The sequence below is a fragment of the Prunus mume genome, linkage group LG5, assembly GCF_029339155.1.
Source record: "Prunus mume cultivar Tortuosa linkage group LG5, ASM2933915v1, whole genome shotgun sequence".
NCBI classification, from domain to species: domain Eukaryota; kingdom Viridiplantae; phylum Streptophyta; class Magnoliopsida; order Rosales; family Rosaceae; genus Prunus; species Prunus mume.
Genome location: NC_142702.1, coordinates 4,823,330 through 4,894,110, shown reverse-complemented (window position 1 = coordinate 4,894,110; position 70,781 = coordinate 4,823,330). Strand labels below are relative to the sequence as shown.

Genomic DNA, 70,781 nt, shown 5'->3' with positions numbered 1-70,781 from the left:
AAAGTACATAGTAGCACCTCAAGAATGAGTAGAGAGTTTTGATCCCCAGACCAACGCTGGAGCAAATGAACAGCAGGACCGAGCCGTAGACTCCAGTGAGGAGAGAAAACAATGCATGGTTCCTGCCAATTCATTCTATCACAAATGTCAATTGTGCATCTTTATCACAACTCACAAGTATTCTTACTTTTCTTTTGGCATACATTGATTTCTGATTAATATCCCCAGAAGGACAGGAAATACACTGCTTCCTGTCGTTTCCCCTTCCACCTTTAATCATGACAAATCTCATAATAGGTGAGCAACAACATTTGGGCTATATGAAGCAGATAGTTTCAACATGTTTGGCTTAGGAATGAAGAAAGGAAAAGATAATAATATAATCAAGGTCCCCAACTTTCCATTTTTTGGTTATTAATGAAAACGAAAAAAATAACTGAGTTTCATCCTAAACTTTGTCCACAAAAGAGGTGAGATTGAAGTGATAGTTGGCTAATAGACACAAAACTTGATAAAATCAGCCAAATCAAAAGCCATTAATCTATGCAAATCTCATTTAGGCTAAGGTATATAATGTAGAAACTGTATATTCAATTATAATATTTGAGATATTACAACCAATATTTATACACAAACTATTAAGATATCTCCTAGTTGTTACAATGAAACGGAAAACCCATTATATCCTAATAAAGGCTAATAACAACATAACAGCTAAAACACTAATGTATTGTCATTGAAGACCCTTAACTATGGTCACTCCCGTAACCCCCTAACACGCCCCTGCAAACTTGACGCCGGAGAGGTGACAAGTTAGGAAATAAGACTTGAAAAGAAGGAATATAATAAAGATGAGGAATGGAAACAAAAGAAAATTCATCACATGGAAAGCAGAAAGGGATGCATGCAGAGAGAAAAGAAGGAATATTTGAAGGGAATAAAGGGGTTAAGAGAGGATGCAGCACAACAGTAGAGGATAGGAGGTGAAACCAACTTGGGACAGAAAATGAGAGCATAGGCAAGTTTGAATTTCAAAGCATCATAGAAACAATAAGGTATGGGGAAGAAAACCATGGGGAACAAAGAAGTAATAAAGAAAAGATTATCACAAGAAGATAGAGGCCCATATAGATTAAAATAAAGAGGGATGATTGACCCAAAAAACAATAATAAGAAATAAAGGACGAAACCAAGTGAGACAGAGAGGAAAAGAGAGTGTGGGTAAAAAACAAAGTTAAAATCCTTTCAAAATAAAGATGGAAAATGGAGAGAAAGAAAGAGAGGAGAAAAGGTAACACTCATCAAAAGGAGAAAGTAGTCAAGAGAGGAAGAGAGAACAAGATGCAAGAGACAACCCATGAAAAGGAAAGGAAATTCAAGAGGCCAGAGACAACCCATGACAAGGAGAGAGACAACACAATTGAAAAGAAGAGAAGAGAATACCCCAATAACATAAAAGAATTATAAAGAAAAGAAGACAGTACCCTTGTAACAGAGAAGAAGAAAGGCAACGCAAGAGAGCATTGAAGAAGACAGAGACCAAAAGTAAAATCAAAGAAAGAGATTGGGCATAAGAGGGGAGGAGAAACACAGGTTGAGCATAGATAGAGCGTGAAAGGCCGATACCAAGGCAGCAACACAGTGATAAGGCTTGAGTGGCCGATACCAAGTCGGCAACACAGAGGAAGAAACAAGGGCTGTGCAAAGGGAACACCGGCAGTGTAGCACGACAGAGAAGGCTCGGCGAGCGTTGACGAGGCTCACGGAGGAAAGAGAGATGGCTCGGTGAGCGATGACAGGCAGCATCAACAAACAAGGAGAAAGTATGGAAACCACAATAGAAAAACCATCAGAAATACATGAGAGAGAGAAACCATCAGAAATACATGAGAGAGAGAAACCACAATTGCATACTAGGATAAGGCTCGGCGAGCATTGACAAGGCTCGCGGAGGGAAGAGAGACAGCTCGGCGAGAGAGACGGCGCGAGGGAGACAAAGAAGGGGACAGAGATTTCAAGAGAAAGAGAGAAACCAAGAGGGTAAGGAAAAGTTCAAAAAGCTTATGAGACAAAGACGTGGACAAAAAAGGGGAGCTTATGAGAACAAAAAGCTCAAGAAGGATAGGCAGCGGCTGTGCAAGAGAACAACAATGGCAGGATAGCACAACATGAGAGAGATAAAGGCCAGTGAGGAGACAATCCACAATGAAGACGGCGCGATGGAGACACAAAAATAATGGGCTAACAGAAGAAAAGGTTGCAATGGTAAAAGAAAGGTGCGGCTACAGCTAAGGTGGAAAGGAAAAAAACATATTCATCGTTGAGAAGAGGAGATGAAAAAGCACTATACATAAACAAACACCCTTAAGGGTGAGGAATGAGGAGCGCCAACGACTCTCAATGTTGGCAATTGGAGGATCGCTAATCGGCGTTAGCCATTAGCTCTGATACCATGTAGAAACTGTACATTCAATTATAATATTTGAGATATTAAAACCAATATTTATAAACAAACTATTAAGATATCTTCCTAGTGGTTACAATGAAACGGAAAACCCATTATATCCTAATAAAGGCTAATAACAACATAACAGCTAAAACACTAATGTATTGTCATTAAAGACCCTTAACTATGGTAACTCCTGTAACCCCCTAACATATAAGTTCTGAATATTGACTCCACAACAGTGACCATGAAGAAATATTCTAAAATAAGGACAGATGTGGAACTCACAATAATTTAGGTGAATGAACTGCTGGAAACACATGAAGCTTCTTCTCATTTACAAGCTTGGCATGTGCAAACAATGGCTCACCAGAAAAAAGCTGCAAGACCAATTAAAAAAGAGTGACTGCAATGTCTTAAGTTGGCAATTCTAACAATTAAATGAAATCTCCAAGCACAATGTGATGAATAATAAGCTCAACATTTTTACCTTTTCTTGCCGCTGTTTGCATAGCCATTCAGGTATGATGTTGGAGAAGGCCAAGAATTCTTCAGCTAGAGAAGAAATAATATACATAGGAACCTGAAACAAGACGAGAATTCCACATATGCTCCATTATATGCCATAAAAGTAACACTTTGCCACATTTCTGTATTGAAGACTATTATGTCTCAGCATGTAACTAATAACCTCTAAAATTTTATAGAACTCCTGTTAAGCATCATCTTCTAGAGAAATACAATCAGTTAATTTCGATGCTTCTGGTGGGACTTGAAACACTGAAGCAAGTAAGCAAAAGACAACAAAAATTTATAGATACCTTCAAAGTTGAAACATCTAGTGAAGTTGATATCTGTTCTAACAGCAGCAGAACAATTCCAAGTCGACTAATGGGAATAAGGACTGAACCTCCAGCTTTTACGGAATCAATGACACAGGAGCATATAAAAGCTAGCTTGTCCCTTTCCTCCAAACCCTCATCAACATTAAGTAAGGACTTGGCCAACTCTTGACTATCATTTTCATAATTTCTGCACGCATCAATTCCAATAGTTTAAAGCTTTGATTTTCACATTTTGAGGATATTGACTTAGAAAAGTTAAAACCTTTATACCAATAAAGAACAAATCTGGAAAATTTATCAAACCTCATAAATAAATAAATAAAGATGGCAAATGCTATGTAGGCGTAATACCTGAGAGATGACCGATTGCAAGTTGTTGGAATGGAGTTATCATAACCACTCTCAACATCTTCCGTACCATCCGAGAATGAGAAGTCTGAATATATTATTATATCATTCCCTCGAAGAGCATTGTAATCAAAATTCATTGCATGAGCAGAATCAAAGATGGAACTTGAAATAAAGCCAACGCCTCCCTTGGGACCATTTATTGTCCAATTACAAGAGCCTATTTCTAAACCCGAACTGAATGCCTTTATGATCAATGTGCTGTTGTAGCAGATTTCCTCTGCATATTTAAGTCTCAGAACCTTCTGCATGCAATCCTTCACATCAGCTGCACTGAGAAGTAGATGCAATCTCTATTACATTCTCATATAGAGACTTGCTATATAGATATTTCAGACAATATGAGGGGTTAAAAAACAACCAAGTATATTAGTCAGACAGTGTTACATCCACATATGTCAATTTGAACCACATCCAACTAACCACCTGAAAAATAGCTCAGACTGAAGTCTAGTAACATAACATGTCAGACTGTCTGACAAGAGAACATTTCCTTGATCTACACCCTAAGGAAATTTCATAGATTCAAAGTTAGGAAAATGTCAAAGAAATTTAGCTTCTTCTCCATCACCTGCCAATGGAGAAGCTGATGATGACAGCAATTCCAGATCACAAATTTATAAAGAGGTTATCTATGTAGAGGAAACATGTCCAAGTGCAACAGCATGCATAACAAGACTCTTTAATTAGATACAACTTTCTGGCAGTTGGCATATTCCACCAAGAAAATCTTTTTTTTTGGTCAAGAAATTTTTTTTTTTGGTCAAGAAAATCTAATCATGAAACAAACAGCATTAACTATTTGGGTGGAATATTAATTTACCTGTACAAGGAAAGCCAACCACCCAGTTCTCCCCCATCTTTGCCTAAAGCTACATTTTTCAATGAAGACGGAAGAAGTGTAAGGTCTTCCCACTTCATCCACTGGGGAAAAGACAACTCATCAGGTCCAAAAAACTGCCTGATTTCCAGATGCATTGAAACAAGATCCTCCATCATAAGCTGTCCAAGTCTTGCTGCTGCTTCAGTCACATATATCTGACACATTTTAAGCACCAAAAAAAACTACTAAAACCAGATTCAATTTGGCAGAAACGTCAGAAGTCAAAGTTAACAACTAATTAACAACTAATTCCTTAATGTATTTACCTTAGCAGAAAAACCCTTCATTCGAGTAAGAAATGGTAATCCTAGCATACCCATTGGACTTGATATCAATACCACATCAATAAAAGAGACATTCCACAGGTGCAAGTTCTTGACAGTTTTGTACCAAGGCTCTGCATAAATTAAATCATCGGCATCCAGGGGCTTTTCGACTTTTTGTCTCTTCCGAACCATAGGCTCCTCCAAATCTGAAGAATCACTACGGTTTGGGCAACTGGGATTCTCTTTATCGAAGGAACTGGATTTTGAACTAGTAGGAATAGGGGAGAAGATTGTAAGAGCTGAAAGGTCTAATGGGCAATCCAATAAAATGCTAAAACCACATATGTTGAGTATGTGACATGGTGGGAAATGGTAACCACCACCTTTGCTCAAGCAGGACTGCAAAAACAAAACAAAAAACAGAATCATAAAAATAACGTATAAAAAATAATCCCCACAATTTTTTTTTAATATTTATATATGAATAATCCATATGTATGTAAATATTGACAAAGAAACTTACAAACTTCATTGGCAACACACGAACACTGGAGCTTTCCCCTGCAACAATAACTTCTAATCATTCATGAAGAGAAAAGAGATTTAACTCTTGGGTGCTGAGGCTGTATATTAAACTAGGATCCTCCATTCACATTCACTTGAAAACCTTTTTTTTCTCCTTTTGGGAAATAGTCTCAAGCTATAACCTAAACAAAGCAATGAGGGTAAATTATGAAGTTCATCAACCAATGAACTAAGTAGTAAATAGGAAATCCCAGTGAACCCTATAATGCTACAACAATCAATGCTTCAACATAACCAGGAATTAATACTATAATCTTATTCAAAGCGTGAACCCTATAATGCTACAACAATCAATGCTTCAACATAACCAGGAATTAATACTATAATCTTATTCAAAGCTAACCCTGAAGATATCAAAAATCGAAGTGGGTATTAATGATTCAATAGCTGAAGCAAAGTAGAGGAAAAAGAAACAAAAGAATAAGGAGGAATGAGGGCAAAGTTAAATTACTTTTGAATCAGAACCCCCAATTCTGCTCTGCTCTGTCCTTAGGATATTTCGGCAATAAGCAGTCAGCCAAGTCGGCCAAGCAAGGTGGTCAAGTGACCCCCCAACGCAATAAACCGCCGCCTGAGCCAAATTTCTTGAGCCCCGGACTGCTGGAAGTCTAGGCAAGCATTGCCCCCCCAAATGTTCGACGTTTTGCCCCAATGAACCAACAGGCACTTGTCAAAAAAAAAGAGTCTGGGGAAACATCAACATCAAAAGGTGGGGCAGGTTGGGTGGTCAGAAACCATGCTGGTTTGCTGTTGAAGGCAGGGAGGGCTTTAGTCAATCTGCTCTCATGGCGGAAGCAGAAGCAATACAACAGAATAGAGGTGGAATCTGAATGTTCGTGCTATTGGAAAGGAATCAGATTTTTAGGTTTAGGGAGCCTGGATTTCTGCTGGAATTTAAATTGTCCAATAACAAGTTAATGAGGGGGAGAGAGTGGAAGTTTTAATCTTAACGATGTTGATTTGTTTTGAGGAGATTAGGGTTGGACTTGGAGCAAAATAGCCTCTTGACACTCTCACATGCGCGCCAATCAGGTTTTTTTCAAAATTAATATATGTTTTTTTTTTAATTATATATATTTTTTCTCCTTTTAGCTTTAATTATTAAAACAAAAGTATAAACAGGGCAAAAGAGTAGGGTTTTTTTATAAATAAATAAAAACACATAGATAGTCTAAAATATAAAGGAGGGAAATTTCTCACACACAAGTATGGGAGTTTGAAACATGTGAGTCAAGGCTCTTTTCCGCTGTTCTTATTTAAATGATTAGTTAATTACCATTTTACCTTCAGGAAATTAAATTGTGGTCTTTTAGCACTTTAATTAATCAAGGGTATTTTAGGAGTTTTAGAAAGTTTCATGAAAAGTGGAACCCTTCTACCCTTTAGATATGGATAAAGCTTGCATTGTGAAGTGGCTAGGGGTGGCATTTTAGACCGAAAAATGGCAAAAATCAACCGGCAATTTACTGCAATGGAACCGCAATTGCGGGAAATCGAACCGCATTTGCGGTATGAAGAACCAAACTGCATTTGCGATTGCGGTTCTGTATTTGATTTTCAAAACTTGCGATTACCGCAAACCGCGACTATATTTTATTTTATTTTTTAAAATTGCATTTTGTAGATAGCATTGGTGCTCAAACAACACAATGGGGTCCTTCAAATCCACTCACCACCACCAACACTTGAGTTTGTAACATTGGTGCATTGCATTTTCGTTTTAATTTGTAACTTTAATTAACTTTGAATTGGATTTTTCCATTGGGTTGTAACTTTAATTCATTTTGCATTGCATTTTCCTTTTGGTTTGTAACTTTAAAGGATTTGAAATTGGAATGCTTGAGAAGTTGAGGTTGTGAATGCTTGAGAAGTTTAACTTTAATTGGAATGCTTGGAATTGAAACTTTAATTTTCTTTAGGTTGTGAATACTTGAGAAGTTGAGGAGGTTGTGAATTTATATATGCTTGAGAAGTTGAGGTTGTGAATTTATATTTTTGGGTTAAAGTATGCTTGAACTCAAAAGGCTTCAAAAGAAACATCAAAATTAGGCCTAAAATGTGGAAGATTGGATTTTAATTACACAAAAAGAACTTGTGGTTTTAAACCACTGATTCACGATAACTAACCGCTTTTTGCGGTTTACAGCATTGTGGTAAACTGCAAAAAGCATTCGGTTGTAGTTTGGGCAAAATTCGCGGTTACCAAACCACAACCACCCCTAGAAGTGGCTGCAGCAAAATGAAATTTTGCTTTGTTCATCAGTGGCAATTTTAGGATTTAAAAGTTACATACTAAACTCGACGGTATGAGTGGATTTCGTTAATAAACATATAAAGATACACATAATCAGAGGGACATTTTGAGCCTTACCCTCAAATGCATCTCTATAAATAAATAAAAGTTTAACAAATACAAAAAGTAAAACTAGACAACGTAATCCTCAATCACACTTAAGATAATTGATATTAAAATCTTGATCATCATCGATATTTTGATTCTCAACTCTTTCAACTTGAGACTTAATAACAATGGGCGATTCAGGAAGATTTTGCCAAAGAAGAGAAATCAACATCTCAACAAAAACAAACCAATTCTCATAATAGCATCAATGCATTTAATCAAACATAACATCACAAATCAAACATCTCAAAAATACCAACAACAAATCAAACATCTCAACAAAATTCCTAAAATCAAAGCCCTAATTAATTTCAACAAAATTCCCCAATTTTAATTCATTCCTAAACCCTATAATACTCAATTTCAAATTAAAGATGTATAAGATAATTAAAAGGGAGAGAATGAGAAGAATAATTGTTGCCAAAAAGAGAAGTTATTGCTAGCCAGAGGAGAAGTTGATGTTTATATGTCAAGAGAAGTAGAGGAGAAGTTACTATAGAGAAGAGGAGAAGTTGATGTGGACAAGAGAAGTAGAGGAGAAGTTGCTGCAGAGAAGAGGAGAAGTTGCTACAGAGAAGAGGAGAAGTTGATGTGGACAAGAGAAGTAGAGGAGAAGTTGCTGCAGAGAAAATGAGAAGTTGTTGTAGACAAGACAAGAGGAGAGAAGTTGCCCATTCAATATATTTTTTGGAAAAATTTGGGTCCTACCCTTATTACTCATTGTGTAATTTTTCCATAAAGAAAGTGATTAGCTAATGCAAAACAAGGTTTATTTCGTTAATTTGGTTTTCACCTAGATGAAATCCAACAAGGGGCCAATCTTGAAATGCCTTTCTTCTTATATTCCTATTTAGATTGGTGCACTAGATACTAAGTTATATCAAGTTTGATAGGAGTTTAAATTAGGTTATACCTTAGGGCCCAAGACTTTGTGAAATAAGGAATGTTTTGAAGCCAATTGAAATTTCCTTTTGCTTGAATCGTTGCTTGATGAGCTTAAAGTGTTAGTCAAGTCAACCATCGATGAGTAGAAACGACTTGACCTAACCCTATATAAGCTTATGATACAAGTGGATCCTCCGTACGTAATACAATATGATATTAAATCCATATCATATTATTTACTTAATTATCATTTTATTTAATTATTATAAACCCATTAAAAGTTTGCGATTCAAACCTAATGGATTTGAAACCACTCAAACTTAAAGCTCTTTGACAAAAGAAAAAGAAAGCAATGGCAGAAGGAGAAGGAACTGATGCAAAGATTGCGTCGTTGGCCCAACAAATGGAGAAAATGACACTAATGATGGCAAAGTTGGTGGAGGATCTTGCACGCAAACCGCAAGATGAGATTCCTGAAGATTCCAAAAGGAAGACCTCAAGAACTAAAACATCCAAAGTTAAGAAAATGGTGCAATTTAGTGAAGAGGAAGATTCCGATGAGGAAGAGGAGTCTGCAGAGCAGTTTGGTGCAGATCAAAGCCAAGAGAAGGAATCAGATGCTGATAAAGCTGGTAAGTCCAAAACTTCTATGAATGGTCTTAAAATTGATGTTAAGATGATATTCCGGCGTATGATGGTGAGATCAATGTCGAGAAGTTGGATAATTGGATTGACCAGTTAGAAACTTATTATACTATTTATGAGTATAATAATCGTCAAATGATCAACTTTGCAATGTTAAAGTTGACCAACCATGCTTTGACATGGTGGAAGGCTTATAACAAACGTTATAGTATAACGACTATAACGTGGAAAAAGTTTAAGCGAGCCATAAGAAAGCAGTTTTACCCTGTTGGCTTCGAAGAGGATAGATGGTTCAAGTGGCAGCTTTTGAGGCAGAGTTTTGGACAGTACAAGATTATGGAGCCGAGTTTCAAAATCAGGCTATGGTGTTGGACCTAGACTTGGAATACCATGAACTCCTTATGAAGTTTATTGGGGGCTTGCAAGTGTATATTCGCAAAGAGTTGCGATTGTTCAAGGTTGAAGGCTTTGAAGAGGCAATAGTAATGGCAACTGCCATCGAATCAAAGAACAAGAAAGTAGACAAAAAAGGACGACAAAAAGGATTCAAGGGAATTTGAAGTTGGGAGTAGCAGTAGTAAAAATAGGGAGCAAAGTTCTGGAAAGAAGCAGACAAACTGTGACATTGCAACAAACTAGCTCATAGTAAAGAAACATGTTACATTCTTCATCTCGAGCTTAGGGAGAAAGAAAAAGAGAAAAGAAGCAACCGAAAAGATCTTAAAAGAGCATTGAATGCTAACAAGACTGTGGAGATTCCAAAAATGGTGCAACTCGACACGAAGTTGACTCTCATGATCCAGAAGCTTGTTCCTCCAGAAGGTCGTGAAGACTTTTTTAATGTTCATATACAGGTAAAGCACGATTTGATAGACACTATAATTGATCCGGGAAGCCAAAAGAATCTCATTTCAGAGGTATTAGTCCGGAAGTTGCAGTTAACAACCACTCCTCATCCTAACCCATACCCGTTGGGATGGATACAGAAAGATGTTTAGTCACAAATTACTAGACAATGTACTTTCAAGTTTGCAATTACTAGAGAATACATTGACGAAGTGACTTGTGAGGTAGTACCATTGGATGTATACCAAGTAATTTTTGGTAGTCCATACTTGTGGGATCGTAATGCAATGTTCTATCGACGACATCAAAAGTATAGATTTATGAAGGATGGAGTAGAGTACTTCATTCATGCCAGCAAAGTTTCCTTGAGTAATAGTTTGATTAGTGCTAATCAAGCTAAAAGGATGGTGAATGCTTGTGGGAAGTTCGTCTTATTGGTGGTTCGACCACGAGAAAACACCCCATCTACATATGTGTTATCTACTATGATGCTTACTCCTAGATAGAAACTTGATATGGAGGAGTTACAATTGGAATTCTCAGACTTGTTTGAGAATGTTGAAGGCTTACCACCGCAGCGCCTAACAGAGCATGAGATACAACTCATTGGAGAATCTACATTGCCTAATTTGGGTATGTATCGTCATTCAGTGTAGGAGAGAGCGAAGAAAAAAAGAGACAAGTCAAAGAGCTCCTAGAGCAAGGAGTATTGAAGCCAAGCTACTCACCTTATGGATCCCAGTATTGTTGGTCCCAAAGAAAGATGGCAGTTGGCATATGTGTATTGATTTTTGGGCACTCAACAAAATCACTATTAAAAATTGGTATCCATTACTAAGGATAGATGATTTAACGGATCAACTATAATCAGCTCGATGGTTCACCAAACTAGATTTGAAGTCTGATTATCATCAAGTCAGAATCAAAGAAGAAGATACATGGAAAACTACATTCAAAACCAAACAGGGCCTCTTCGAGTGGCTAGTGATGCCGTTTGGTTTATGCAATGCTCCGGCAACATTTATTCATCTCATGAATGAGGTACTTCGTTCATACATTGATGATTTTGTCATTGTTTACTTGGACGATATCTTGGTGTTTAGTCCTACTTGGGAAGAACATTTGATTCATGTTGAGAAAGTGTTGGAGACATTGAGGCAATATCAGTTACGACTGAATATGAAGAAATGCGAGTTTGGGAAAAGTTCTCTAGTATATCTTGGTTTTATAGTTGGTGACGGAGAATTGAAAGTTGATCCGTCCAAGGTGTAGGCTATTACAGATTGTCCTAGACCTTGTACAATAACTGAAGTACGCAGCTTTATGGGAGCTTGTCAGTATCTACGTAAGTTTATCCGCCATTTTTCTCAAATTTCTGGGCCATTATTTGAATTGACTAAGGCAGGAAGAAAGTTTGAATGGTTAGATAAGCATGAAGATACTTTTAGATTGCCCAAAAAGAAGATCTCAAAAGCTCCAGTTTTAGCTTTACCCAATTTGCAAAGATCATTTGAGGTAGAAACGGATGTGAGTAATTATGCCTTGGGTGGCATTTTGAAGCAAGATGGGAAGCCAGTTGAGTATTATTCTGTGATGTTCAATGCTGCAGTGCGAAATTATCTTACTTACGATAAGGAGTTGTTTGCTTTACACCAGTGTGTGAAATATTGGAGATGCTACCTATTAGGTAAGGAAGTGATAGTGCACTCAGACCACAAGCCTTTGCAGTACTTACAGACATAGTCCAAGTTGCAGCAAGCTCGACACATGAAATGGATGTCCTACTTGCAACAATTCAACATCATTATCAAGTATAAGAAAGGGTTATAAACAAGTTGGCAGATATGTTGTCTAGACCTCCAGGACATTCCGCTTTATTGGTGGCTATGCAACTCCAACCTGTGGTACTTTTCGAGTACGTAACAAGTTATGATAGTCATCCAGAATTCAAATTGTTCTTTGATAAGCTACAACGTGGGAAGCCATGCCAATTTGAGATGAAGGATGGTTTAATGTTCAAGGGAAAACAACTATGCATCCCCAACAATGGAGACCGATTGCAATAGATAAGGGAGGCTCATACTTCTAGATGTGCAGGTCACTTCGGAGTTGACAAAACCCTTCTTAATCTACAACGTTATGTTTATTGGCCTCGGATGCATGTGGATGTTTCTCATTTTATTCGAGGTTGTGTGTTATGCAACACCCATCGAGGAAGTTGGGGTTGTATACACCACTTCCGGTACCAGATAGGCCTTGGGAAAGTATCTCAATGGATTTCTTGGGTGGTTTGCCTACAATTACAACTACCATTGGGTTTGATTACTTGTTTGTTGTGGTGGACAGATTTAGCAAAATGGTGATCCTAATTCCTTGTAAGAAGACAATTTCAGGAGAAGGTGCCACAAAGTTTTTTTTCCACTATGTTTGGAAACATTTTGAGTTACCTACTTCTATCATTTCGGATCGAGATAACAGATTTCTTGGTCACTTTTGGAAGTCTTTATGGGGATTGATGGACACAAAGCTGAAACATAGTACTACTTTTCATCCTCAAATAGATGGATAAACAGAAGTGGTAAATCAGACCATGGTACATCTATTGAGAGGATATAACTCTAAGCATCCTAGTACTTGGGATGCGAGTTGACCTTATCTACAATTTGCCTTTAATAGGGCAATTCATAGTTCTACTTTGAAGTCACCTTTCGAAGTCTGTTTGGGCTACCTACCTTCGAGTCCATTTGATATGGCCTTCTCAGTTGGTGACAAGCAAAATGGAGAAGAAAATGATAATAGGCTAAAAGCACAGCGACTCTTGGAGCGCATTTCGAAGATCCATAAAGAAGTTGAGGAGCAATTATAGAAGTCACAACAACGATACAAAACATGACATGACAAACATAGGCTCCAGCATGACTTCAAAGCAGGTGATCTAGTTTGGTTAAAACTCAACAAGGAAAGATTACATGGTGTATGAAGGAAATTAAAGCCACTTCAATGTGGGCCATTCAAGATCTTGGAAAAGATTGGAGAGAATGCATTTCGATTTGAGCTGCCACCTTACATGCAGATGTATTCAGTAATAAATGTCGAGTATTTAAAACCATTTGAGCCATCATTATTGGATGATGATGAAGACGTTAAGGATTCTCGACTTCCCCCACTGGACGATCTATGGTTTGAGAGGGAAGACCCCTTGATGGCAGACTGCATTCTTGAGAAGAAAGCCACTACGACTCGGTGTGGTCAGATAGAATCCTATTGCATTGGAAGAAAAGGGCAGTTGTCAAGCAAGTCAAAATGGTTTCGCCAGGAAAAAGGAATTCAAGAGTTCCCTCATTTGTGGTTTTAGCTTTTGCAAGAGCTTCAGCTTCCCTAAAATGGGGAGCCATGATCCAGGTGGATCCTCCTTACATAATACAATATGATATTAAATCCATATCATATTATGTTACTTAATTATCCTTTGATCAGCTTAAGACCTTGTTCTCATCAAATATGTTCTCTAACCCTAATCTCATCATAAAGAGATAGTTGAAACAGTTTCTGAGAAAGAGCATACATCTTAACCCATTCGTGTCTGTTGCTCGTGTCGATGTTGCTGCGATTGGATGAATCCAGAGATCGTGCACTCAAGGAAGATAACGCCAAGTATGTCTTCTATGTATTTTAGGTTGTGCGAAAGATCATGAACACATGTATTGAAAATTTAACAGTTAGTATCAAAGCACATGGTTACTCACACACACTGAGATCATTTTCAAGCATGCCTATTGTGATTTCTTTATCCATTGATGCCATGATTATTTTTGTGTAATGTTTAAAATTTTGATGACAGATTAGACATGTATACTATGAATGTTAAAGAATATGGAAAAAACATGTTTTAATTGAATTTTCATATCTTCAAAACTTTAAACCCGTTTTTGACCTACCAGATGACCTTAAACTCCTAAAAATGGCCTTATGTCATAGCTAATAGTGAGTTCTGTTAGTTACGCCGTTCCCTATTCGGAAAGGTATTTTGTGTTAACAACGGACACTGAAAACCCTTAAAACACTATTCACTGCATAAAACACTATTCATGGCAATTTTGGGGTTTTCTCTTTGATTGTGTTTTGTTTGGTTATTTTTGTGTGAGATAGGAACTTGCTTTTTTATGAGAATCAACAAATCTTTCATAACAAAACCAAACCTAAATACTCAAACCCTAAAGAAATAATCAAAATTGCATCATACCTAAATAACTTGATAAGTTTCTTCAACAAATAGAATTTATCATGTAATCTGTTTATGATGGCACAAGATAACACGTAATTGTTGTAAGTTGTAGGTAATCTCTTGCTACAAAGGTGTGATACTTAATTAAGGAAGCTTGCTTCTATTATTTGTTAGTTTTGTGAATTAAAGATAAATTGAAAAACTGTTTTCTCTTAACAAATTGAGAATCGATTTTCTTGGAAAATACTTTTACTTTATTTTGCATACAACATTGAATCCTTCCTCATCAATTTCTTGAAAATTGAAACACTCACTATATCAAACTTCAAAAGATGGAAGTTCGATTTTAAAGATATTCTCAGAATGAATGAGATCGATTATGATCTCACTCATGATTATATTAATTCACATTGGGCATTTTCATTTATGTATCTTGTAGTACGGCTCCAAAAGTTAAGAAAAAGGAGAAGCATCTGGCATTTAGGTGCCACTAGTGTCAACTTATCACAAATGGAATTCTAGTAAAGAATATAATGGAGCTAATTAAAAAGCAAAACGAAGATGAATTGGAGCAAAAAAGGGTTAAGGCTTAAAGATGTCGTCGACTTTATGAAGGACCCATAAAGATGTACACAACTACAAGGGATAGTCTTAGGATCGCCGTAAAGTTTTGGATGTTCATGGGAAATGGAGCAAGTAGATGTGGAAACCATTGGAGTAGTTAACTTGAAGTTGGATTCAAGATTTATTTTAGAGTTGGATGATGTAGGTTTAGTATCCTAAATGAAAAGGAATTTATTTTCTATTTCAAGATTATCGAGACTTGGTTTTGTTGTTGAATTCAATAAAGATGGTTTAACATTATCTCAAAATTCTATTGTTCTTACTACTAGTTTTCTCTCAAATGGATTATATTGTCTCAATTACAATGAAGATGGTGAAGTCTTAATGGCTAAATCGAGTGAGAAAAAGATTAGAAGTGAAGGAACATCCACTAGGTTATAGCATAGACGTTTATGGCACATTTCAACAAAAAGAATGAAAATTCTTGTTAAAGAACAAGTTTTGCCACCACTAATTTTCAGTGATGACGAGATTTGTATTGAATGTGTTAAAGAAAAACTCACTAAGACTAAAAAGAAAGGTGCAACTCGCAATAGTGATCTTTTGGAGATCATCCACACAGATTTTTGTGGACCATTCCCTCATCAAACAATTGATGGAAATCGGTACTTCATCACCTTTATAGATGACCATTCTCGTTTTGGTTATCTATTTGAGATGTTCAAAAAATTTCAAACTGAAGTTGAAAGGCAACTTGAGAAAAATATCAAAATTGTGAGTCAGACAAAGAAGGTGAATATTATGGATGTTTTGATGAAGGAGGATGACGTGCTGGACTTTTTGTAAGATATCTACAAGATAATGGAATAACTGCTCAGTACCCAACACCAGGAACTCCACAACAGAATGGTGTGAGTGGGAGAAGAAATCGGAGACTTTGAAGGACATGGTTCACAACATGATTTCCAAAACTGGTTTGCATATGCATCTATGGGGAGAGGTGATCAAAACAACAAACTATATACTTAATAGAGTGCCCAACAAGTCCATGCCTAAGACACATTTCAAAATTTGGACTACCAAAAAGCCTAGCTTGTGACATCTTCATGTATGGGGTTGCAAGGCTGAAGCTATAATCTATAACCCTTAGGAGAAGAAGATTGATCCTAAAATGATTAGCTTCTATTTTATTGATTATCCTACAAGGTCAAAGGGTTTTAGATTTATTGTCCAAATTATGGTACTCGAATTGTTGAGACTGGTTGTGTAAAGTTTATAGAGCATGAGGAGAAGGCCACTGGGAATGAAGATTTTATTTTCGAAGAAAAAAGTGATGTAGCTGTGATCGAGAATGATGAACAAGATGTTACACCCTTGATTCCTTTATGTGAAACTGTATTGGAACCTTCTCAGTTTGAAGAACCAGTTGATAAATAAGAACAAGCTGTTGAAAATCTTGACCTAGATAATCCACAATAACCAGTGCAACTGAGGAGATTTGATAGACTAAGAAGATCCACAGCAAATTCGTATTATGTGTACTTATAGGAAGTAGATTTTGACATTGGAGATTAGGCTGATCCAACAAGTTTTAAAGAAGCTATGGAGATTCATAATGCAAAAAAATGGAGGGAAGCAATGTTGAATGAACTCGAAAGTATGAAGAAGAATCAAGCATGGGAATTAGTTGAACTTCACAAGAGCCAGAAATTGGTAGTCTGGAAATGGGTATTTAAAACAAAGAAGGTTAAGGATGGAAAAATTGAAAGATTTAAGGCTAGATTGGTAGAAAAAGGATTTACCCAAAAGGAGGGAATTGACTAAATTAAGATATTTTCTCTAGTTTCCACCGAAGATTCTTTCCACATAATTATGGCTTGGGTGACACATTATGACTTACTTTTACATCAAATGGATGTAAAAACTACCTTCTTGAATGGTGAACTTGAAGAAGCAAATTTTATGAGGCACCCTGAGGGGTTTGTAAAGGAGAGAAAAGAGCATATAGTTTGCAAACTTGACAAGGTAATTTATGGACTAAAGCAAGCAAGCAGAAGGTGGTATTTGAAATTCCATCAAACTGTCTCATCCTATGGTTTTGAAGATAACATAGCCGATCAATACATTTATCTAAAGAAGTGTGGGAGACGTTTTATTTTTTAGTTGTTGTATGTCGATGATATACTTTTGGCTACAAATAATCACAATTCATCGAATGACACTAAGAAACTACTTTCAAATAATTTTGAGATCAAGTATTTGGGAGAAGCTATTTTTTTGTATTAGGCATTGAAATTCAAAGAGACCGAGCTCGAGGTCTGCTAGGCTTGTCACAGAAACATTGAAAGAGTACTCAAACGTTTTGACTTGAGAATGTGTTCTAGACAGAAAGTGCCATTGGTTAAAGGAGATTTAAAGAAAGAGCATTGCCCCAAGAATAAAGAAGAAGAAGATGAGATGAGGAACAAGCCGTATGCTTCTCTAGTTGGAAGCATTATGTATGCACAAATATGTAAAAGGCCAGACCTAGCCTTGTGCGTCAGCAAGATAGGGAGATTTCAGTCAAATCCGAGAATGCAATATTGGATAGCTGGAAAGAAGATTCTAAGGTACCTACATAGAACAAAGGCTTATATGTTGATTTTCATATGCACAGAGAATTTGGAGCTTGTTGGCTATGCTAATGCGAATATTGGAAAAGCAGAGGATGATTACATCTCTACTTCATGTTTTCTTTTCAAGATGGCAGGAGCATTTGTTGCTTGGAAGAGTGCTAAACAATCTGATGTTTTGAGTTCAACCATGTTTTCAAAATACATAGCTTGTTATGAAGCCACTTCTCATGCAGTATGGCTAAGGAATTTTATTAAAGACATTAAGGTGGTGGACTCAATTTCAAGACCAGTACAGATATACAATGACAACACTACGACAGTTTTTCACAACACAAACAACAAGATGTCGTTTGGACTTCAGCATATTGACAGAAAATATTTAATAGTGAGGGAGAAGGTAGCATACAAACTAGTCAATTTGATCATATCAAAACTCAAGATATGATTGCAGATCTGTTCACAAATTTTTTGCCTTCAGAAGCTTTTCTAAGACATGTTGAGAGCATGGATTATTTCCTAGCTTTGATGTTGCAATCTAGTGAGAGTCTTTTTCCCATTATGATAGATTTCTAGTATGTTTTATTTTGCTGTTTTTCTAGATTGAGGGATTTGCATTTCAGGATGTTAATTTGGTTGACAGTTTTATTATTAAATAGTTTCTACCATTTTGTCTATTTAGCTGTTTAAACTTATTATGCATTTTATTTATGTATGTGAGTTTATGGTCTCTTTTGAGATACTATTGTTTTAATAACATTGCAGATTGACTATTGCTAAGTCATAGAAGGGTATGTGTCCTGAAAAGCATAAAGATTCACATCAAAGATCAGTACATGTTAAGGTTTGCGTTTGTAGGTGCTTTATGTGTTTTGAGATTGTATTATGTGATTATAGATGACATGTTTTACTAAAGGAGAGTAGTGCTTGTCTATAGTTCATTTTGTCTACTCGCTTTTCACTGTAGCTTAAAGGGAAGGACATAACAATTTTAAACTCATGGCCAATAAAGATTATCAAACTTGCAATACAGAAGCTTAGTGTTCTAGTGCTTGATCTAGTGGAAGAATGTTATATTCCTTTTAGATCAGTGCACTAGATACTAAGTTTATCAAGTTTGATAGGAGTTTAAAGTAAGTTATACCTTGGGCCCCAAGACTTTGTGAAATGAGAAAAGTAGCCAATTAAAAAGGTCCTATTTATTTCCTTTTGCATGAATCGTTGCTTGATGGGCTTAGAGTGTTAGTCAAGTCGGCCCTCGGTGATGAGTAGAGACGACTTGACCTAGCCCTATATAAGTGTAAGACACTGCTCTAATCAGATATGTTCTCTAACCCTGATCTCATCATAAAGAAATAGCTGAAACAGTTTCTTAGAGAGAGCAGAAGTCTTAAGCCATTCGTGCCTTTGCTCGTGCTGCTACTGCTGCGATTGGATGAATCCAGAGATCTTGTACTCAAGGAAGATGACGCCAGGTATGTCTTTTATATATTTCAGGATGTGTGAAAGATCATGAACATATATAGAAAATCTAACACTTCTATGAAGATGCTGTAGTTAGTCTAAATTTGGTATGTATAATGTATGAAATGAATAACTTTATCAATGTCATTTACAATGGTGCCAATCAAGCTAAGGAAATCTGTACCTCAATGTGCCTCAAATGAAGAAATAATAGTCCTAACCAAAAACAGAAAATTAAAATTTGGCAAAAAAAGAGAGACCAAATCTGCTCCACAGTGAGGAGCTACAAACAAACTGCCAGACTGCTGTAAAACTGCTTGTATGATCTTGCTGAACTCATGAAAAACCTACAGAATCGCTTGCAACGTATTGTCAAACAAAGAATGGTAAGAGACCTATTGCACAATATGTGCAATGAGCTAATCTCATCCCTGAGAAACAATCCTGTCATGTAGGCCAAACGCCTATAGGTACTACAAGAATGGGAAAATGTAAATGACTGATATCTGAACAAGGAAAGCCACCATGCTTATCGGTACGAGTTTGAAAGGTTCGCTGCATGCTGAACTGCTAACGTTTATGGACCCTGCATTAACAGATGCAGTTCCTCTGCTAGTATTTGTAGAGACATTGACTGACGTTGAACCTGAGAGAAACATTCATACACATACAATCAGAATGCAGGATAGAAACTCCATTGTTTTTCTCCTGTTTTTTTTCTACTTTTTTTGTAGTTTTCAAATATAATTTTCGTGGTTGGAGAATTGTGTGATGAACTTGGAATAAGAAATAACTAATATCCCTACTTACAGTCATATTGAGTCCAACCAATCCGTTGATTGGCCAAATCATAGACAATGATTTTGTCTTTCAGGATGAGGTCTGCGAAAGAGGACGACAATTGATGTAAGTGTTCTTTTTGTGAAAAGAGAACTCAATAACAAAACACAAAACTAAATAAGCAGATAAGAAAATGTACTACTGAAGTAAGCCATTAAAAAGAATTTGATAAGAGAAATGATGACTGATCATCAAAATTTTAGCCTGTTAGAGAATTGTGTTTGAACAAACTTAACTTAATAAATTTGAATTTATTTATCATACCTCCCAATACAGTTATATCTTGACCGTCACTTTTCTGGATGCCAATGCACCATACTTCATCACCACTCTGGAACAAAGAGAAGAAAAAAAAAAATTCCCTATTTCAGTTGAAGATGCAGGACTTAAATAAAATAAAAAGTTACACAGTTATAGGATAAAACTTGATTTCATTAGAGAAGGGTAAAGCTTGTTCGAATGATGTGCAGTTTGCAAAACTTTGAAACAGAAACCGCAGCCAAGGAAGAGACATCTAAGAACATACTATAATTGGAAAATGAACCATATTTCTGTAGATGGAACATTCTTAGAGATTCCTACAGCCTAATGCAAGCTAGTCCTGCTTAAAATGATTTAGCCGTCAAAGTCTGTCTATTTTGAAGGAAACCAAACAAAAGTTGACAGAATCCGGAACATATTGTTTCTCCCACACTAATATGGTGTAGCTGAAATGTTTAGCTAGCTCCATGCTTTAATCTTATCATACATTCTTTCTAATCGGCTTGGAGGCATTTGTTTTACGCATTAGCATTACAAATGTTTGGGAAATTGCATTAGGTTATGTGATTGGAGAGGTACACTACATTGAATTGTGATTGCCAGTTCAATTACTTAAAAAAATAGAAGACAGTCTACGGAAAGCCAAACTAGCTTAAAGAGTAGACAGAAGCAAATTGTAGAACAAAAGAAGTTGTTCATCACAATTTCGGACTAAATGAAAACATCTGCACAAACTTTTAACACTTGAAAATCAGGGGAAGAAATAAATAAAAAGTACAGAAACTCACGACAGTATTCTGCTGCAAAAGGTAGTCCTCCGGTCTTAGAATCAGGGATGCATTACCAGCAAAGTTCAAGTTAACTTGAGGAAATATACCAGTGATGCTGAAGGGAGAAAAACACACTTTAAGAATTACAATTGAGCTGAAATATTAGCAGTCCTCAAACGTTGAATCAACTGAGATAAAATATTCAAAATGTGAACCTGGATGTGACTATGTAGCATTGTTCTCCCTGGGAGGTAACAGGGGTCACGGATTGTGAGACAGCGCTTGTTATCTGCAAAGAAACAAAATAACATGTTATTCACCTTTTGTTTCACTTCCTTAGCCATCTATTAAAATCAAACAACAATCCAGCTTTAATTTTCCCCCAAGACTTAATTCAGTTTGAAAGTACAAAAACTAAAAGTAGAGATCGAGAATCACCAGAAGTTAAATAGATCAGTTAAACAGTAAAGTATTTTTTAAACAGAAAATTACAGCATTGACAAAAGGATCATATGCATCTTCTGCAAGGTATGCCAAAGTTGTCCCAGAATCAACTATTGTTCCTTGGTTGCTTGATGTTGAAAAAACTGATGGATCAATGGCTAGCGTTTGGCCGTTAACACTAATGCTCTCCAGATTTAAGTTATAATGAGGCCTGAAATTCCGAGCATCCCAGTAGATATAGTTAAAGTTACAGCAGCCAAGCTTTATATGATTAAAAAATCTTATGCCTTACAAAATGAATAGGGAAAAGGTAGCATAACATCCAACATTTCAAAATAGAATTGAGAGAGGGCCAAGCTTTTGCTGCAATTAAGAGCTACTTCACATGTTAAGATCTTCAAGTAGTTCCTCAGGGCTCTATTTATCTCTCTATGGAATTTTTTCCAAAATATAATTATTTTTCACCCTCCACCGAAATGTATTCAATTAAACGGTACTGTTCTGGCGACATGAGTAGTTAAGTCATAAATTTCAAACTAGAAAATAGCTATGGTTTACAACCTAAAAAAGAGATGTCTGCAATGATGCATGCGAATATAACTGTTAGTCATGCTGTAGAGCTCACTATAGTTCCATTTAGTTTCACAAAATATAAAATGATATACTTGTACTGCTTTACACATACTGATTTTGGACAAGCGGGCTATAAACGATGTTAGGATCCACGATCTCACCAAGAACCAGTATCCCCCCACCAGTGTCATCTCCTTTGAAGCAGTGGGAAAATACTTTTGGTGATACTCCCTGTGAAGACAGCTGTGAGATGACAGATAATTCCTGCTGTCCAAATCCAAAAATCCCATCAACTGCTCTATCTGTTTTCTGCAAGACCCCGGTTGCTAAGGTGCTACACCTGTTTCAAAATTCACCATTTGAGGCTTTGTTCAAATTAAAAAACAATCACGCACGGAAATAAGACTGTTGTTCTTAACTATAGGGCAGAATACATCATATATTACCCAAAGACAATGTTAGCTGAAGAGTTTGAGGTGACAGACTGACCACCACCAGCTGTGTCAAAATGCAACAAGTCTGATACATAATAGCCCGATGTTTCACTGCCATCTCCGTACTTGAACCCGTAAGTACATTGCTTATCCTTTGCATCACAGCTAGAATCTTGTGTCTGAAGTCCAAGGGAGCATATTTTATCAGAACAAGACACCAATGAGGCAGTTGATGAGCTTTTAGGGTCAAAAGATTTCAGCTGAATCTGCATGAAAACCAGAGGGATCATATCACTCATTCAGAAACTTCAGCAGTAAGTTTTCCCTCCTGATGATATTTTAAAACTTGACAAGATTTAAATTAGGATAAATGAAGAGGTGAGTTTACTTTAAGTCCAGTTGATTTGGGGCAACCATTGCAGGAATTGCAGCCAACCCACAAAACATCACTTCCAGTATCAATCTGCACATAAAACTCTGTTGCAGGTGTACCCAACTTCACACTTGTGAAATAAAGCCTAAATCCAAAAAAAAAAAAAAAGGATCTTTGAGTAGTGATATGATTATGTCCCTTTAAGATTACTCTAAAACCAAATCATCTACCAGTTTGATAACTTAAACAAAAATATGAGTAAAAGAGAAGAAAACCCAAAAAGGTAAAAAAAAAAAATTATTTCTAATAAGAAATTGATCTATTCAATGATTGGTTTTGAGTCAATGATGATATAATATGTTTGTTTAATTACTACAACTCTTCAACTAAAATTGTTAAGACGTGGACATCAAATGAATTATATTGTTTAATCATGACTTATTCAAAACCAAGACGTGGACGTTGCAAAACATGTTATGTGACATTTGGAAGGAAAAAAGTTTAATCATACAAAGAAAAAAAAAATTGGTTGATTAATTTCTGAATTTGGCAGAAAACTGTACCCAACTATGTATGGATCGAAGGTCCCTCCAACGGGGAAATTGATGACACCGCCGCCGCCACTAGAAGACTGCTGCAACATCCTTCCATGCCGGACTCCGTCTCTAGCTCTGAGTTGACTCAGTTCCACTCTGTGGTTTGTTGGAAAAGCTCTCTCCAGAGTCAGAGTGGCGGGGAAACTGCACAGAACCACCGCAGAAGGCAGCAGTACCACGACAGTGATCAAAAGCTTTGCCAGAAAAGTTGCCGCCATTTATCTCTCTCTCTCTCTCTCCCTCTCTCCCCCTCTCTCCCTCTCGTTTATATAGAGAGAGAGGGGATGTACAAGTCTCTCCCAGATAACAACCGATAACAGAAATTCAAAATAGGAATGACGTTAGCTGTTATTATTTCATATCTTGAATAAATATTTTAATATTTTAATTAATTTGGTAATCAGCATACTTCGTTTTTCTTTTTGGACGGCTTTTCAGATACGATGCTTTTGCTCGGTGTTCACGTAACCATGTTTGACCACCACACTCCACACACATTCTAATTTCTGTTCAGGTGCCATGTAGGGACAATATTTTAGAAGTTCCTTCTCAAGTAGTGTAAATACCACACTAATCCAGAACTCTCACAAGAAAATAGTAGAAGAGAAAAAGGACTCAAAATAATCGGATTCAGCAGGTTTAGAGCATCTACACTCATGCTCTTTATTTTTTAGTTAAAATTTAGCTAAAAATATACACAAGCTATTTTTGGAGCTCTCTATAAAAATTTTACAAATTTATAAATAAACCCAATTCTAGACATGTATTTATAAAAAAATCCAAGCACTATTTAAACATAGAAACACACCCAAAATCAACTCCAAAGTCAACTTTTTTGGTGTGTTTATAAATGAGTTTTGAGTGTGTGTAATGATGAGTTTTGGGTGTGTTTATATGTTTAAATAGTGCTTGGGTTTTTTTATAATTTCAACCCTCATTTTGGGTGTTTTAGTGAAACTCCCTAAAAATTTTAACTTCAATCATGCTCTCTAGTTTAGGAACTCATAAATGTTGTAACTCTTTTTTAATTGGTCAATCTCTATAAAAAAATATATACATATATAAATAATTAGCATTAATTAAAGGTTATAAAATAAAGCATCATTAAATTATAGGGAGTCACTAGGAGCTCATAGAAGTCTTTCTATTTTAGGCTATCTCCAGTCATGGGCTATATGTCAACTATAGCCTTAAAATAATGCAAAACTCATCTTCAACCATGGGCTAAAAAAAAAAATTACCAAATTTGGAGGGCACATTTGGCCATTTAGCCATCTAAGGCCATCTTCAGTCATAGGGCTAAATGTAATCCAGGGATATAAAGTTAGCCATCCAAAATATTAATTTTTTAAAGAATAGTGCAGGACTAAATTTTTCCATCTCCAGCCATGCATGACTATATTTTAGGGCCCTTCATATTTTGTACTATTTTGATAAAAACTATGGTACAACTATATATTGTTTAATTTAATTAAACAAGAGACAATATTTTTTTTTAATATATATATATATATATTAAACAAAATGAATTTAAAACATTTAAAAAGGTTTTAAATAAAAATAACTTTTCAATCAATGGTTCTGACCTCCAAACGATTAGAAACCAATTATATATATATATATATATATATATATTTTTAAAAACAAAATGAATTTAAAAACATTTAAAAAGGTTATTAAAAATAAAATAAAAAACCTAACAGCTAGTGACGTTAACGCACCTTTAATATTAGGTGTTGGATCTGCAATTGCACGAGATATTTCGTGCTCTTACCCACACGTGATACTCTCTTCTTGGAAAGCACATGCCTGGGCCCACAAAAAAATTTGGTCTAGACAAAGTTGGGCTACATTGGCTAGTTGGAGGCTAAAAAGCCAAATGCCAAATGTAGCCCTCAAATTTGGCCAAAAATTTTTCATGGTGAAGATAGGTAATGGGCCCAACAATGCTTTCCAAGAAGAAAAGTACTATATACGAAACATTTTGCATCTGGATATCCAATAGCCAATGTTAAAGGCACAACTAGCTGTTAGTTTTTTTTATAAATATTTTCAAATCTGTTTTGTTTTAATATATATATATGGGGGCGGATCCGTGGCATCATATTTTTGACACAAGTTTTGACACAATTTTTGGGCCATTAGATTACTCCACTTTTAATGGTTGAGATTAAATATGACATGGCAAAATAATATTTTTCTCTTTAATTAATATTTATACATTGGGATTAAAATCCTAATACCATATTAATTAAGAATCCATTCTCTCTCTTCTCATTAATTATCTTTAATTAATTAATTCTCTCTCTTTCTTCTACAGAGAATTGACGTCTCTCTCTCTCTCTCTCTCTCTCGTCCCCAAACCAGCTTCTTAATTAATATTTGCATTGTGGTTTCATATCATTTTCATTTTCCTCCCAAATTTCTTCCTTTCACTTTTTATTTTAATGTCTAAGAGGTGGAAGAACTAACTGTCATCAGAGAATTTATTCAATGAAATACTTCAATGATCAAAGCTATAGGCAAACCTTACTGGTTTCATATCATTTTCATTTGCCGATTCAATCAAAGGAAAGAGAGAGAGGCGTGAGAAGTGGGATTGTGGTTTGGGTATCTAGTTTTTGGTGAGATTGATTATTTATTAGACCCTAATAAATATTTGAGATTAAAGAGGCAGGAGAGATTACGTCTTCCAGCAAAAAGGTTGGAGAGAGAAAAATTTCCTTTTATTTTTATGAGAGAGAAAATAAAATTAATGATTGTCTATTTAAAAAAATTAAAACTACTTGCCATATAATATTTAATCTCAACCATTGAAAGTAGAGTAATCTAATGGCTCAAAAATTGTGTCAAAACTTGTGCCAAAAACGTAGTGCCACGGATCCGCCCCCTATATATATATATATATAATTGGTTTCTAACTGTTGGAGGTCAGAATCATTGATTGAAAGTTATTTTCTTTTTATATTGAAAACCTTTTTAAATGTTTTAAATTCGTTTTGCTTAAAAATATATATAAAACATATACGTGTCATATTTGGAATATTGTCTCTAAATAGTAGTTAATTAAATTAAACAATACATAGTTGTGTATGAGTGTTGTACCATAGTTTTTCTCAAAATAATAAAATATGAAGGTCCCTAAAATATAGTTGTGCATGGCTGGAGATGGAAAAATTTAACCCTACACAATTCTTTAAAAAATTAATATTTTGAAGGGCTAAATTTATAGCATTTGACTACATTTAGCCCTATGACTGGAGATTGCCTTAGAAGGTATGAATAGGGAGCATGGTTGGAGTTGTATTTTTTCAAATACTTCTTAAAATTTGTTTAAGGAGGTGGTTTAGGAAGCCTATTGTGGATGCTCTTACAAAGGTATTAGAGTCTGAATCAAAGGGGCACAACACATGCAATTAAATTTTGAAGGTTTATTTTTGGGTAAACTACAGTAAATCCCCCAACCTATAAGGTCATTTATGAGTTCTACCGATTTTGGTCATTTACAAGTACATATTCAACGTCGTGGAAAACCTACAATTTACCCATCCAGTTAGCGAGATTGTAAAAAAATCAGTTATCTGCCTATGTGACATTTATGAGACTCATTTTTTAATTGACGTAGACTTACATGTGAACAAATAAATAATAACAAATTATATACATGTGTAAAAATAATTTTTAAATAATATTAAAATCATTAAAAATGAAAAAAAAATAAAATAATAAAATAAAATCTCCACTCTCTTCTCCTACCCTCTCTCCCTCCCGACTCAACCTCTCAGCCACCCCACTCCTATCGACGACCCCCAACCCGACTCTCTTTCTCCCTCCTCATAAGATTCCAATACCTCAAAATTAAACCACCATTGCACAATCAACTTTGCCTAGAAAGAGAATAATTCTCAAACAACAAAAACATATCTTTGGTTGGTAGGGAACTAGTCTAGGAGCAATTTCGGAATCTACAACTGAGAGTTCACCTGCTTTTCCATGGCAATTTGCCACAATCCAGCATATGGGTTTAATTTCATTGAAGAAATTCTCCACTAATTGTAAATAACTTGTCTTATTAGGCACTTTTCTGTTTTGAATTTTCACAAGAAAACATCGGGAAAGCCCTCTATCTAGCTTGGTCGCGACCTCCATTTTCTCTGATGCTTCGTCGTCGGCTTTCGGCATCGAGTGAATGGCAACTCCTGGATTTTCAAGGATGGCAGCGGCTGGAGATTTTCCAGCTTCCTTGTCGGCAAAATTTCAGTGGCTGTGGACGGTGCAAGCCCTTAGGCTTGGAAGTTGAAGACCCCTTGTCCCGTGGTATGCGACGTCAACGTTGGAGTCTGAATCGGCAAGGAGCAGCTCCACGGTTTGTGGTTGGGGGAGGCGTGGCTGGGTTTGGGTTTGGGTTTGGTGGTACAGGTGGATCAGAAGGAGGAGGGTTTGGTGGTAAAGGCTATGGAGGAGAGAGAGAGAGAGAGAGAGAGAGAGTTCTGGGTCAGGTTGAGAGAGAGAAAGATTTTTTAAAATAATTCTAAAATAATTTTTTATTAATTTTTAATCCACATGGAAGTCACCGTCATTTAAAAAAGAGGTCTCACTTTTGATACGTCAGTATTTAATTGTTTTGGAGGGTAAATTGTAGGTTTTCGGCGTTGAGTATCTTCGTAAATGTCTCCAAAATGGATATAAACTCGTAAATGACCTTATAGGTTGGGAAGTTTACTGTAATTTACCATTTATTTATTTTTTGGGAATTTTAGTGCACTTTGACTACTTTTCCCTTAGAGAGGTGAATAGTGACATTTTGGTTGACTATTTTTATTTTTTATTTTTTTTTGGATGGCAAAATAAATTTTAAAGGAAGATTATTCTCTTACCACCACCAACAACAGGGCGACCTTTGACCCCGACGAGTTTTGGGAGTGTTCTTTTCTCCATTTAGTAGAGCTCGCTCTCATGACTTTGTAGGCATTTACTATGTGTGAATGGAGTTAAAATGAAAAGGGTTAATTACAGTTTAGTACATTATGGTTATACTTTTAAGACATGTTAGTTCTTATCTTTTTTATTTTTACAATTAGATACCCAAATTTTTTAAATTTATTATATTGTGGTTTCGCCGTTACGGTTTCCGTTAGTTGCTTATATGGCTACATGCGTCTCACATTTTTGCTTTTTTAAAAATTTTAAATTGATTAAAATATTTTGTTTTGGAAAAATTGAAGAGACAAAGAGAGAGAGGAAAAAAAAAAAAAAAAAAACACATCCCCAAACCAGCACCCCCACCGCCGATTTTCTTCTCCCCATTCCCCATGACCACACCCTCCAACCCCAAAATCCATTCCCCCAACCCCACAGCCACCCTCCACCCCAAACCCATCCCCTACCCCACAAGGAACCACCCAAACCCCTCCCCGATTTCTTGTCCCCCTGCCCGACCCCAAAATCCGGTCCCCCACCCACTGGTGGCGCCCTCCTTCCTCAGTAGAGAATCTGCAGATCTCCTTCTCTGTCTTCTCTCTCTCTATTTGTGTGGAAGCAGAGCAGAAACCACATCAGCAATCCAATCTTCTCAACTCTCAAATCAAACTCAGGTATGTACTTTCTAATAACTGCTTTAACTTGTTATGTTCTAATTGAATCCAAAAACCAAAATACATTTCTAGGAACTTTCCGACGTGATTCCATCGTTGTCTGACCTCCGATCGCCCTGATTCTTAAACCAAAGCGTTCGTCTCATTCCCTTCTACCTATCCTGACCAAGACCCAGCCCAGACAGTCGCTGTGCAAGGCGAATACTTGATCGAAAGTCAATACTTTGCCACAGTTCCCGTTACTGTTTGAGCAGCTTTCCGGCCGTTTACGGCCACCGTTTGTTGGGTTTTGTTCTTCTCCTTGCAAGGAACATTTTTCGTGCTGACGCCGTCTCCATTGTACCACCGTGGAAGCCGGATCGACACCGTGAAGGATCGGCCCTCGAGCCGCGACTTTCCGACGGCTTTTCCGGTCGCTTCCGGTAAATTTTTAGGTAAAGTCCCTTTACAGAAGTTGTTATACTGGTTGTGATCCTCAATTTGATATGAGGCTTGACAGCCGTTGTTGAGATTTTCCGGTATACCAGATATGGAACCTGAACCTATTGTTCCAACTATTACGGGACATGCCGACTCATCCAGACTTGTTGAGTTGGTCAGGGAACTGAGAGAACTGGGTGCAAAACCTTTTTATGGAACTAGGGGCTGCGTGAAAGCTGATGAGTGGTTTGGTAATATAGAGAACTTGTTCGAAATGATGGAGTGCTCTGAGGCTGAAAAGAAAGAGTTGGCTGTTTTTCTCTTGCAAGGTAAAGCTCGATATTGGTGGGCTGAAGTTAAGAGAGCTCAAGACGTATCAGTGATGGACTGGGAAGGGTTCAAGACGGTTTTCTATGCCAAGTATTTTCCTCTGAAAGATAGGCTGGAGGCTTCTTTCTTGAGTCTTGAGCAGGGCTCTATGTCTGTGGGTGACTATGAGGCTAAATTTTCGAATTTGCTTCGTTTCGCACAACCAATGACTGAGGTGCAGAAAGCACGAAAGTTTGAGTTGGGATTGGTTGATGACATTAGAGAATCAGTGGTTAACTTGAGACTCCAAACCTTAACTGAAGTGGTAGACTGTGCCATCGCAGTTGAGAAGACTATTGAGCTGTACATACAACACCAAAACAGACAAAGAGATTACAGAGGAAAAGGGAAGGCGTCAGCTCAATGTATGTGTGCCTCAGGTGAACATGGTGGAACTGGAAAGAGGCAGAGAACGGGGAATCAAAAAGAAGGCCGAGCAGCTGTACATGCTCAACAGAGAAGAACAAGTGAGTGTTACAACTGTAGTGAGGTCGGACATTTGTCTAGGGCTTGTCCAAAACCGAAGGCCCAGTGTTGTTTCAAATGCAAGCAGCCGGGGCATTTGGCTAAAGATTGCACTCAGGGGTAGACTTGAGTGTTCGGTGGATGGCAGAGGACAGACTGAAGTGGAAGTTATGTAAATCTTTTTGCTACCGTTATATAAGTGCTGTTTGATACATGAGGATCATGTTCATTCATTTCTCAGTTTTATGTGCGCGTGTTTGAATCAACTATGGTGTTTTTGTGCTTGCAAAAGTGTACTTGTAAATCTTTTAGTAAATTCACTCTTGGAAAGAGTTTCATGGCTCATGGGAAACCAAGAGACACCTCCTTCCGCATTGGGTTTCAATTTTCATTCTCATGGGAATCCAAGGCAACATTGCATTAAATCTTCTGAAAGTTTGAAACCCATGTCAAATATAAGTAAAATTGAAGAAAATCCAAAATCCAAAAAATAAAATAATAAAAAATGAAAAAATGTTAGAAAGTAATGATCCGATTATGCCCCTTTAAGATTACTCTCTAAAATCATCAACGGGGTCTAGCGCAGTGCAAAAAGCCCTTTGTCTTCTATATTAAAGGTCTCATATTCAAACTCCAATGATATCTTGGTTGCTTGTGGGTAAAAAAATATATCTCTAAGAAGAAACTGACCTATTTAATGATTGGTTTTGAGTCAATGAATTAGAAGGTTGTTTGTCTCCACTATATCATATCATAAATAAATATTATATTGTTTAATCATGGCTCATTCAAAACCAAGACGTGGGCTAACTAACAATTTTTATATATATATTTTAGCAAAACATGTTATGTGACATTTGCACATTTGCAAGCAAAAAAATTTAAGAAATTGATTGATTAATTACTGAATTTGGCAGAAATTATACCCAACTATGTATGGATCGAAGGTCCCTCCAACCGGGAAATTGACGACACCGCCACCACTAGAGGACTGCTGCTGCAACATCCTTCCATTCCGGACTCGGTCTCAAGCTCTGAGTTGACTCAGTTCCACTCTGTGGTTTGTTGGAAAAGCTCTCTCCAGAGTTAAGAGTGGTGGAAAAACTGCAGAGAACCACCGACGGCAGCAGTACCGCGGTGGCAATAAGAAGCTTTGCCAGAAAATTTGCCGCCATTTCTCTCCCTTTCCCTATCTCTCTCGTTTATTTAGAGAGAGAAATGGGCAACCGGTAACAGAATTTCAAAATAGGAATGACGTTAGCTTTTATTATTTCATATCTTGAATAAATATTTTAATATTTTAATTAATTTGGTAATCAGCTTCCTTATTTATGTTTTCTTTTTGGACGGCTTTTCAGCTACGATGCTTTCACTCGGTCTTCACGTAACCATGTTTGACCACACACACACACACGCATTCTAACTTCTCTCGAAGCTTTACACCAGATGGATCTAAAGAAAACTGAGTTGTGGCACTTAGGAGGTGATTGGTTTGAAGAAAAAGGAAATTGTTTACTTGTCAATGTTGGTAAATGGAAAGGTCATCGTAGCTCATGGGAAACGAAGACACCTCCATCTACTTTGAGTCTCATTTTTCCCTACATGGGAAATCAACGCAAGCATTCATTACGCATGTTTTTATGACCAATTTACCCCTATTAACATAAAATGACAATTTTGTCCAATGACGTCAATTTCAAGAGTGGGGTTTTACTACGGCTCTTATAATTCGTAAAAAGAACCCAAAGTTAGGCATCATTTGATTTCTCAACAAACAAAAGATGTGACGGTCTATTTTAACCGTATTATTATATATCCATTAATCACTTAATTCATGTTTATTTTCCTTCTTTTTTTTTTCCTCCATTGGAACATCAAAATATTTATTACAAGAATAAAATTTGAGTTCTGGGTTTGATTTATTTTCCATTTTTTCTATTCATCTTTTGCATACTCCTCCATTGGAGCATCATGATAAATAAAATTTTCTGATTAATTAACATGAGAAATGAATATTCCATTTATAATCCATCGAGAAAAAAAAAGAAGACATGAAAATTGATTTCTCACCAAATTGCTTTATGTGAACCAAACAAGACCTAGGAGGCACACCACTCTCACCCTGTATTTTTCAAATTAGTTGTTCATTAATAATAAAAAAAAAAGTAAACATATTTTATTTTATACAAATTTATAAATAATCCCAATCTTAGACATTATATAAAAAAAATAAAAATTTAAACATAGAAACACACCCAAAATCAACCCCAAATCAACAATTGTATATATTTTTTGGGTGTGTTTATAAATGGATTTTGAGTGTGTGTAATGATGAGTTTTGGGTGTGTTTATAAAGTGTTTTGGGTGTTGAGTTTTTTTATATACATTTTGAGTGTTTTAGTGAAACTCTTTTATTTTATTTGGTATGTTAGAACTAGATTTGGGACTCGACCTAACTACGTTGGTGGTAATTATTATGTTTACTTCTTTCATGAAATTGGATAATTAAACTTAGTTGGGCCTAAATAATTAAAATAGACTAGACACAACATATCCTCTTTGGGCTCACACGTATGTCACGTTTTCTTTTTGGGTAAATGCTTAGGGAGAAACTTTAGATCTTGTGTCAACTCTACAATAAAGTAGAGCCCACCAATACAATGGGTCTCACGCTATTAGAGAGTTGATCAATATCTAAAGTTGATTCTCCCTAGCATTTTCCTTTTTTTTAAAGCATTACAGTTGGGTAGAACCACTTACTTAAATTCCTATTGTTTCTAAGAGAGTTGGATAGTTGAACAAAATAACCCTATGTTTCTTAGGAAGCACGATATTATTACGTATTCAACTTATTAGGATCCGAATTGAGGTACGATAGCAGCCTCTTTTTTTCCTCGAACACATTGCATTGACCAATTGGCCAAACTCACGTTAGCACATATTGATGATTTTTATTTGTTCACTGCATCTGTGATGATTTTTAATAGTCTAAGTCAACGTTCTTCTAAATTTTTATTTTATACAAGTGGAAGTTACCTACAATTTCATAGGCAATTTCAATAGCAGTTTCATACATCATAAAAGACAATCTTGCACTTGGACTCGGTAAAGAAAAGACTGCTCGCGGAAAAAATGGAAGACGACCGCGCGCCACCACCAGCAGCAGCCCCAGCCAAGGAGTCTTCCTCCTCAAGCGCATGCAAAGACGTTCCCAATCTCCTCTCCTCCTTCGTCGATACCTTCGTCGACTTTTCCGTCAGTGGCGGCCTCTTCCTCTTGCCTCAAAATGACCAAAATGCCCTCCCTCACCACCGCAACGCCGGCGACGATCCTCTTCCCTCGCCCCCACCGTTGCAGACCTATTATCCCCCGCAGGACCGCTTGATTGCCATAGGCGATCTCCACGGCGACTTGGAGAAGACCAAGGAATCGCTGAGACTCGCTAAATTGATCGACCCGGAGTCGGGTAAATGGGTCGGTGGGTCGTCCACCTTGGTCCAGATCGGCGACGTGTTTGACCGTGGCGGCGACGAGCTCAAAATCCTTTATTATCTTGAGAAATTGAGACGAGAAGCCGCGAGATGCGGCGGCACGGTGATTACAATGCACGGGAACCACGAGATCATGAACGTCGAAGGAGATTTCAGGTTTGCGACTCACAAGGGTTTGGATGAGTTTAGGGGTTGGGCCGATTGGTATTGCATTGGGAACCGAATGAAATCGCTTTGTAAAGGCTTGGAAGAGCCCAAAGATCCCTTTGATGGGGTCCCTCTACGGTTTAAGAATGTCAAGGAAGAGTTTGTAGATGGGTTTAGGGCTAGAATTGCTGCATTGAGGCCAAATGGTCCCATTTCGTCCCGGTTCTTGTCCAAGAACTTGACTGTATTGGTTGTTGGAGATTCGGTTTTCGTCCATGGCGGGCTTTCGGCCGCACACGTTTCTTATGGTCTGGAGAAGATCAATGCGGAGGTGAGGGATTGGGTTCATGGATTGAAGGAAAAATTTGCACCTGAGTATTGTCGTGGGAGTAATGCCGTGGTTTGGTTGAGGAATTTTTCGCATGAATTTGCGGAGAAGTGTGATTGTTCAGCTCTTGAACATGTTTTATCTACAATTCCTGGCGCTAAGAGGATGATTATGGGTCATACCATTCAACAGTTTGGGATTAATGGCGTTTGCGAAGAGAGAGCAATTCGGATTGATGTTGGTATGTCGAAGGGGTGTATTAATGGGTTGCCTGAAGTTCTGGAGATCAATGGGAATTCAGGTATGAGGATCTTGACCTCAAATCCATTGTACGAGAAGAAGAAGTATAGATCTTCTGTGGAAAGTGAGAGGAGGCCAGGGCCTGGATTTTTGCCTCAAGAACATGGACCAAAACAAGTGGAAGTGAAGGCTTAACTATTTGGGTATTTTATGCTAAACCTTACTAGTCTTACTTAAATGGAGCTCCTCCTGAACATATATGACTTTTTACTTTTTATTTTCTAAACTATCATTCAGCTGGTCGGAAGTGTAAATATTTAATCATCAATAGTTAGTCAAGCTGGAAATTGGATCAATACTAACATTTTGGAATTTTTTTATTTGTGTTTCTATAGCTGTTTTTGGTTTTCAACGTGAAACATTAGTGCTTTCACTAACATTGGAAAATGTTTTGTGCAAGCAGGGGATTTATGTATATAAGTTTTGTTTTGTCATGTTATACATGTTTCGACTGTTTATTAAACTCTTTAGTGTGTTTCTACTTTTATTGATGCATTGTTGATCACTCATATCCTGAATCTAGTATATGTGCTGGACGGTAAGGCATTGTATCATTAGAAGTAGCTACCATAAGAATACTGATGGCTATTTATTTTGGATTAGAAATTGGTAATGACCAACTATCAAGAGTACTTCTCATTTATAAAAAAGAAAAAGAACTATCAACGTAATGTTGTTTTGTTCCTGACAAGGAAGATTTTACTTGAATGCTCTTACACTTTTCAGTTGATTTTGTCCACAATTGTGTTCTGATCGTTCATGTTGGTAAAAGTGAGGGATGTTATTTTGATCTGATGGCCACGAGTGGAATACACAATGACTTATGAGTGTGACACCAAGTAGGCATATATAAAGGTTTGGGCATCAAGAATTTGGAATCTTAAGAAAGACCCATAATTTTCTGCTTTGAAAGTGTTTTGCCATTACAATTGTAATGATATTTTTAGGTTTTTGGAAGTCTTTAGTAGTGGGGCATGATGTGGATCAATTGTTGGACAAGTAATATATTCTCTGGATTTTGCCCGATAGTTTGAAGGAATAACTTTGGTGGCACATGTATTAAAACTAATGGATCTAGACACAATTTTGTGTTTGATTTTAATTTTATAAGCAGTTTCCAGAGACATGGTCTTGAAATAGCAGGAATTTTTAGGAGTTTACCTTATTGCAGCTTTTGCTTTTCTTGAGCCAGAATCTGGAAATTGCAATGGAGAACATCATTTCTCTGCGATTCATTTTAAAAATGATCTCTATTGAAAGTTGGATTCAGAAGAACTGATTTCTAACAATGCAAGTATGGGGATTTGGGTTTCTATGCAGTTCTTCCAGCTATCAATATCACTCTTAGCCTCCTTTGTTTCGAAAACTGCCTCAAGTTCAAGCTCGCCGGCAAACTCCTGCTCTCCAGGTATTAGAAAATAAAAAGAAAAGAGTATAGAACTAATGAATGCCATAGTACATTGAGTTGGGTTTATACCAATTCATGCTATGCCCTTTTAAGTTAAAATTTGAACGCAAATAGTCCTCACTGCAGTCAAATACATTAATTCTTCCCTGCAGTCAAATCTCTGTTTCCTTCATTTTCCTGCAGTAGTACTTTTTATTTCAATGTGGGTGACTTTTAAATATTTTAATAATTCAAAGCTTTCAATATTGTTATTGACTTGTTTTGTTGCATAGTTTGGAATATCTTGAGATTAGGGTCCCCTGTAAGCACCAAATCTATGAAAGTATCCTATAGTTCAGCTACTTGAACTGCACAGATGCTAAAGTTGGAAGGCAAAATAGACTAACAACGAGATCTGAAATTAGAGCGAAGGGCGAATAAAGAGTGCCAACTAAGCAACATAACATCTGAAAGTAAATATTAATTTTTTCTTTCTTTTCAAAACGGATTTCCTGTCTGTCTATTGCATGGTACAATATAACTTAAATAACTGCTGTTCCATATCCTTAAGATTTATAAATTATTTGATAATTGTTATGGAGGGGTTATATAATTTGAGTTTTGGTATGATGGAGCTCGACATTGAGCTCAAGAATTCCTCCGATAGTTTTTGTAGCCTAACAAAGGTATGGTTGGAATTACAGTTCCTTTGGAAAAAGCCTACCTTTGATTTGGTTTAGTTATAAATTTACAATGCAATTTTTTTTTTGAATAAATACACAACCACAGTTGAGGGAAGCAGTGCTACTTGGAGTTCAGTGTACAACTGAAGGAAATATGTGGATCAAATAGGAGCATTTTTATGAATTACTCAAATAGGTGGATCAATAGGAGAACATAATTTCTCACCTCAACATATTCTTTCTTTTGGCCTTCTCTGTTGGATCAATGTTGTCCATCCTAGAGGCTTTAGTTAGAAATGCTGGGAGAAGTTCAAATACATGATCGAAACTTCCTTGCAAATGGGTTGGAGGGGCTAAGTAAATCCTGTTGAGATCACTATCGGAACTTGCTTTTTTCTCTGTTATAGTTGAAATGCATTCTCTGCTTTTAATATCAGATTGTCAACTTTGTAGACTGTTTTGTTAGTAAAATTTGTCTTAAGTTGACTGAACCTTTACCATTTGTATTCGCGGCATGACTGTTACTAGATTCATACTCCAGTCATCTCCTTGTTCGACATGCATTTTGCTGACAGTCGTCTGCATGTCCATACATCCACTTGTCTCTTTTATTTTCCTTCTATATTGTAGGAACCATCGTAACCATTTCCCATTTTCCACTTTCTTTATCAGATGGCTGACAAGCATACTTGGTCAAACAAAGAAGAGAAAGCATTGTCGGCTGACATCGAGGAGTCGTTGCAAATGGCCAATGTGATGGAGTAGCTACTTTTAAGAATAAATGAATGCAGGAAGGTGTTGTAACTTGTTCATCTTCTTCAATTCCTCCCAAGGATATATGGTGACTCTTCGATTATGGACTTGCTTTATAAGATATATCCAAGTATTCACTACGTTCTAATCGTAGAAGTTAGACTGGACTTATTAGCACAGCTGTTAACCTGGATTTTTCTTGCCTTATCTCAAGTCCTGCAAGAGCTATCTCTATTAATGCATCTGGAAGGAAGATACAAATGGAAGTAATTGTTTTTGACTGTGTATGGTAATTGTTTTTGTTCATTCATAACCGAGTAAATACACTTCGGGAAAGATTTTGGTGACTCTGAATATTGTTGGGAAGCTTTAGCATCCAACCTCTTTTTCCTCAATTTGTCTCCCAACTTTCTCACGCTAGGATATTATGGGGCCCAGTTGGATAGATATTGAAGAAATAATTCGATTTTAAAGTATCACTAAATATGCTACTTCCCTAAAAGCATCACCAATTAAGATTTATTATGTAATCTTCTGCATCTAACTACACGTGTTATAACAAGAGTGTGTAGTTATTACAGGAGTGTGTAACTCATTATTGATAAGTCGCAAATATGGTATAGTATTAATCATAGAAAAAGGGTATAATACTAATTAATAGAGGCACGTGTTATAATATAAGGAAACAAGAGTGTGTAGTTATTACAAGAGTGTGTAACTCATTATTGATAAGTCGCAAATATGGTATAGTATTAATCATAGAAAAAGGGTATAATACTAATTAATAGAGGCACGTGTTATAATATAAGGAAACGAGTAATGGTAGTAACTTTTTTATTTTTTTTATTTTTTATACTGAGTATATATGCTATGGACATCAGAATAAGTTATAAAATTTTGTTTGCATATTTAAGCATATTTTTTATTTCTTTTATTTCTTAAGAAAAAAAATCGTATTTCCAACAAGATACTAGCATGTCCCTGTCATATATCAACTAGGTGAATAAGTATTGGAAGAAAATCATCGTGGGAATGATTGATTCTGACTCTCAGTCCTTTCGGTTCATTCTTATTGTTCTGATTACAAGTTAGTAAACATGTCATTACTATCTAAAGGATCACTAAATATTATTCCCCCAACATGACATGACCCAAATGCTAAAATGTGACTTCATAGTTAGTAGCATATCCTTTGATACTCAAAAGGCTCAGTTAGTCTTACTCAACATTAATGCCATTTGACAAACTTGAACAAGCAGGAAAGCAAAATGCTGGTAGAAGTTAGGGAAGTGGAAAGTCAGTGAATACCATTTGAACTGCAAAGCGTTGAGCATGTTGCCTCTTTGTACTAAGATGCTGTTCAATCTCAATGAAGTTGACATCAATCCCTCAATTAATACTTAAGGGCAAGCACATGAGCCTCCTAAACAGTTCATCTAACTTACTATAAATAACAAGGTTGCTGGAACTGATAAAAGCACCAAAGCCAGCTTAACCACCTTGTAAAAGTTGGATTTACTACTTCTATATCATTTTAGTGTTGCAGGGTTTTGGCTCAAAAATCTGTAATACATTATTAGCATAAAAAATCTGTGCCATAGAATTAATGTTGGCTTTGTGATTGGCAATCTTATGAAAATAGGAAGTGCTACAGTCACCAGCTCGCATCCAATTGGCACGAGAACGTTGGTGCCAATATAGTTCATCGGGTTCCAGTAACTTGTCAAGCTCATTTGCAACCAATTTCTTACTCTGGAGAATGGCTTAAGAGGGGGCAATAGCTTGAAAGGAAGCCAGAGAGGTACGCAGAGACTGAATTTTGGAATTCATATGACTGAATTTTTGACTTTTTCACTTCGATAGGCACTTAGCATAGATGGCAAGATTAGTCGTAGGAGATTCTTGACAAAGCCACCCTTCTTGAATTATTCTTTAACAGTCTTCGTCAATTGTCCATTGTTCCTCAAACTGGAAACAACGTGGACTCCTACAATGCCAAACATCATCACCAAGCCGTCCGTTGGGGAGGAGAAAAATTGGGTGATGATCAGAAGAATATGTTGAAAGATGGTAGATGGTGAAATTGTCTTACTGCTGAAACAAGGTTAAATTACTAAAGCCACCGTCTAATCGCGATTGAACATTGGCATTATCTTTGCGATTGTTCGTCCAAGTAAAAGGATGACCCACAAAATCAAATGATAATAGATTACAGGTGTCAATTACCCGTTGAAAATCTTTGATTTGACCGACGGAGCGGAGGCAAGGGCTATTTTTTTCGTCCATAGACAGAATCTCATTGAAGTCACCGTAGCACATCCATGGACCAATATCCACCTGACTCAAATGGCAAAGAAACTCCCAAGAATGAATCCATCGAGTAGGGTATGGAACCCAGTAATTCGTGTAACAAAGGAATTAGGAAAGGTAACTCGAGCCTCAATATGTCCCGAAGAGAATGAGAGCAACATAACCCATAAACCAGGCTTCCAAAGAATACAGAGACTACCAAAGAACCCTTCACGAGGAACACAAAGGACTCCAACCACACCAAGTCTTCGGACCAATCTGCCCATTTGGACAACAATCATACAAGTCTCAGTAAGGAAAACAATATCTGGTGTTTTGTCTTGTAAGAGGTTTCTGAGAACACAAAACGTATGATGGTTACCAAGCCCCCGCATGTTCCAGCTTAATACAAACATATTAGAGACCAAAATTTCCACTCTAACCACCGAGCCAAGCCTAACAAAAAAACCACAACATGCGAAGGAGAAAGACAGAGACAGGAGAGCAAAAATTCAAAGAATTACCACAACACTAGCATGCTTAGGAAAACACTGGCAGGGACCCAGAGTCACAGACAGTGAAACTAGCAAGTGGGCGGCACAAGGGAGACACGAGGGCAGAGAGCCCTAACTCCGACTGTGCTAACAATCGATACCAGACCAAACCCAATAAAATCTCAAGAGACCAGTCCATTAGCAACAGTGATGAACCCGAGTGGATAAGAGAGAGAGACAAAACCAGTCGCTCGTGGAGAGTGGTAAGACGAGAAGGAGAGACGATGACTACACCTATCGCTGGCAAAGGAGAAATGACGGCTGCTGGATGCATGGCTGCAACGGCTGACCTTGAGGGGGAACCCTATATATGATGTGGAGCAAATTTCCTGTCTTTATTTGTATTGTTATGACTTGGGTTTTTCAAGCTTTATCTATTTTTTGTTATTTTGAGTTTGCACTCTTAGTTGGGATGCTTATGCCAGAGTTTGTTTGATCATGCATGATTGTTAGTGGTGGAGCCCCAAATTGTCTTAATTTTGATGTTAGATTACTCCGTTATTGTAATGGCCCTTTGTGACTAGTGGCTTTTTTGGCTGAATTATGAATGCAATTTCAGAATTTCTCAACAATGAAAAAAAATAAAAATTATAATATGAGTGTATGTCATAATTGATAAGTCATGTATAGTATTAATCGTAAAAAAGAAGGTTATAGTATTAATTAATAGATACAGGTGTTATAATATAAATAGATTGGTAACATGCAAGGGCTTGTAGCTCAAGTGATAATCGTCACACTGAAGAATTTCTTAAAAATATAACCTCGTAGCTAGTACCCTATATATAAGAAATTTTTCTCAATGTGTCCCTTACCTCACACCTCCTTGTGTTACTAGTTGTTTTTTTTTTTTGGGTCGAAACATTGTATTACTAGTTCACATGTGTTATAATTGGTGAACAACATGATTAATTTATTAGGGACCTAGGGTATAGTATCAAAATAAGAATGCTTCCATTCACACCTCCTTGTCATATTTTCCCACACACTATTTGATGAAAATTTTAATGAGCAATTTGAGAGAACCTGGACGCTTAGACCTTTAGATTATATTTGGTAGCTCAAGAAAATTAACATCATTATTAATTAAGGAAACAAGTAATGGTAGTAACTTTTTTTTTACTGAGTATATATGCTATGGACCTCAGAATAAGTTATAAAATTTTGTTTGTATATTTAAGCATATTTTTTATTTCTTTTATTTCCTAAGAGAGAAAAAAAATTGTATTTCCAACAAGATACAAGCATGTCACTGTCATATATCAACTAGGTGAATAAATATTGGAAGAAAATCATCGTGGAAATGACTGATTCCGACTCTCACTGCTTCTGATTCATTCTGATTGTTCTGATTACAAGTTACAGCAAACATGTCATTACAATCTAATAGATCACTAAATATTATTGGCCCAACATGACATGACAAATTACGCTTGGGATTAGTACCCAAATGCCAAAATGTGACTTCATAGTTAGTAGCATGTCCTTTGATACTTAGAAGGCTCAATTAGTAACTCAACATTAATGCCATTTGAAAAACTTGAGCAAGCAGGAAAGCAAAATGCTGGTAGAAGTTAGGGAAGTGGAAAGTCAGTGAATGAAAATAAATACCATTTGAACTGCAAAGCCGGTGGGATGTTGCCTCTTCGTACTAAGATCCTTTTCAATCTTAATGAAGTTGACATCGATCCCTCAATTAATAATTAAGTGCAAGCACATGAGCCTCCTAAACAGTTCATCTAACTTACTATAAATAACAAGGTTGCTGAAACTGATAAAAAGCACCAAAGCCAGCTTAACCAACTTGTAAAAGTTGGATTTACGACTTCTATACCATTTTAGTGTTGCAGGGCTTTTCAATGCAGACCCGTCTTACTTTCCAAAGGGCCCTTCTGGGTCTCTGGTTGTGCTTGTTTGCTGTAAGCTTCTGCTACAGCAATGCAGAGACTATTGAGGAAGCTGGAGAACAAGCACTAGACAAAGCTTATTCAGGTGAGATATAATGTATATATAAAGTTCTTTCATCAGACATCCGCACATTATTACCTTGCGGATGCCATTGTAAACATGGAGAAGAACAAAGAGAGGTAGTAGAAAATACATGGCGTTCACACGGTAATAACATCCAGAGGTTCGCAAAGGAGAAAATCTGTATGTGTGTGTATGTAATTATATATTAGTCTTAGTGTGATCAAATAGTTCTTTTAGGCTACTTGATTACACTACAAATTTTCTTTTAGAAGGAAGCTACTTACGCTACTTGACAGCTCCCGCAATGTAGCACAATACAATAACAAAAGTTACAAAACAGACCCCTTCATTGCTCCTCATTATTTTGAAATACTTACTGAAATCTCTAGGTTTTGTTATTTTTTTGTTAATTGTTTTTCTGATAAGTAACATTCTTCTGCATCTCTTTGTGCACATGTCCAAATTGAAGAGCTGCAAACAGAGGCTGCAGAGCTCAATGAAGAAGGGAAGTTTGTCTTTAAGAAACACCCTCTACCTAAGATTCCCATTGTAAAGAAGCCATTTCCACCAAAGCCCTTCTTCAAGAAGCCACTCCCTCCACCCTTCAAGAAGCCAATCCCTCCTCCAGTTCCAATCTTCAAGAAGCCACTCCCTCCACCTGTTCCAGTCTTCAAGATTCCACCCTTCAAGAAGCCGGGTCATCCACCGGTACCAGTTGTGGAAGGGAAACCTTTTGTAAAGAAGCCATTTTTTCATCCCCTTCCAAAATTCAAGAAGCCATCTCTACCTCCTGTTCCAATCTATAAGAAGCCACTTCCTCCACCAATTCCCGTATACAAGAAACCATTTCCCCATCCTATTTTCAAGAAGCCACTTCCTCCACCCATTCCAACATTTCCTCCACATCCTTTCCTTGGGAAGCCACTCCCTCCTCTGGTTCCCTAAAGCTAGCCTAGTGTTCTTTCACCTAAGCCCATATTGTTAAGGGATGAAAGCATAGAAGTTATGCATTGGTTAGAATAAATTCCTACATGGAGAGAGAAGGAGACAGAGAGAGAGAAAGAAGAAAGATGACAACGAAAGAAGAGACTGTTCTATGAAGTTGGAACTTTACTATCAACTTTTGCATTGTAATATTTCTACATGTATTGTAATATTTCTGCTTGTTCTTGCTGTTATATAGAACTTTACTGTGTGATAGTAAATTTGCATTTTATCAGTTCAAGGAAATATTTTTCATTAATTCCAAAGAATCAACCTCAAGCCCTCAGCACATAAGCACATAAGACTTTTTCTGGATTAATTAGTACGCAAATGGTGAATTGTCAAGCCAACGGTCCATAGCTCAATGGTAAGAGCATTTGGTTATAGATTAGTGACCTCAGGTTCGAACCCTAAACCCAACACCTCACCCTTCCAAACTTCGACAAGAAAAAATGGTGAATTGTGAAAGGGAAAGAACCACACTAAACCTACTTGATTAAGGACCAGTTTATTCATTACCCTATGTTTTTAGCTAAAATTTAACTAAAAAATAAAGAGCATGATTGTGGATGCTCTTAGTGGAACTGTGCTCTCAATCTTGGCATTTGAGAGCACTCACAATGGGCTCCTTAAATCACCTTCTTAACAAATTTTAGTGAGGAATTGGAAAAATACAACTCCAATCATGCTCCCTATCCACTCCTAAAATAGGGAGACTTCTAGAAGCTCCTAAATCTGAGGAGAGAGAAAGGACTCTTAGAGCATCCACAATGATGCTCTCTATTTCTTAGCTAAAATTTGGCTAAGAATATAAGAAAGCTATTTTAGGAGCTCTCTAAAAAATTTCAACTCCAACCATACTCCCTAATTTGGAGAGTCATAAATGCTATAACTCTTTTTTGATTGGTCCATCTCTATTAAAAAAAAAAAAGTTAGCATTAAATAAAGGTTTGAAATATTCATTAAATAAAGCAGCATTAAATTATAGGGAGCCATTAGGAGTCCTTTCTCTCTCCTCAGATTTAGGAGTTCCTAGAGGACTCCCTATTTTAGGAGGTGGATAGGGAGCGTGGTTGGAGTTGCATTTTTACGATTCCTCCCTAAAATTTGTCTAAGGAGGTGGTTTAAGGAGCCCATTATGGATGTTCTTAGAGGCTTCTTATAATTGAATGATGCTTTATTTAATAAGTATTTCAAACCTTTAATTAATGCTAACTTTTTTTAATATTATTTTTTAATAGAGATGGACCAATTAAAAAAAGTTATAGCATTTATGATTCCCTAAACTAGAGAGCATGATTGGAGTTTAAATTTTATAGAGAGCTCCTAAAAACTACTTTTATATGTTTTTAGCTAAAATTTAACTAAAAAATAGAGAGCGTAATTGTGGATGCTTTGACAACCATTTGTACTTTGCCCTTCATTATGGCAAAATTCTAAGATGCATTTGAGGAATACAATTATCATTGAGATTTCAATTTTGAGTACAGGAATGTGAACAATTACTCTCTCTACGTAGAGCTTGTATAAATAGGGATACGCATCAATGGATACTGAATTTGCATAAGCTTTGTTATGATAGCGAACCAAACCACCATGCAGACTTGAATTATGGACTTCTTAGCACAGCTGTTAACCTGGACTTTTCTTGCTTTATCTCAAGTCCTGCAAGAGCTATCTCTATTAATGCATCTGGAAGGAAAATACAAATGGAAATAATTGTTTTTGACTGTGTATAGTACTTGTTTTCGTTCATTCATAACCGAGTAAATACACTTTGGGAAATATTTTGGTGACTCTGAATATTGTTGGGAAGCTTTAGCATCCAACCTCTTTTTACAAAATTTGTCTCCCAACTTTCTCACGCTAGGATATTTTGGGGCCCAGTTGGATAGATATTGATAATTCGATTCTAAAGTATCACCATCTGTTCTACTTCCCTAAAAGCATCACCAATAAGATTTATTATGTAATCTTCCACATCTAACTACACATGTTATAAACAGTTTTCCAAAACCCCTCTCTCCCAAAAAACGTTCTATGGCCGTTTTCACTTTGAGAGGATAGGAGTCAATGTTCTTCCTCCCCTCTCTCCTTCTCCCTTACTACCTTCTCCTCTTTTCCCCAATTTTCAAGGACAGAAGGTTTCCCCTATTTCTCTTCGTTTTGTAATGATTTTCCTCAACTCATCACATGCGGATGCATTTTGGCATCAGATTTCCACATGCATTTCGGTGTTGGATCTATACCACAATCACTTTTGCAGTTTCTTTTTGTTTGGAATAAGTCGCAAAGACTCTTTAAGTTTCATGTGTAGTTTTCATCTCTCCTTTTGTGAGAGTTTTTCACATCTCCTTTGTAAGAGCTTTCCACCTCTCCTTTGTGAGAGTTTTTTTTTTTTTTTTTGGGGTCAGAAGATGATGGATTTCATTAGATAATCAGAGTATTACAAGGATAAACCATGTATAGATTGGCCTCGTTAAAACCTCTACGAGGGTGAGACAAAGCCTCAGAAGAGCACCTCAAGGGTGGGGAGAGTGTTCTGGGTGAGATGCCAGAGGAAATGTTTCATTTTCGGTGGAACTTAAAGCTTCCATAGATGCTTCCATAACTGTTGAGAGGAGGAAAAGGAAGACTTGGACACAGACAAAGAGGCCATCTGAGCTTGAAATTCCAATGCTGACCAATATCCACTCTTAACTGTATACTGACCATTACAAGTAAAATTCCAAATACGGCGATCACTAGTATCGCAATTCAAAGGGATAGATAAGATGAGTTCAGCTTCAGGAAAGGTGAATAAGCTGTAGATCTCAAAAACATAGCAGTGATAAGAGCACGCCTCTGGAATCCACAGGGAGACAAAGAGAAGATTGAATCGTAAACGTAAGATGGTGAGGTACCCACGGATCGATGTAGATGTTCACAAGTCGACCATCACCGCTACGCCATCGAAGACTACGGGAAAGGAGTTCATGACATAATATTGACTACCAGGTAAAAGAAGGTGTCAAACCCCCTTAAGCGTGAAGAAAATCAAACTCTGGAAAATACTGAGCTTTAAGCGCAATAAGGGAATTGGGAAATTCCAGAAGAAGCCACCTTTGTTTGGCAAGCAACGCTTGATTAAAGTAGACAAGTTCTCGAAAATCGAGACCTCCTTCAGTCTTGTGCTTGCTCAGAGCGTTTCAGGTCTTCCAATGGATACCTTTTTCACTGCCTTTAGACTACCAATAACGAGCAAAAATACTCTCAATTCCAGAGCATAAGCCAGTCAATAGATGAAAGGCACTCATAGAATAGGTAGGCATCGCCTGACATACCACCTTAATAAGCACCTCCTTCCCAGCTTTCTACATAAGTTTACCTTCCCATCCCGAAATCTTCTTCCAAACACAATCTTTGATAGCTAGGAACATATGTTTTTTTTTTAATTTTTTCCAGCTATAGTAGGAAGATCCAAATAACGTTCATGGCAAGGCATGATTGGTACCCCAAAAGCGCTAGAAGTTGAGCTTGGACTATTTCAGGGGTGGATGGGCTAAAATAGATAGCAGACTTGGCAAATTTTATTTGTTGTCTCGAGGCTGCTTCATAAAGACTAAAAAGGCACTTCAATTCTATTATCTGGGTAACTTCAGTATCATAAAATAAGAGATTGTCATTTGCAAAAAATAGGTGATTAAGAGAAGGGGCAGAAGGAGCAATAGAAACCCTGCAGACTCGAGAATCCCGATCGGATTTATGAAGTAATGTTGAAAAGCCTTCAGCCACTATGAGGAATAAATAGGATGAGAGAGGATCTCCTAGGCGTAGACCCTGAGTAGGAGTGAGGTGACCCAACAGACGCCCTTGAATTAATAAGGAGTAAGAAACATAAGTAATACAACCCATGATCAACTGGATAAAGCGATTAGGGAATTCCATCGTGCACATCATCCACTCCAAACATACCCATTCCACCTGATCATAGGCCTTGGCCGTATCGAGCTTCAGTATAGCCTTTCTTTTTCCTGATTCACCTCTGCCATTCAGACAATGAATTGTTTCGAAAGCCACAAGAGCGTTATCCAAGATCATATGGTGGGGGATGAATGCACTTTGATATTCTGATATGACATCCGGCATTGCATTTTTCAACCTATTGGCAAAAACTTTGGAAATTATTTTATACAAAAGATTACTAATGGGGCGAAATTCAATTACCCGGGAGGGAGACGGAAATTTCGTTATTAAGGCGATCAATGTATGGTTGAAATCAGCTACCCCACCACTCCCATTAAGAACCTGTAAACAGAGCTGATAGATATCCGAGCCAATAATACTCCAGTAAATCTGATAGAATAAAGCCGGCATCCCATCAGGACCTGGAGCTTTCGTGGGCCCCATAGATTTGATGGCAATTTCAACTTCCTCTCGAGTGAAGAGTAAAGATAGATATCGTTGAGTCAGTTGCGGAACTCGAGAAGAGATAGCCTCAAAAACTTCATTACTCATAGTTGTGCCTGAAGAAGAAAAAAGATGATCGTAGTAGTTAAGAAATATAGCACCCATCTTCCTGGGATCACTCTGTAATACATTATTAGCATAAAAAAAAAAAGTGCCATAGAATTAATTTTGGCTTTGTGATTGGCAATCTTATGAAAATAGGAAGTGTAACGGTCACCAGCTTGTAGCCAATTGATACGAGAACGATGGCGCCAATATAGTTCATCAAGTTCCAGTAACCTATTGAGTTCATTTGCAACCAATTTCTCACTTTGGAGAACGACTTTAGAGGGGGCAATAGTTTGAAAGGAAGCTAGAGATGTACACAGAGACTAAATTTTGGAATTCATATGCCTGAATCTTTGACTTTTCCACTTCAATAGGTGCTTAACACATATGGCAAGATTAGTCATAGGAGATTCCTGACAATGCCATCCTTCTTGAATTATTCTTTAACAGTCTTCGTCAGTTGTCCATTATTCCTCAAACGGGAAACGACGTGGACTTCGACGACGCCAAACATCAACACTAGGCCATATGCCAGGGAGGAAAAAAATTGGGTGATGATCAGAAGAATATGCTGAAAGATGGTAGATGGTGAAATTGCCCCACTGCTGAAACAAGGCTAAATTACCAAAGCCTCTCTCTAATCGCGCTTGAACATTGGCGTTATCTTTGGGGTTGTTCGTCCAGGTAAAAGGATGACCCACAAAATCAAATGATAACAGATTATTACAGGCAAGAGGTTTTTTTTTGAGATCATGGAACGTACAACGTTAATACTGACATAGCAAAGACCAGAATTTCCACTCCAATCACCAAGCCAAGACCAGAGTCAAAAACTTATTGTGAGCATCATAATAGATCCAGCCAAACACCAACTACCTCAAATTTTCTTGATCCAGAACCTCAGCTGACAAGCAAGGGAGACCAAGATTGGCCTTTGAGCTTGAAGCAAATTATGAAGAAAGATCTTCATAGTAGGAACGTTCGTAGGCTTGTTCATCGGTTGCCAAGCCTACGAACGTTCCATAGGAGAATTATTAGGGAGATCTTGGAGATCCCTCGAGGTTGGTCTCCTTCGCCTTGTCAACAAAATCCTTGATACAAAAACTATGCTTACCAGAAAAATCCATGGCAGTAATAATCAAATGCCCAACACCAGCTTTTGCACGCTTTTGATTCCCTCTTGGTGCCTCATACTTATCATCCCCTTGAGCAGAAAAGGCGGTGGCCATCTCCATAGCATTAAGATGGATACCCCTCACCAGCGACTGACTCATTGGGAACAAAAAAAGGAAGCCAACGTAGCCACCCCACAGAGAACAAAAGAGCGAAAAAATCGTCATACCTAATTCACCAAGAAGAACCCAAAGAGATAATCACAGAAGACTGAGAGAGATGGCGCAGAGAATGAGTAAAGAAAATTGGACAAACCCTAACCCTAGCTGTCAAGGCTCTCCTCGCATGAACGAGAGAGCGACCCAAAACCTTCACCAAACACAAGTCATTTTGTAACGAATTTTATGCCTAGTTCTTGATTATTATCTTTATTTGTATTGTTATGGCTTGGTTTTTTCAAGGTTTATCTATTGTTGGTAATTCTGAGTTTACACTCTTAGTTGGGATGCTTATGCCAGAGTTTCTTCGACCATGCGTGATCGTTAGTGGTGGAGCCCCAAATTGTCTTAGGGTCAGTTTGGCATTGCTGTGTCTTGTGAAAATAATAGCTGTTAGATTTGCTATGAGAGAAATCATTTGTGAGATAAAGCAGTTTGGCGTTTAGCAAACTTTTTGTTAAAGGTGTTGTTGGTACTGATTTCCGCATAATCAGGGAATGATTCCCGCATAATAATTAAACATAGCGCCTCTTTGAAACTGATTCCTTCATAATCAGAAAATGAAATAACCTCATTAGCTGCTTTCCCTTAGAGCTTTCTCTCACAACAATTTTTAACAATAAGTGATTTTCTCATAGTTTACCAAATGGGATGGGTTTCCCAAAATTTTAAAAATATCACTTATCACCCCAAATAAGCAATGCCAAATGGGCACTTAATTTTGATGTTATATCGCTCCGTTATTGTAATGACCCTTTTGTGGCTAATGGCTTTTATGGCTTAATTATGAATGCAGTTCTGAAATTTCTCCAAAAGATTTTTTTTTTAAAAAAAACACATATTATACCATGAGTGTATGTGATAATTGATAAGTCATGAATATGGTATAGTTTTAATCGTAAAAAAGAAAAGAAAAGGGTATAGTATTAATTAATAGATAGAGGTGTTATAATATAAATAGATTGGCAACATGCAAGGGCTTGTAGCTCAAGTGATAATCGTCGCACCAAAGAATTTTTAAAAAATTTAACCTCGTAGCTAGTACCCTAGTAGCATATATAAGAAATTTTTCTCAAAGTGTCCCTCACCTCACACCTCCTTGTGTTACTAGTCCTTTCTTTTCTTGTCAAAATATTGTGTTACTAGTTCACATGTTATAATTGGTGAACGACATGCTTAATTTATTAGGGACCAGGGTATAGTATTAAATAAGAATGCTTCCATTCACACCTCCTTGTCATATTTTCCCACACACTATTTGATGAAAATTTTAAATGAGCAACGTGAGAGAACCTGGACGCTTAGACGTCTAGATTATATTTGGTAGCTCAAGAAAATCAACATACATTGTTAATATTGCTTAAGAGGTGAAAGAGGAACAGATCATTGGCTTTATCTGAAGTCCTGCAATATAAGGAAACAAGAACTTTTGTTTTTACTGAGTATATATGCTATAGACATCAAAATAAGTTATAAATTTTTGTTTGTATATTTAAGCATATTTTTAATTTCTTTAATTTCTTTAGAGAAAAAAAAATAAATTGTATTTCCAGCAAGGTACTAGCGTGTCCCTGTCATATATCAACTTGGTGAATAAATATTGGAAGAAAATCATTGTGGGAATTATTGATTCTGACTCTCAGTCCTTTCAGTTCATTCTTATTGTTCTGATTACAAATTAATGAACATGTCATTACTATCTAAAGGATCACTAAATATTATTCCCCCAACATGACATGACAAATTAAGCTTTGGATTTGTACCCAAAGTCCAAAATGTGACTTCATAGTCAGGAGCATGTTCTTTGATTCTCAGAAGTCTCAATTAGTCTTACTCAACATTAATGCCATTTGACAAACTTGAATAAGCAGGAAAGCAAAATGCTGGTAGAAGTTAGGGCAGTGGAAAGTCGGTGAATGAAAGTAAATACCATTTGAACTGCAAAGCCGGTGAGCATGTTGCCTCTTTGTACTAAGGTCCTTTTCAATCTTAATGAAGTTGACATCAATCCCTCAATTAATAATTAAGTGCAAGCACATGAGCCTCCTAAACAGTTCATCTAACTTGCTATAAATAATAAGGTTGCTGGAACTGACAAAGAGCACCAAAGCCAGCTTAACCAACTTGTAAAAGTTCGATTTACTATTTTTATAACATTTTAGTGTTGCAGGGTTTTTCAATGCAGACCCATCTTGCTTTCCAAGGGGCCCTTCTGGGTCTCTGGTTGTGCTTGTTTGCTGTAAGCTTCCGGTACAGCAAAGCAGAGACTATTGAGGAAGCTGGAGAACAAGCATAAAAAAGCTGTAATACATTATTAGCATAAAAATATGTGCCATAGAATTAATTTTGGCTATGTGATTCGCAATTTGATACCAAATATTGTAACATCCTACATCGACCAACGGAGAGGGGTGATATGTCTTATATGTACATGCCCAGCTCCATCTAGGACGAGGCCTTTTAGGAGCTCACTGGCTTCGGAGTCATCGAAACTCGAAGTTAAGCGAGTTTGGGCTAGAACAATCTCAAGATGAGTGACCCAATGAGAAATTGCTCGTGAGTTCCCAGAAACAAAATTGTGAGGGCAAGGGGCCCAAAGCGGACAATATTGTGCTACGGTGGAGCCGATTCGAGATGTGACAGAACGGTATCAGAGCCACTCTGCTGTGTGGTGCGAGTATGCCGGCGAGGACGTCAGGCCCCTGAGGGGGTGGATTGTAACATTCTACATCGACCAATGGAGAGGAGGTGATGTGCCTTATATGTACATGCCCAGCTCCATCTAGCACGAGGTATTTTGGGATCTCTCTGGCTTTGGAGTCATGGAAACTCCGAAGTTAAGCGAGTTTGGGCTAGAGCAATCTCAGGATTGGTGATCCACCAGGAAGTTGCTCGTGAGTTCCTAGAAACAAAACCGTGAGGACAGGAGGCCCAAAGCGGACAATATCGTGCGGCCGATCCAGGATATGACAATTCCTCACAATGCCACCCTTCTTAAATTATTCTTTAACAGTCTTCGTCAGTTGTCCATTATTCCTTAAACTGGAAATGACGTGGACTCCGATGACGCCAATCATCAACACTAGGCCATACGACGTGGAGGAGAAACATTGGGTGATGATAAGAAGAATATGGTGAAATTGCCTCATTGTCGAAACAAGGCTAAATTACCAAAGCCTCTATCTAATCGTGCTTGAACATTGGCGTTATCTTTGCGGTTGTTCGTCCAGGTAAAAGGATGACCCACAAAATCAAATGATAACAAATTACAGGCATCAATTACCAGTTGAAAATCTTCGATTTGACCGACAGAGCTGAGACGAGGGTCACTTTTTTTGTCCACGGACAGAATTTCATTGAAGTCACCGCAACACATCCATGGACCAATATCCACCTGACTCAAATGGCGAAGAAGTTCCCAAGAATGAATCCGCCGAGTAGGGTCAGGATGACCATAGAACCTAGTAATTCGTGTAACAAAGGAATTAGGAAAGGTAACCCGAGCGCCAATATGTCTCAAAGAGGATGAAAGAAACATAACCTGTAAACTAGGGTTCCAAAGAATACAGACACCACCAGAGAACCGTTCATGGGGAACACAGAGGACTCCACCCACACCAAGTCTTAGGACCAATATGCCCATCTGGACAGCAGTCATACGGGTCTCAGTAAGGAAAACAATATATGGTGTTTTGTCATGTAAGAGGTTTCTAAGATCACGAAACATACAACAATTGCGAAGCTCCCGCATGTTCCAGCTTAATACAGATATAGCAAAGACTAGAATTTCCACTCTAACCAATGAGCCAAGTCGAACAAAAAAACAATGCTAAGGATAAAGACAGAGATAGGAGAGCAAAAATCCAAAGAATTACCACAACACTAGCACGCTTAGGAAAACACCGGCAGGGGCCCAGACTCAAAGACAGTGAAACCAACAGGTGGGCGTCGCATGGAAGACACGAGGGGAGAGAGCCCTAATTCCGACCTTGCTCACAATCGAAACCAGACCAACCAATAAAATCCTCGAGGGACCAGTTGATTAGCACCTTCGATGAGCCTGAGTGGAGAAGGGAGAGACAAAACGAGTCACTCGTGACAAGCAATAAGGCGAGAAGGAGAGACAATGACGACACCCATCGTGGGCAAAGGAGGAATGATAGCGGCTGGGTGCATGACGGCGGCAACTAACCTTGAGAGGGTACCCTAGATATGATGTGCGGCTCTCCTCGCTTACCGAGAGAGCGATCCTTGGAGCAAATTTCCTAGCATTCTTTGTATTGTTATGGTTGATTTTTTCAAACTTTATCTATTTTTTGTTATTATGAGTTTGCACTTAGTAGGGATGCTTATGCCAGAGTTTCTTCGATTCTGTGTGATCGTTTTGTCCTAATTTTGATGTATGATCGCTTCGTTATTGTAATGCCCTTTGTGGCTAGTGGTTTTTTTGGTTGAATTATAAATGCAATTCTAGAATTTCTAAAAAAGGAAGAAAAAAAAAACATATTATAATATGAGTGTGTGTCATAATTGATAAGTCATGAATATCGTATAGTGTTAATTGAAAAAAAAAAAGGTATAGTATTAGTTAATAGATACAGGTGTTATAATATAAATAAATTGGTAACATGCAAGGGCTTGTAGCTCAAGTGATAATCGTCACACCAAAGAATTTCCAAAAAATATAACCTCGTAGCTAGTACCCTGGTAGCATATATAAGAAAGTTTTCTCAATGTGTTCCTCACCTCACACCTCCTTGTGTGACTACCTCTTTTCTTTTCCTTTTTTGTCGAAACATTGTGTTACTAGTTCACATGTTATAAATGGTGAACAACATGATTAATTTATTAGGGACCTAGGGTATAGTATTAAATAAGAATGTTTCCATTCATGCCTCCTTGTCATATTTTCCCAAACGCTATTTGATTAAAATTTTAATGAGCAATTTGAGAGAAACCTGAATGCTTAGACGTCTAGATTATATTTGGTAGCTCAAGAAAATCAACATACATTATTAATATTGCTTAAGAGTTGAAAGAGGTGCAGATCATTGGCTTTATCTGAAATCCTGCAATATAAGGAAATAAGTAATGGTCGTAATTTTTTTTTCCTGAGTATATATGCTATGGACGTCAGAATAAGTTATAAAATTTTGTTTGTATATTTAAGCATATTTTTAATTTCTTTTATTTCTTATGAGGAAAAAAAAATTGTATTTCCAACAAGATACTAGCATGTCACTGTCATATATCAACTAGGTGAACAAATATAGGAAGAAAATCATTGTGGAAATGATTCCGACTCTCACTCCTTCTGGTTGATTCTTATTTTTTTGATTACAAGTTAGTAAACATGTCATTACAATCTAAAGGATCACTAAATATTATTCCCCCAACATGTCATGACAAATAAAGCTTGGGATTAGTACCCAAATGCCAAAATGTGACTTCATAGTTAGTAGCATATCCTCTGATAGTCAGAAGGCTCAATTATGGTGGTAGAAGTTAGGGAAGTGGAAAGTCAGTGAATGAAAATAAATACCATTTGAACTGCAAAGCCGGTGGGATGTTGCCTCTTCGTACTAAGATCCTTTTCAATCTTAATGAAGTTGACATCGATCCCTCAATTAATAATTAAGTGCAAGCACATGAGCCTCCTAAACAGTTCATCTATCTTACTATAAATAACAAGGTTGCTGAAACTGATAAAAAGCACCAAAGCCAGCTTAACCAACTTGTAAAAGTTGGATTTACGGCTTCTATACCGTTTTAGTGTTGCAGGGTTTTTCAATGCAGACCCGTCTTACTTTCCAAAGGGCCCTTCTGGGTCTCTGGTTGTGCTTGTTTGCTGTAAGCTTCTGCTACAGCAGTGCAGAGACTATTGAGGAAGCTGGAGAACAAGCACTACACAAAGCTTATTCAGGTGAGATATAATGTATATATACAGTTCTTTCATCAGACATCCGCACATTATTACCTTGCGGATGCTATTGTAAACATGGAGGAGAACAAAGAGAGGTAGTAGAAAATACATGGCGTTCGCACGGTAATAACATCCAGAGGTTCGCATTGAAGAAAATCTGTATGTGTGTGTATGTAATTATATATTAGTCTGAGTGTGATCAAATAGTTCTTTTAGGCTACTTGATTACACTACAAATTTTCTTTTAGAAGGAAGCTACTTACGCTACTTGACAGCTCCCGCAATGTAGCACAATACAATAACAAAAGTTACAAAACAGACCCCTTCATTGCTCCTCATTATTTTGAAATACTTACTGAAATCTCTAGGTTATTTATTTTTTTTGTTAATTGTTTTTCTGATAAGTAACATTCTTCTGCATCTCTTTGTGCACATGTCCAAATTGAAGAGCTGCAAACAGAGGCTGCAGAGCTCAATGAAGAAGGGAAGTTTGTCTTTAAGAAACACCCTCTACCTAAGATTCCCATTGTAAAGAAGCCATTTCCACCAAAGCCCCCCTTCAAGAAGCCACTCCCTCCACCCTTCAAGAAGCCAGTCCCTCCTCCAGTTCCAATCTTCAAGAAGCCACTCCATCCACCTGTTCCAGTCTTTAAGATTCCACCCTTCAAGAAGCCGGGTCATCCACCGGTACCAGTTGTGGAAGGGAAACCTTTTGTAAAGAAGCCGTTTTTTCATCCCCTTCCAAAATTCAAGAAGCCATCTCTACCTCCTGTTCCAATCTATAAGAAGCCACTTCCTCCACCAATTCCCGTATACAAGAAACCATTTACCCATCCTGTTTTCAAGAAGCCACTTCCTCCACCCATTCCAACATTTCCTCCACATCCTTTCCTTGGGAAGCCACTCCCTCCTCTGGTTCCCTAAAGCTAGCCTAGTGTTCTTTCACCTAAGCCCATCTTGTTAAGGGATGAAAGCATAGAAGTTATGCATTGGTTAGAATAAATTCCTACATGGAGAGAGAAGGAGACAGAGAGAGAGAGAAGAAAGATGACAACGAAAGAAGAGACTGTTCTAGGAAGTTGGAACTTTACTATCAACTTTTGCATTGTAATATTTCTACATGTATTGTAATATTTCTGCTTGTTCTTGCTGTTATATGGCTACTGTGTAATAGTAAATTTGCATTTTATCAGTTCAAGGAAATATTTTTCATTAATTCCAAAGAATCAACCTCAAGCCCTCAGCACATAAGTACATAAGACTTTTTCTGGATTAATTAGTATTCAAAGGGTGAATTGTCAAGCCAACGGTCCACAGTTCAATGGTAAGAGCATTTGTTTATAGATCAATGACCTCAGGTTCGAACCCTAAACCCAACACCTCACCCTTCCAAACTTCGACAAGAAAAAATGGTGAATTGTGAAAGGGAAAGAACCAATGTTTTCAATGGCGAGGCGTTTTTACTAGCGCTATGCGAGATGTAAGCCTTGAAGCATTGAGGCGTAAGCCTTTTGAACATTAAGTTATTTTAATAAAAAAAATTTATGAATAATACAATATGATTAAATTTTACAACTAATTCTTATTCAACCATAACAATCGTTTAAATATAATCAAATATAAGTACTAATTATCATTCAAAACATAATAATCAATCCCAAAACATAAAATCTTTATTCAACATGAAAACAAAAAAATTATATGAAACTTCAAATTACAGTTTATTACAGTGAAATTATGCAAGTATGATGCATGTACGTAAAAAAAAACAAAAAACAAAAAAAACAAAAAAACAAAAAAAGACTTACTTGCAGTTGAAAGATAAAGAGAATTCTTAAAATTGATGGAGTTATCTGGTAAGGGTAGAAATTAGGGTTGTACACGTACTATACAATATATATATATATATATATATATATATAGTCCATGTGTTAATACATTAATTTAGAGAAAGAAAAAAAAAGAAAAAAAGAAGGTAAGTACAAAAAGCTACAGCCGGTTGGAGTTAGGAAAAAAAGAAAGAAATATATTAATTCTTGCCTTAAAGGTTACAATAAAGGTAAGGAAATAAAAAACTGAAACTTGCGTTTTTTATTTTTTCAACATACTCCAAGTGAAACGACGTCGTTTCACTGTAAGATTGTTTTTAAAACACTACAATCAAAACGACGTCGTTTCATTACAAACCTACAAAAAAAAAAATTCGAGTCGTCGTCTTCGCGAGGTCGTCTTCCTTGCAGAAAATTTGCAGACTCAAATTTCTTCCGGTTCATAAGTTTTTAGATCTGGTACACGTTGCAATGCCTTGCTCCGCCTGGCCACGCCTTGCAACGCCTGCTCCCGCCTTCCTAGCGCTAAACGTGCAACCTGCGAAACAGCCGACTGTCTCGGGCTTTTTCCTCCCCCCTCACGCCGACGTGCTCTCCGACTCGCGCGAAGGCATGCCTTTGAAAACACTGGAAAGAACCACTCTAAACCTACTTGATTAAGGACCAGTTTATTCATTACCCTATGTTTTTAGCTAAAATTTAACTAAAAAATAAAGAGCATGATTGTGGATGCTCTTAGTGGAACTGTGCTCTCAATCTTACCATTTGAGAGCACTCACAATGGGCTCCTTAAATCACCTCCTTAACAAATTTTAGCTAGGAATTAGAAAAATACAACTCCAATCATGCTCCTTATCCACCTCCTAAAATAGGGAGACCTCTAGAAGGTCCTAAATCTGAGGAGAGAGAAAGGACTCTTAGAGGCTTCTTATAATTTAATGATGCTTTATTTAATAAGTATTTCAAACCTTTAATTAATGCTAACTTTTTTTAATGTTATTTTTTAATAGAGATGGACCAATTAAAAAGAGTTATAGCATTTATGATTCCCTAAACTAGAGAGTATGATTGGAGTTTAAATTTTATAGAGAGCTCCTAAAAACTACTTTTATATGTTTTTAGCTAAAATTTAACTAAAAAATAGAGAGCATAATTGTGGATGCTTTGACAACCATTTGTACTTTGCCCTTCATTATGGCAAAATTCTAAGATGCATTTGAGGAATACAATTATCATTGAGATTTCAATTTTGAGTACAGGAATGTGAACAATTATTCTCTCTACGTAGAGCTTGTATAAATAGGGATACGCATCAATGGGTACTGAATTTGCATAAGCTTTGTTATGATAGCGAACCAAACCACCATGCAGACTTGAATTATGGACTTCTTAGCACAGCTGTTAACCTGGACTTTTCTTGCTTTATCTCAAGTCCTGCAAGAGCTATCTCTATTAATGCATCTGGAAGGAAAATACAAATGGAAGTAATTGTTTTTGACTGTGTATAGTACTTGTTTTCGTTCATTCATAACCGAGTAAATACACTTTGGGAAATATTTTGGTGACTCTGAATATTGTTGGGAAGCTTTAGCATCCAACCTCTTTTTACTCAATTTGTCTCCCAACTTTCTCCCGCTAGGATATTATGGGGCCCAGTTGGATAGATATTGATAATTCGATTCTAAAGTATCACCATCTGTTCTACTTCCCTAAAAGCATCACCAAATAAGATTTATTATGTAATCTTCCACATCTAACTACACATGTTATAAACAGTTTTCCAAAAATCCTAGTCCCCTCTTTCCCAAAAAACATTCTATGGCCATTTTCACTTTGAGAGGATAGGAGTCAATGTTCTTCCTCCCCTCTCTCCTTCTCCCTTCCTACCTTCTCCTCTTTTCCCCAATTTTCAAAGACAGAAGGTTTCCCCTATTTCTCTTCGTTTTGTAATGATTTTCCTCAACTCATCACAGGCGGATGCATTTTGGCGTCAGATTTCCACATGCGTTTCGGTGTTGGATCTATACCACAATCACTTTTGCAGTTTCTTTTAGTTTGGAATAAGTCGCAGAGACTCTTTAAGTTTCCTGTGTAGTTTTCATCTCTCCTTTTGTGAGAGTTTTTCACATCTCCTTTGTAAGAGCTTTCCACCTCTCCTTCGTGAGAGTTTTTTTTTGGTGGGGTCAGAAGATGATGGATTTAATTAGATAATCAGAGTATTACAAGGATAAACCATGTATAGATTGGCCTCGTTAAAACCTCTATGAGGGTGGGACAAAGCCTCAGAAGAGGAAAGAGTACCACACACGCCGAGACTACAAGAGAGTCAAGCAATAGTACACTAAGGAGAGTCCTCATTTAGACAATCATGTAAACAAAGAGGTGGGTTAGAAAACCAAAAAGCTAAAGCTTCTTGACCAAGACTGTATCACACAAGATGATCTGCCACTATGTTAGTTGTGTGGGGAAGAAAGTGAGCCGAGTAGCAGGGGAGTGAGGCAAGGAGCCAGCGAATATCTTCAACTAGAGCCCTTTCTGCCGCATACAAAGATCTTCTTGAAGGATCAAATGGATGGGGGTCGAAGAGTCATACTCAATAATGAGAGGCGTGAGAGAAGCATCCACCTCAAAGGAAATACCAATTTTGAGAGCATACAACTTAGTAGCCAGGATTGACAGCAAGCTAAGATCACACATCGCTACCCCCCCACAAAGACGACCGCAGGAATCTCTTGCCGTTATACCAGCCCCATGTAAATTAGAACTCAAGCTAAGTGCACCATCAATGTTAATTAAGTTTAAAATAACAAGAAGGGGGAGATTGCCAAAGAAGACTGCCTATGATGGATTGATAAAAACTTATGATACTCAGCATCATAGTTCTTTGCACTAAAAACTATTTGATCAGGGGGCAAGACATGAGAACTAAACAAAGCTGCATTTCAGGTATTCCACAAGAACTACAAAGTAATAGTAAAAGAGTGTTGTGAGCTAGGGAGGATATCCCATACAGCCAATAACCAAATTGCAGCATCATGACAGAGTAAAATGCCGAGAAGTGGAGCCCAACCCATTAAGCGCAAAACATAAGAATTGACAGTGCAATCATGAAGAGCACGCATCACAGTTTCAGTCGGACCCATACAACGAAAGCAAGTGGTATCTTGGACTATTTTCCGCTGAAGAAGCACCTCACGAGTGGGGAGAGTGTTGTGGGCGAGATGCCAAAGGAATTGTTTCATTTTCGGTGGAACTTAAAGCTTCCATAGATGCTTCCATAACTGTTGAGAGGAGGAAGAGGAAGACCTGGACACAGAAAAAGAGGCCATATGAGCTTGAAATTCCAAGGCAGACCAATATCCACTCTTAACTGTATACCGACCATTACAAGTAAAATTCCAAATACGGCTATCACTAGTATCGCAATTCAAAGGGATAGATAGGATGAGGTCAGCTTTAGGAAAGGTGAATAAGTTGTAGATCTCAAAAACATAGCAGTAATAAGAGCACTGCCTCTGGAATCCACAGGGAGACAAAGAGAAGATTGAATCGTAAACGTAAGATGGTGAGGTACCCACGGATCGATGTAGATGTTCACAAGTCGACCATCACCGCTACGCCATCGAAGACTACGGGAAAGGAGTTCATGACATAATATTGACTACCAGGTAAAAGAAGGTGTCAAACCCCCTTAAGCGTGAAGAAAATCAAACTCTGGAAAATACTAAGCTTTAAGCATCTGTGCAATAAGGGAATTGGGAAATTCCAGAAGACGCCACCTTTGTTTGGCATGCAATGCTTGATTAAAGTAGACAAGTTCTCAAAAATCGAGACCTCCTTCAGTCTTGTGCTTGCTTAGAGCCTTCCAGGTCTTCCAATGGATACACTTTTCACTGCCTTTAGACTACCAATAACGAGCAAAAATACTCTTAATTCTAGAGCATAAGCCAGTCAATAGATGAAAGGCACTCATAGAATAGGTAGGCATCGCCTGACATACCACCTTAATGAGCACCTCCTTCCCAGCTTTCTAAATAAGTTTACCTTCCCATCCTGAAATCTTCTTCCAAACACAATCTTTGATAGCTAGGAACATTTGTTTTTTTTTTTTTTCCAGCTATAGTAGGAAGATCCAAATAACATTCATGGCAAGGCATGATCGGTACCCCCAAAAGCGCTAGAAGTTGAGCTTGGATTGATTTAGGGGTGGATGGGCTAAAATAGATAGCAGACTTGGCAAATTTTATTTGTTGTCCCGAAGCTGCTTCATAAAGACTAAAAAGGCACTTCAATTCTGTTATCTAGGTAACTTTAGCATCATAAAATAAGAGACTGTCATTTGCAAAAAATAGGTGATTAAGAGAAGGGGCAGAAGGAGCAATAGAAACCCTGCAGACTCAAGAATCTCGATTGGATTTATGAAGTAATGCTGAAAAGCCTTCAGCTATGAGGAATAAATTGGATGAGAGAGCACTCAATGGGCTAAGGTGGCCCCATTATGCCTTACCAACCCCTTGGAAACTCCGAGTACAGGCCTAGATCGTTTGTACAGATAGACTTTTGGGGTGCTAATATCCGAAGTCGAGAGGAAAACAGCCCAGATCGTATGCTAAGGTCCCTAAGTAATCACTTATTGGATAAGGAAGTGATCGAGCGATGACAACCAGGAGGTGGGCTTGGAAGCAGCCATCCTTTGAGAAACATAAGTAATACAACCCATGATCAACTGGATAAAGCAATTAGGGAATTCCATCGTGTGAATCATCCATTAAAAATACCCATTCCACCCGATCATAGGCCTTGGCCGTATCGAGCTTCAGTATAGCCTTTCTTTTTCTTGATTCACCTCTGCGATTCGGACAATGAATTGTTTTGAAAGCCGCAAGAGCGTTATCCAAGATCATATGGTGGGGGATGAATGCACTTTGATATTCTGATATGACATCCGGCATTGCATTTTTCAACCTGTTGGAAAAAACTTTGCAAATAATTTTATACAAAACATTACAAAGACTAATTGGGCGAAATTCAATCACCCGGGAGGGAGACGGAACTTTCGTTATTAAGGCGATCAATATGTGGTTGAAATCAACTACCCCACCACTCCCATTAAGAACCTGTAACCAGAGCTGACAGATATCCGAGCCAATAATACTCCAGTAACTCTGATAGAATAAAGCCGGCATCCCATCAGGACCTGGAGCTTTCGTGGGCCCTATAGATTTGATGGCAGTTTCAACTTCCTCTCTAGTGAAGAGTAGAGACAAATATTGTTGAGTCAGTTGAGGAACTCGAGAAGAGATAGCCTCAAAAATCTCATTACTCATAGTTGTTCCTGCAGAAGAAAAAGATGATTGTAGTAGTTGAGAAATATAACACCAATCTTCCTGGGATCACTTTGTAATACATTATTAGCATATTAAAAAAAATGTGCCATAGAAATAATTTTGGCTTTGTGATTGGCAATCTTATGAAAATAGGAAGTGTAACGGTCACCAACTTGTAGCCAATTGATATGAGAACGATGGCGCCAATATAGTTCATCAAGTTCCAGTAACCTATCGAGTTCATTTGCAACCAATTTTTTACTCTGGAGAAGGGCTTTAGAGGGGGCAATAGTTTGAAAGGAAGCTAGAGAGGTACGCAGAGACTAAATTTTGGAATTCATATGCCTGAATCTTTGACTTTTCCACTTCGATAGGTGCTTAACACATATGGCAAGATTAGTCATAGGAGATTCCTGACAATGCCACCCTTCTTGAATTATTCTTTAACAATCTTTGTCAGTTGTCCATTATTCTTCAAACGAGAAACGACGTGGACTCCAACGACGCCAAACATCAACACTAGGCCATATGCCGGGGAGGAGAAAAATTGGGTGATGATCAGAAGAATATGCTGAAAGATGGTAGATGGTGAAATTGCCCCATTGCTGAAACAAGGCTAAATTACCAAAGCCCCTCTCTAATCGCGATTGAACATTGGCGTTATCTTTGAGGTTGTTCGTCTAGGTGTTTATGCCTAATAAATCACGGTCATAAACTGACCGAAGGTACCTCCTCTCGCCCCCAGCACCTACTTATGAACTGAAACGGCCACGTTTCGTTAAGCATTTTGCCCTCCTAAAAACAAAAAAAAAAGCTGCAAAGGTAGAAACCTCTCGGCCTCGCGACCGCAGCATTATAGGCCGAAGCCGAAGGCCGTAAAGGCCACGGCCGAAGATACTATGGTTAAATCGCCACATGTCCTCAGGGTCCCACGCCCCATTTAATGAAGTAATGCCTCTGACTATCGCAGCAAGCCCACTAGTTGTAAGAAGCATTTAATGCACGAGGGGAGAGGGGAAGTGACTGAAGTCAAGATTTGGTAATGGAAATCAGAGTGGTTAGGCGCCAATACTCTCACAAGTAATCTTACAACTTGAGGTCAGATCACCAACCACCAGACCAGGGCATTAAATGCATTCCCACGGCCAAGGGGGCAGAACCCACGATCAGGGCAGTGGCCGAGATTTACCAGGATCAATGGGGGTCACACCACCATGCTTCACGATCCCAAATGCCGATTTGACTACCCACTTGCCCCGATCAGACTCCACCATGCAGATCTTTTTGGCCTCGATTGTCCCTCCAGGACTCCCCCGATAAATACTAAGCTCAAGACTACATTCAAGGGGTTCAAACACCAAACCAAAAGCCTCCCATGGAGCAAATTATATTTTCCTGTAATGCACTTTCAATACCTTTATTTGCTTTCTTAGGAGTAGTGGTAGATTGTAAGGAAAATCCATTCATCAATATATCATACGAGCCTTGATTTTCAAGGCGCCGGAGCACCATCTCTGTTGTCATCTCATTCAACCCATATATCATACGACCGTCGCTCTCTGAGCAACGCGCCGGAGCACTGCCTAAAACCCGCCACCAACACCACTATTAAACGGCCTTATAGCTCAAGCCGTGAACCTGACGGCCGAGATCAGTTCCTCTCTCGGCCACAATCGTTTGATTAGGAGTCGAACTCGAAACAAGCGCATCATTTAAACCATCCTCGACCCAAACCTCATCACCATATCGATGCACGGTAAATCGTGCTGGCACGCCCGCGCACAACCACACCGCATCCAAAAAAAGGACGTCACGTGTTAACGCACATCCCTTTGGCCCGGAGCACCAGGCCGTGAGATTTGCGCACCCTTAACACTAGGTAAAAGGATGACCCACAAAATCAAATGATAACAGATTATTACAAGCATCAATTACTAGTTGAAAATCTTCGATTTGACCAACGGAGCCGAGAAGAGGGCCACTTTTTTTGTCTATAGACAAAATCTCATTGAAGTCCCTACAACACATCCTTGGACCAATTCCACCTTACTCAAACGACGAAGAAGCTCCCAAAAATGAATTCGCCGAGTAGGGTAAGGATGATCATAGAACCTTAGTAATCCGTGTAACAAAGGAATTAAGAAAGGTAACCCAAGCGTCAGTATGTCCTGAAGAGGATGAGACCAACACAACTAGTAAACCAAGCTTCCAAAGAATACACAGACCACTAGAGAATCCTTCACGGGGAACATAGAGGACTCCGCCCACACCAAGTCTTTGGACCAATTCGCCCATCTGGACAACAGTCATACGAGTCTTAGTAAGGAAAACAATGTATGGTGTTTTGTCATGCAAGAGGTTTTTTATGAGATCATGGAACGTACGATGTTAATACTGACATAGCAAATACCAGAATTTCCACTCAAATCACCAAGCCAAGACGAATAAAACAACCACAGCATGCGAAGGAGAAAGACAGAGACAGCAGAACAAAAATCCAAATAATGACCATAACACTAGCACACTTAGGAAAACATCGGCAAGGACCCAGAGTCATAGAGAGTGAAACCAGCTGGTGGGCGGCGCAAGGGAGACACGAGGGCTGAGAGCCCTAATTTTGATTGTGCTCACAATCGATACCTGACAAAACCCAATAAAATCTCAAGGGATCAATTGATTAGCACCTGCAATGAGCCTGAGTGGCAAAGGGAGAGACAAAATGAGTCGCTCGTGGCGAGTCGTAGGGTGAGAAGGAGAGATGACGACGACACCTATCGCGAGCAAAGGGGAATGACAACGACTGGTAGTGTGGGCTGAGTCTAACCTTGAGAAGGAACCCTAGCTATGACGTGCGGCTCTCCTCGCCTAGCGAGAGAGCGACCCTAGGGGGCTAATTTCCTATCTTTATTAGAATTGTTTTTTATTTATTTTAATTTTATAGAAAAGATGGTATTTCATTCAACCGAAAGGAACATTACAAGGTAAGAACTTGCATGTTAACAACTGCCTCGTTAAAACCTTCCCAGAGAAACAAAATCCCGGGATAGGAAAGAGTACCACCCATGCTATTGATTAAACATAAAAGTCAACCAACTTATACCAAACAAACCAACCTAAAATCCTAACTACAAAACCTTTAAAACGACAAAGACGTCCTCCTAGGATTTAGAAAAAGCATCATAGTTCTTCGTATAGAGTCAAAAACTCATTATGGGTATCAAAATAGATCTAGCCAATCACCCAACCGCAAAACCATTGAAACCCATCTTATCACTACGCAAATATTGTCAAAGAAAGCCTCCTATGATCTAAAGAAAGCATCATAGTTCTTCATGCAGAGTCAAAAACTTATTGTGAGCATCATAACAGATCCAGCCAAACACCAACTGCCATCTCCAATTTTCTTGATCCAGAACCCCAGCTGACAAGCAAGGGAGACCAAGATTGGCCTCTGAGCTTGAAGAAAATTCTGAAGAAAGATCTTCATAGTAGGAACGTTCATCGGTTGCCAAGCCTACGAACGTTCCATAGGAGAATTATTAGGGAGATCTTGGAGATCCCTCGAGGTTGGTCTCCTCTGCCTTGTCAACAAAATCCTTGATACAAAAACTATGCTTACCAGAAAAATCCATGGCAGTAATAATCAAATGCCCAACACCAGCTTTCGCACGCTTTTGATTCCAGCTTGGTGCCGCATACTTATCATCCCATTGAGCAGAAAAGGCGGTGGCCATCTTCATAGCATTAAGATGGGGACCCCTCACCAGCGACAGACTCATTAGGAACCCAAAAAGGAAGCCAACGCAGCCACCCCACAGAGAACGAAAGAGCAAAAAAAACATCATACCCAATTCACCAAGAAGAACCCAAAGAGATAATCACAGAAGACTGAGAGAGACGGCACAGAGAATGAGTAAAGAGCACAGGACAAACCCTAACCCTAGCTGTCAAGGCTCTCCTCGCATGAAAGAGAGAGCGACCCAAAACCTTCACCAAACACAAGTCTTTTTGTAATGAATTTTATGCCTAGTTGTTGATTATTATCTTTATTTGTATTGTTATGGCTTGGTTTTTTCAAGATTTATCTATTGTTGGTAATTCTGAGTTTACACTCTTAGTTGGGATGCTTATACCAGAGTTTCTTCGATCATGCGTGATCGTTAGTGGTGGAGCCCTAAATTATCTTAGGGTCAGTTTGGCATTGCTGTGCTGTGAAAATAATCGCATTGTTAGATTTGCTATGAGAGAAATCAGCTGTGAGATAAAGCAGTTTGGCGTTTGGCAAACTTTTTGTTAAAAGTGTTGTTGGTACTGATTTTCGCATAGTTAGGAAATGATTCCCGCATAGTAATTAAACATAGCGCCCCTTTGAAACTGATTCCTTCATTATCAGAAAATGAAAGAACCTCATTAGCTGCTTTCCCTTAGAGCTTTCTCTCACAACAATTTTTAACAATAAGTGATTTTCTCATAGTTTACAAAATGAGATGGGTTTCCCAAATTTTTAAAAATATCACTTATCACCCCAAATAAGCAATGCCAAATGGGCACTTAATTTTGATGTTCGATCGCTCCGTTATTGTAATGACCCTTTGTGGCTAATGGCTTTTATGGCTGAATTATGAATGCAATTCCAAAATTTCTCCAAAAGATAAAAAAAAAAAAAAAAACACATTATACCATGAGTATATGTCATAATTGATAAGTCATGAATATGGTATAGTATTAATCGTTAAAAAAAAATATAGTATTAATTAATAGATACAGGTGTTATAATGTAAATAGATTGGCAACATGCAAGGGCTTGTAGCTCAAGTGATAATCGTCACACCGAAGAATTTTTAAAAAATTTAACCTCATAGCTAGTACCCTAGTAGCATATATAAGAAATTTTTCTCAAAGTGTCCCTCACCTCACACCTCCTTGTGTTACTAGTCCTTTCTTTTCTTGTCAAAATATTGTGTTACTAGTTCACATGTTATAATTGGTGAACGACATGCTTAATTTATTAGGGACCAGGGTATAGTATTAAATAGGAATGCTTCCATTCACACCTCCTTGTCATATTTTCCCACACACTATTTGATGAAAATTTTAAATGAGCAATGTGAGAGAACCTGGACGCTTAGACGTCTAGATCATATTTGGTAGCTCAAGAAAATCAACATACATTGTTAATATTGCTTAAGAGGTGAAAGAGGAACAGATCATTGGCTTTATCTGAAGTCCTGCAATATAAGGAAACAAGAACTTTTGTTTTTACTGAGTATATATGCTATAGACATCAAAATAAGTTCTATATTTTTGTTTGTATATTTAAGCATATTTTTAAGTTCTTTAATTTCTTTAGAGAGAAAAAAAAAATTGTATTTCCAACGAGGTACTAGCATATTTTCATATATCAACTTGGTGAATAAATATTGGAAGAAAATCATTGTGGGAATTATTGATTTTGACTCTCAGTCCTTTCGGTTCATTCTTATTGTTCTGATTACAAGTTAATAAACCTGTCAGTATAGTCAGGAGCATATTCTTTGATACTCAGAAGTCTCAATTAGTATTACTCAACATTAATGCCATTTGACAAACTTGAATAAGCAGGAAAGCAAAATGCTGGTAGAAGTTAGGGCAGTGGAAAGTCGGTGAATGAAAGTAAATACCATTTGAACTGCAAAGCCGGTGAGCATGTTCCCTGTTTGTACTAAGGTCCTTTTCAATCTTAATGAAGTTGACATCAATCCTTCAATTAATAATTAAGTGCAAGCACATGAGCCTCCTAAACAGTTCATCTAACTTGCTATAAAAAATAAGGTTGCTGGAACTGACAAAGAGCACCAAAGCCAGCTTAACCAACTTGTAAAAGTTCGATTTACTACTTTTATAACATTTTAGTGTTGCAGGGTTTTTCAATGCAGACCCATCTTGCTTTCCAAGGGGCCGTTCTGGGTCTCCGGTTGTGCTTGTTTGCTGTAAGCTTCTGCTACAGCAATGCAGAGACTATTGAGGAAGCTGGAGAACAAGCAAAAAAAATCTGTAATACATTATTAGCATAAAAATATGTACCATAGAATTAATTTTGGCTATGTGATTGGCAATTTGATACCAAATATTGTAACATCCTACATCGACCAACGGAGAGGGGGTGATATGCCTTATATGTACATGCCCAGCTCCATTTTGCATGAGGCCTTTTGGTAGCTCACTGGCTTCGGAGTCATGGGAAATCCGAAGTTAAGCGAGTTTGGGCTAGAACAATCTCAGGATGAGTGACCCAATGGATAGTTGCTCGTGAATTCCCAGAAACAATATCGTGAGGGCAGGGGGCCCAAAGCGGACAATATTGTGCTACGGTGGAGCCAATCTAAGGTGTGACAGAACGGTATCAGAGCCACTTTGACGTGTGGTGTGAGTATGCCGATGAGGACGTCAGGCCCCTAAGGGGGTGGATTGTAACATTCCACATCGACCAACGGAGAAGGGGTGATGTGCCTTATATGTACATGCCCAGCTCCATCTAGCACGAGGCATTTTGGGAAGCTCTCTGGCTTTGGAGTCATGGGAACTCCGAAGTTAAGCGAGTTTGGACTAGAGCAATCCCAGGATGGGTGATCCATTCGGAAGTTGCTCGTGAGTTCCCAGAAACAAAACCGTGAGGACAGGAGGCCCAAAGCGGATAATATCGTGCTACGGCGGAGCCGATCCAGGATATGACAATTCCTCACAATGCCACCCTTCTTAAATTATTCTTTAACAGTCTTCGTCAGTTGTCTATTATTCCTCAAACTGGAAACGACGTGGACTCCAATGAATCCAATCATCAACACTAGGCCATACGACGTGAAGGAGAAAAATTGGGTGATGATAAGAAGAATATGTTGAGAAATTGCCTCATTGCCGAAATAAGGCTAAATTACCAAAGCCTCTATCTAATCGTGCTTGAACATTGGCGTTATCTTTGCGGTTGTTCGTCCAGGTAAAAGGATGACCCACAAAATCAAATGATAACAAATTACAGGCATCAATTACCAATTGAAAATCTTCGATTTGACCGACAGAGCCGAAACGAGGGCCACTTTTTTGGTCCACCGGTAGAATTTCATTGAAGTCACCGCAACACATCCATGGACCAATATCCACCTGACTCAAATGGTGAAGAAGCTCCCGAGAATGAATCCGCCGAGTACGGTCAGGATGACCATAAAACCTAGTAATTCGTGTAACAAAGGAATTAGGAAAGGTAACCCGAGCGTCAACATGTCTCCAAGAGGATGAAAGCAACACAACCTGTGAACTAGGGTTACAAAGAATACAGAGACCACCAGAGAACCGTTCACGGGGAACACAGAGGACTCCACCCACACCAAGTCTTTGGACCAATCTGCCCATCTGGATAGCAGTCATACGAGTCTCAGTAAGGAAAACAATATATGGTGTTTTGTCATGTAAGAGGTTTCTAAGATCACGAAACATACGATTGCCAAGCTCCCGAATGTTCCAGCTTAATACAGATATAGCAAAGACCAGAATTTCCACTCTAACCAATGAGCCAAGTCGAACAAAAAAACCATGCTAAGGATAAAGACTGAGACAGGAGAGCAAAAATCCAAAGAATTACCACAACACTAGCACGCTTAGGAAAACACCAGTTGGGTCCCAGACTCAAAGATAGTGAAACCAACAGGTGGGCGTCGCATGGGAGACACGAGGGGAGAGAGCCCTAATTCCGACCTTGCTCACAATTGAAACCAGACCAACCAATAAAATCCTCAAGGGACCAATTGATTAGCACCTTTGATGAGCCTGAGTGGAGAAGGGAGAGACAAAACGAGTAGCTCGTGGCAAGCAATAATGCGAGAAGGAGAGACAATGACGACACCTATCGTGCACAAAGGAGGAATGACGGCGGCTGGGTGTATGACGGAGGCAACTGACCTTGAGAGGGTACCCTAGATATGACGTGCGGCTCTCCTCCCTTAGCGAGAGAGAACCCTTGGAGCTAATTTCCTATCATTCTTTGTATTGTTATGGCTGGTTTTTTCAAGCTTTATCTATTTTTTGTTATTATGAGTTTGCACTTAGTAGGGATGCTTATGCCAGAGTTTCTTCGATCCTGTGTGATCGTTTTGTCCTAATTTTGATGTATGATCGCTTCGTTATTGTAATGCCTTTTGTGGCTAGTGACTTTTTTGGTTGAATTATAAATGCAATTCTAGAATTTCTAAAGAAGGAAGAAAAAAAAATATACAAATTTATAAATAAACCCAATCCTAAACATGTATTTATAAAAAAACCCAAGCACTATTTAAATATAGAAACACACCCAAAATCAACCCCAAAGTCAACTTTTTGGGTGTGCTTATAAATGGGTTTTGAGTGTGTGTAATGATGGGTTTTGGGTATGTTTATATGTTTAAATAGTGCTTGGGTTTTTTTATAATTTCAACCCCTATTTTGGGTTTTGGGTGTGTCATAATTGATAAGTCATGAATATCGTATAGTATTAATTGTAAAAAAAAGGTATAGTATTAGTTAATAGATACAGGTGTTATAATATAAATAAATTGGTAACATGCAAGGGCTTGTAGCTCAACTGATAATCGTCACACCGAAGAATTTCCAAAAAATATAACCTCATGGCTAGTACCTTGGTAGCATATATAAGAAAGTTTTCTCAATGTGTTCCTCACCTCACACCTCCTTGTGTGACTACTTCTTTTCTTTTCCTTTTTTGTCGAAACATTGTGTTACTAGTTCACATGTTATAAATGGTGAA

At 37.8% G+C, this 70,781-nt stretch overlaps 6 protein-coding genes, 1 long non-coding RNA gene and 1 pseudogene across 17 annotated transcripts in view; 5 read left to right on the top strand and 3 right to left on the bottom strand.

The window, feature by feature from the left end:
• Positions 1 to 6,451, bottom strand: part of LOC103343186 (integrator complex subunit) — an 8,979-nt gene extending 2,528 nt beyond the window's left edge. For 3 of the 7 annotated variants that reach the window (XM_089053386.1, XM_089053389.1, XM_089053390.1), the window contains exons 1-9: positions 5,885 to 6,451; positions 5,372 to 5,555; positions 4,849 to 5,247; positions 4,523 to 4,764; positions 3,643 to 3,972; positions 3,268 to 3,478; positions 2,937 to 3,029; positions 2,735 to 2,826; positions 18 to 135 (exon numbers count right to left, since the gene is read on the bottom strand). In XM_089053386.1, the coding sequence (XP_088909512.1) occupies positions 18 to 135; positions 2,735 to 2,826; positions 2,937 to 3,029; positions 3,268 to 3,478; positions 3,643 to 3,972; positions 4,523 to 4,764; positions 4,849 to 5,247; positions 5,372 to 5,380 (1,494 nt within the window). In that variant the 5' untranslated portion in view covers positions 5,381 to 5,555; positions 5,885 to 6,451. Of the gene's footprint in view, positions 1 to 17; positions 136 to 2,734; positions 2,827 to 2,936; positions 3,030 to 3,267; positions 3,479 to 3,642; positions 3,973 to 4,522; positions 4,765 to 4,848; positions 5,248 to 5,371; positions 5,556 to 5,884 lie in introns of those variants that run through there. The other 4 variants (XM_089053388.1, XM_089053391.1, XM_089053387.1 and 1 more) reach the window with 3 other exon arrangements.
• A 10,459-nt stretch (positions 6,452 to 16,910) lies between these two features.
• Positions 16,911 to 18,059, top strand: LOC148916704 (secreted RxLR effector protein 161 pseudogene; annotated as a pseudogene).
• Positions 18,060 to 19,168: 1,109 nt separating this feature from the next.
• LOC103343666 (aspartic proteinase 36-like) lies at positions 19,169 to 23,679 on the bottom strand. The gene is made up of 10 exons (XM_089053572.1): positions 23,334 to 23,679; positions 22,786 to 22,915; positions 22,410 to 22,663; positions 22,076 to 22,303; positions 21,439 to 21,601; positions 21,162 to 21,235; positions 20,965 to 21,061; positions 20,180 to 20,246; positions 19,886 to 19,957; positions 19,169 to 19,721 (listed from the first exon to the last, which is right to left on the bottom strand). Exons 1-10 carry the CDS (start codon positions 23,582 to 23,584, stop codon positions 19,549 to 19,551), a joined length of 1,509 nt encoding a protein of 502 aa, XP_088909698.1. The 5' UTR covers positions 23,585 to 23,679; the 3' UTR covers positions 19,169 to 19,548.
• A 5,089-nt stretch (positions 23,680 to 28,768) lies between these two features.
• On the top strand, positions 28,769 to 30,599 carry LOC103343349 (uncharacterized). Of its 3 annotated transcripts, none has more exons than XM_089053215.1 (2): positions 28,769 to 28,960; positions 29,095 to 30,599. In XM_089053215.1, exon 2 carries the CDS (start codon positions 29,490 to 29,492, stop codon positions 30,336 to 30,338), a length of 849 nt encoding a protein of 282 aa, XP_088909341.1. In that variant the 5' UTR covers positions 28,769 to 28,960; positions 29,095 to 29,489; the 3' UTR covers positions 30,339 to 30,599. The 3 variants fall into 3 exon arrangements, with proteins under 3 accessions (XP_088909341.1, XP_088909339.1, XP_088909340.1); XM_089053213.1 differs by having other exon boundaries at positions 29,033 to 30,599; XM_089053214.1 differs by having other exon boundaries at positions 28,769 to 29,394; positions 29,488 to 30,599.
• Positions 29,486 to 31,447, bottom strand: LOC148916703 (uncharacterized). The gene is made up of 2 exons (XR_016127331.1): positions 31,141 to 31,447; positions 29,486 to 30,643 (listed from the first exon to the last, which is right to left on the bottom strand). It is a non-coding gene; the product is annotated as an uncharacterized LOC148916703 (long non-coding RNA).
• A 1,781-nt stretch (positions 31,448 to 33,228) lies between these two features.
• LOC103343348 (Calcineurin-like metallo-phosphoesterase superfamily protein) lies at positions 33,229 to 37,698 on the top strand. Of its 3 annotated transcripts, XR_514932.3 has the most exons (3): positions 33,231 to 34,623; positions 35,801 to 35,888; positions 37,223 to 37,698. XR_514932.3 is itself a non-coding variant. In XM_089051971.1 (2 exons), exon 1 carries the CDS (start codon positions 33,347 to 33,349, stop codon positions 34,613 to 34,615), a length of 1,269 nt encoding a protein of 422 aa, XP_088908097.1. In that variant the 5' UTR covers positions 33,229 to 33,346; the 3' UTR covers positions 34,616 to 34,623; positions 35,673 to 35,812. The 3 variants fall into 3 exon arrangements, 2 of the variants coding, with proteins under 2 accessions (XP_088908097.1, XP_008245233.2); XM_089051971.1 differs by lacking the exon at positions 37,223 to 37,698 and having other exon boundaries at positions 33,229 to 34,623; positions 35,673 to 35,812; XM_008247011.3 differs by lacking the exon at positions 35,801 to 35,888 and having other exon boundaries at positions 33,235 to 34,623.
• A 4,229-nt stretch (positions 37,699 to 41,927) lies between these two features.
• Positions 41,928 to 43,291, top strand: LOC103343345 (uncharacterized). The gene is made up of 2 exons (XM_008247009.2): positions 41,928 to 42,138; positions 42,587 to 43,291. The coding sequence occupies exons 1-2, from the start codon at positions 42,006 to 42,008 to the stop codon at positions 43,060 to 43,062; spliced, it is 609 nt and encodes a 202-aa protein (XP_008245231.1). The 5' UTR covers positions 41,928 to 42,005; the 3' UTR covers positions 43,063 to 43,291.
• An 11,353-nt stretch (positions 43,292 to 54,644) lies between these two features.
• On the top strand, positions 54,645 to 56,044 carry LOC103343347 (uncharacterized). The gene is made up of 2 exons (XM_008247010.2): positions 54,645 to 54,852; positions 55,301 to 56,044. Exons 1-2 carry the CDS (start codon positions 54,720 to 54,722, stop codon positions 55,774 to 55,776), a joined length of 609 nt encoding a protein of 202 aa, XP_008245232.2. The 5' UTR covers positions 54,645 to 54,719; the 3' UTR covers positions 55,777 to 56,044.
• Positions 56,045 to 70,781: the final 14,737 nt, after the last annotated feature.

Excerpts from the sequence above, each read along its gene's own strand:
- LOC103343345 (XM_008247009.2), top strand. The coding sequence starts at position 42,006 with ATGCAGACCCGTCTTACTTTCCAAAGGGCCCTTCTGGGTCTCTGGTTG. Across the intron at positions 42,139-42,586 it reads ACTAGACAAAGCTTATTCAG|AGCTGCAAACAGAGGCTGCA; the intron begins GTGAGATATAAT and ends TCCAAATTGAAG.
- LOC103343348 (XM_008247011.3), top strand. The coding sequence starts at position 33,347 with ATGGAAGACGACCGCGCGCCACCACCAGCAGCAGCCCCAGCCAAGGAG.
- LOC103343347 (XM_008247010.2), top strand. The coding sequence starts at position 54,720 with ATGCAGACCCGTCTTACTTTCCAAAGGGCCCTTCTGGGTCTCTGGTTG. Across the intron at positions 54,853-55,300 it reads ACTACACAAAGCTTATTCAG|AGCTGCAAACAGAGGCTGCA; the intron begins GTGAGATATAAT and ends TCCAAATTGAAG.
- LOC103343666 (XM_089053572.1), bottom strand. The coding sequence starts at position 23,584 with ATGGCGGCAACTTTTCTGGCAAAGCTTTTGATCACTGTCGTGGTACTG. Across the intron at positions 22,916-23,333 it reads TTCGATCCATACATAGTTGG|GCTTTATTTCACAAGTGTGA; the intron begins GTACAGTTTTCT and ends TTTTGGATTTAG. Across the intron at positions 21,602-22,075 it reads AGCCCGCTTGTCCAAAATCA|GCCTCATTATAACTTAAATC; the intron begins GTATGTGTAAAG and ends TCGGAATTTCAG.
- LOC103343349 (XM_089053215.1), top strand. The coding sequence starts at position 29,490 with ATGGAACCTGAACCTATTGTTCCAACTATTACGGGACATGCCGACTCA.